The sequence below is a fragment of the Papio anubis genome, chromosome 9, assembly GCF_008728515.1.
Source record: "Papio anubis isolate 15944 chromosome 9, Panubis1.0, whole genome shotgun sequence".
NCBI classification, from domain to species: domain Eukaryota; kingdom Metazoa; phylum Chordata; class Mammalia; order Primates; family Cercopithecidae; genus Papio; species Papio anubis.
In genome coordinates this window covers 4107029-4179117 of record NC_044984.1, presented here as the reverse complement: position 1 = coordinate 4179117, position 72089 = coordinate 4107029, and the positions used below count along the sequence as shown (strand labels likewise).

General features: G+C 44.9%; 2 long non-coding RNA genes and 1 pseudogene across 6 annotated transcripts; 1 reads left to right on the top strand and 2 right to left on the bottom strand.

Moving 5' to 3' along the window:
• The first annotated feature begins 23170 nt into the window (after positions 1–23170).
• On the top strand, positions 23171–26142 carry LOC103888479. Of its 3 annotated transcripts, none has more exons than XR_004175974.1 (3): positions 23171–23212; positions 24164–24388; positions 25780–26142. It is a non-coding gene; the product is annotated as an uncharacterized LOC103888479 (long non-coding RNA). The 3 variants fall into 3 exon arrangements; XR_004175975.1 differs by lacking the exon at positions 25780–26142 and adding an exon at positions 24658–24824; XR_653002.3 differs by lacking the exon at positions 25780–26142 and having other exon boundaries at positions 23760–24330.
• Positions 26143–37356: 11214 nt separating this feature from the next.
• LOC108580873 lies at positions 37357–46746 on the bottom strand. Of its 3 annotated transcripts, none has more exons than XR_004175973.1 (4): positions 41653–46746; positions 40184–40334; positions 38255–38408; positions 37357–38044 (listed from the first exon to the last, which is right to left on the bottom strand). It is a non-coding gene; the product is annotated as an uncharacterized LOC108580873 (long non-coding RNA). The 3 variants fall into 3 exon arrangements; XR_004175972.1 differs by having other exon boundaries at positions 40184–41797; positions 42125–46746; XR_002515493.2 differs by having other exon boundaries at positions 40184–46746.
• A 15352-nt stretch (positions 46747–62098) lies between these two features.
• LOC101003304 lies at positions 62099–64382 on the bottom strand (annotated as a pseudogene).
• Positions 64383–72089: the final 7707 nt, after the last annotated feature.

Here is a 72089-nt window from a genome sequence, read left to right as displayed (position 1 = left end):
ATGTTCTGGAGAAAATGTGATCTTATCTATTCTTGCCAAGCAGTAAGCATTTCAGAGCAGAATCTAGCATCTGCTAGGAAGGTCTGTAGCCCAAATGAGTCAATTCAGTTCTCAGTCAGTTATTAGTAAGCTTATGTGGCATGATTTAAATCGTGGCCTCTAATATGTCAGCATCAGTTATCAAGGTAGAATTTTGATATGCATCTGTCTGAATCTGGTATGTATATCTCTATTAAGAACTAGAGCAGGAAAAGGAGGTTTTATATACTGAGTCCCCACATTAGTTTCCTAGGGTTACCATAACCAATTACTACAAAATGATGGACTTTAACAGCAGAAGTGTATTCTTTCACAGATGCGGAGGCCAGAAGTCTGAAATCGAAGTGTGAGCACGGCCACACTCCCTCTGAGGGCTCCTTCCTTGGTCTTCCAGTTTCTTTTGGTGGCTTCTGGTGTTCCTTGGTTTGTGGCAGCATCACTCCAATCTCTGCCTTGGTCTTCCCATGGCCTTCTTCCTTGTGTCTCTTCCTCTGCATCTGTGTGTCTCACATCTCCCTCTCCTTTTCCTTATGACATCAGCCATTGGATTTCAGGGTGCATTGCAAATCTAGGATGATCTTATCTGGAGATCCTTAACTCAATCACATCTACAAGGAACCTATTTCCAAATAAGATCGGGGTTGAGGTTCAGACATGTTATTTTGGGAGACATAATTCAGGCCATTACACTCCCTAGACTCAAACATCTCATTAATGAGCAGAGACTACTGAAAAATGCATCATGACTGTCATTTGTGGATCATATGACATGTGTACATGGAGGCTCTGGATGTGTCCAGAATGCAGGCTGCTAGGCATTTGCAATTGGGACACTCAGGGCTTTGACCTTGGCAATTGGTGGCAGTGCTTGCATGACTCTGTGTAAATTGTTTTGACTGCTGTGCTTTTTAAAAAAATTATCTTTTTTTGTTTTTGTGGAGATGTGGGTCTCACTATGTCTCAAACTCTTGGCCTCAAGCAGTCCTCCTACCTTGGCCTCCCAAAGTGCTGGGATTATATGAGTGAAAAAAAATTATCTTTTTATTGATGTACACGTATCATAGGTGGAGCGATCTCAGCTCACTGCAACCTCCACCTCCCCAGTTTAAACGAGTCTCCTGCCTCAGTCTCCCAAGTAGCTGGGACTACAGGCACATGCCACCATGCCCAGATAATTTTTGTATTTTTAGTAGTGACAGGGTTTCACCACATTGGCCAGGATTGTCTCGATCTTGTGACCTCGTGATCCACCTGCCTTAGCCTCCCAAAGTGCTGGGATTACAGGCGTGAGCCACCGCACCCAGCCTAGTTTGATGAATTTTTACAAAGAACACTTATATAACCAGCACCCAAATCAAGAAATAGAACATTACCAACACCCCGAAGCCTTCCACGCCAGTCACAACCTGCCAACTAATAGCCTGAATTCTAATAGCACAGGATTTGTTTTTGCTTGCTTTTATAATTTATATGAAGATAATCACACAGTATAAACTCCTCCGTGTCTTGATTCTTTCACTCAATTTTATATTGCTGGGTATGGTGGCATGCAGCTATAGTCCCAGCTACTCAGGAGGCTGAGGCTTGAGCCCAGAAATTCCAGGCTGCAGTGAGCTATGATTGTGACATTGTACCTCAGCCCTGGGCAGTAGAGCAAGACCCTGTCTCAAATAAAAAAAGATGAATGAGAACGTTTCAGTATACAGTATAAGCTGCTTAAGTATTAGGGAGCAGCACAATTTTACTGTGTTCCTTGATTTTAAGCCAGGAGGTCAGGACTTTAAACCGAGGCTCTGCATATTTTTCAGAATAGCAGTGAGTGTTAGTGGCAGGTATCTTTAAGTTGTATAAGATAAACTACCCCCAAGTTCTGGTCTTCTTTTGTGTTGCTATAAATTATCTTCAGGATGGAGAGAGGTAACTATAGAGGAACTAAGTTAATTCCTGTAACTGGCCCACAGGTTCAAGAGAAACGCCCACCACGTGACTTCAAATGGTTCTGGAATTGCTACTGATATAAACTCCATCTTAACTATTTTTCTAAATGTTGAGGACCCACATTGTGGCTTTACCCACAAAAGGATAGTAGGTTTTATTAAGAAAAAAAAAAAAAAAAACAAGTAAAAAAGAATGACGTTTCTCATCACAGAGAGAATGGGTACCTTCTCAGTTTGTGGTAGAGAGATCTGTATTAGCGAAAACCCGGGACTGATTGTTCTTACAGAGGGAAATAGAGATGAGGAACACATTTTAGAGAAGTCTGTAATAGAAACAGTGTCTGAATTCCAGTGAAGTCCAATAGAAGAGAAGCTACAGTTCCAAAAAAAAAAAAAACAGACTGGAATGACTTTCTTAGGAGTAGTCAGCGTCCAGGAAAATTTGAGAAGTACTCCTAGACCTGCCTAGAGCAGGGCTGCTCAGTAAGAACGTTGTAAGAACTATGGGATGGCACCTGAATACTCCCATTGTTAATTTCTCTGGGGTGTGTGAAAGTCCAAAGGATAAATCCTTTTTTTTTTTCTTTTTTTTTTTTTGAGACAGAGTTTTGCTATTGTCACCCAGGCGGGAAGGCAATGGCACGAACTCCGCTCACTGCTCGCTTCCACTTCCCAGATTCCAGCGATTCTCTAGCCTCAGCCTCCGCAGCAGCTGAAATTACAGGCACCTGCCACCATGCCTGGCTAATTTGTGTATTTTTAGTAGAGACAGGATTTCCCCATGTTGGTCAGGCCGGTCTCGAACTCCCAACCTCAGGTGATCCGCACAACTCGGCCTCCCAAAGTGCTGGGATTACAGGTGTGAGCCACCGCGCCCAGCCAAATAAAACCTTTCATAGGATAAAGTTCAAAGAAATGAAAATCTGAAATGAAATTCTCTTGCCCTTATAAGTTAAAGTCCAAAATCCCCAAATTGAAATCCTTTCAGAGGTGAGAGATCGAAGAAATTAAAATCTAAAATCAAAGTCCAAAATCTGAAGTTTTAAAATTAAGCTGAAGTGGATCCTGGTCAATCTCACAATGGGATGATAACTAAAGTGCTTACAAAAATGTAGACAGATTTAGAATGAAAGACCAGAAAGATCAGTGTAAAATACTAAAAAAAAAAAAAAAAAAATCATTGTATGAACTTTCTTGTGACCCAGGAAATGCCTGTGCCTAAGGGAATACCTGAGAAATTGATGGAATTTGGTCTCTAAAGGCAAGCACAGGAAAGATGAGATATATTAAAGTGGAGCCAGAGAGGACAAAAACAGAACAAGTCCAGGCCTGGGATCAGTGCTAGATAGATGGAAGACCTCTGGGTGGGAGTTTCCAACTCAGCAAGGTGAAGATGGACAAGGCTTGGTTGAACAGTGATTGCTTTGAACAGACCCAGAATTAATGATTTTATATCTCTCATTATGGGAAATTCCATAAGAAAAAAATGTAGAGGATTATGTTAAGAAAAAACAATTATTACAAAAGAAAAGTGGTTTTATATGAAATAAATGGACCGACTTAAACAATGGGTTCAACTGATACAAAACTGGGCCTTCCTGAAAGAAATATGGGAAAGTCAAGAGAAATAAAACACTAGAACAATATTCCACAATTGCAGAAAAAGATGTGACAAGAATAAATAATATTCAAGGGATTGGCGCTTTTCAAAATCTGTGACAGTGTCTTGAGAAGCAAATGCAGAGAGATCGGTCCTTACCAGGCCCCCGGGGCCACAGATTTCAGAAGCACACACACAGCTTTAATTCAGGATTCTGCCAAAGGGATCCCCTAGTTGGAGGAAATGGGTGATGAGTGGGAAATCTTTCTCAGGAGGCAGGTTGGTCTAAGCACCTCCACAGCAGAAGGCAATGGGATGATACCAAAGATGCTGCCCTGGGGCTCAAAAGGAAATGGATATCAAGAGGTTTGACTATTCTAACTGCAAAAGAAGGACACCTCAAGCAAGAAGACCTTGTGGCTGAAGCTGCCATTACTGAAATTTGCTAAAGTTAGCCTGAAGGCGATGAAGTCTTAAATGCCACTAAGAAGAGTCCATTTGCACAGACCTCCCCCCACCTCCCAATACGCACTTGCATAACAACGCAAAGTAAACTCAAGGGGAGATCTGACCTTACTGGGTTTAGGGAGACTCCAGAACCCAGTCTAGCTGGCATCCTGGCAGAATGGAAATGGTTTTCTTGATCAGTTTTCTTTCTCTGACATCCTGTGTGTCTCTCCTATGGTTGGCAGTACCCCTATATTGGTTTGGGAATACAGTTTTGATAGTCAGAACTGCTCCAAGAGCTGGGGATTTGTTGAGTGTGGAGCTGACAAAGCGTTACTCTCTTGGGTTCCACTTGTTAGCTGTTCGGATGCTTTTAAGGTGAGGTTTATGAGCGATTTGGCCACCAGCTCTTCCAACGTATGAAAGAAACCACATTCATTTCCACCAGAGAAAGGCCAGACTGCAGCCACTGAAGGAACTTAACTCTACCCAGACACACAGAACACCCTGATCTGATCATGAAGAGGCATCAGAAAACCCAAACAAGAAACAACTCACAAAAAAGGAGGGAAGACTGTACTCAAATAAAAGTCAGGCCGGGCGCGGTGGCTCACACCTGTAATCCCAGCACTTTGGGAGGCTGAGGCGGGCGGATCACGAGGTCAAGAGATCAAGACCATCCTGGCTAACATGGTGAAACACCGTCTCTGCTAAAAATACAAAAAAATTAGCTGGGCATGGTAGCGCGCACCTGTAGTCTCAGCTACTCGGCCGGCTGAGGCAGGAGAATCTCTTGAATACAGAAGGCGGAGCTTGCAGTGAGCCAAGATCACGCCACTGCACTCCAGCCTGGGCGACAGAGCGAGACCCGGTTTCAAAAAAATAAATAAATAAAAGGCATAGGAGGAAAAGAAAGGCCGTGGCAATCTTCCAGACCTGCACCATCGAAGATGGTAGCCATTAGCCACATAAGCACGTGTCAGGCTCCCTCATTTCATAGCTAAGGAAATTGAAATGAAGATCTAGAAAGGTTAAGCAATTACTCAAGGAGATAGAACTATTTTAAAAAATTAATAGACAAAATTTTTAATCAGTTTTAGATTTACAGAAAAATCGAGTGGAAAGTACAGAGAGTTCCCATATACCATCGCTCCCAATTTCCCCTATTATTAACATCTGGCACTGGTGTGGTACATTTCTTATAATTGATGACTTAATATTGCTACATTATTGTTAATTAAAATCAGTGGTTTACATCAGGGTTCACTCCTGTTGTTCATTTTATGATTTTTGACAAATGTATGGTAACATATACACCCTTACAGTACCTAATGGCATAGTTTTACTGCCTTCAAAATCCCCTAGGCCCCTCTATTCATTTCTCACCCCTCCCCATAAATCCCCAGAAAATCTTTTAACTGTAGTTTTGCCTTTTCCTGAATGTCCTACAGTTGGAACCATACAGTTTGTAAACTTTCAGGTTGGCTTCTTTCATTTAACGGCATGATTTGTGGTTCCTTCCTGTCTTTTCATGGTTGGACAGCTCATTTCTTCTCAGAGTTGAATAATACTCCATTACATGGATGCACCATTGTTGGTTGCTCCACTCCCCTGCTGAAGGATATCTTGGTTGTTTCCAAGGTTTGGCAATTAAGAATAAAGCTGCTGGCTGGGCACGGTGGCTCACACCTGTCATCCCAGCACTCTGGGACGCCAAGGCGGGTGGATCACCTGAGGTCAAGAGTTTCAGACCAGGCCGGGCGCGGTGGCTCAAGCCTGTAATCCCAGCACTTTGGGAGGCCGAGATGGGCGGATCACGAGGTCAGGAGATCGAGATCATCCTGGCGAACACGGTGAAACCCTGTCTCTACTAAAAAATACAAAAAAACTAGCCGGGCGAGGTGACGGGCGCCTGTAGTCCCAGCTACTTAGGAGGCTGAGGCAGGAGAATGGCCTAAACCCGGGAGGCGGAGCTTGCAGTGAGCTGAGATCTGGCCACTGCACTCCAGCCTGGGCGACAGAGCGAGACTCCGTCTCCAAAAAAAAAAAAAAAAAAAAGAGTTTAAGACCAGCCTGGCCAACATGGCAAAACCCCTGCTAAAAATACAAAAATTAGCCAGGCGTGGTGGTGGGCGTCTGTAATCCCAGCTACTCGGGCAGCTGAGGCAGGAGAATCGCTTGAACCCTGGAGGCAGAGGTTGCAGTGAGCCGAGATCGTGCCATTGCACTCCAGCCTGGGCAATAGAGCGAGACTCCATCTCAAAACAAACAAACAAACAAACAAAAAAACCAGGCTGCTATAAATATCTGTGTGCAGGTTTTTGTGTGGCCATAAATACCAAGGAGTTCAATCAATTGTTGACTTGTATGGTAAAAGTGTGTTTAGTTTTGTGAAAAACTGCCAAACTTGTCTTCCAAAGTGTCTGTACCATTTTGCATCCCTGCCAGCAATGAATGGAAGATCCTGTTGCTCCACATTCTGTCCAGCATTTGGCGTTTTCTCTGTTCTGGAGTTGGCCATTCTAATAGGGTGTAATGATTTCTCATCATTGTCTTCATTTGCATTTCCCTGATGACATATGATGCTGAACATCTTTTCATGTGCTTATTTGCCATCTGTGTATCTTCTTTGGTAAGATACATTCAGTCTTTTCTTTTTTTTTTAAGAGGTGGGGTCTTGCAGTGTTGCCCAGGCTGGTCTCAAACTCCTGGGCTCAAGCAATCCTCCAGCCTCAGCCTCCCAAAGTGCTGGGACTACAGGTGAATCACCACATCCAGCCTATGCAAAGTCTTTGGTCTTTTTTAAAAAAATCAGATGGATTGTTTATCTCATTTAATTTTCACAACAGCCTTTTGAAGTTGCCCTGAGATGAACTATTATCCCAATTTTCTAGGTAAGAGGGGGACTGACCGGGCGCAGAGTTAGATGGCTTGCCCAAGGTCGTAAGTAGACACACCTAGAGGGCTGGCCTGCTGCTTCCTGGTTCTGTGCTCCTTTGGCTCATTCACCAGGTGGCCTATCCCCACCCCCCACCCAGTTTTGTTGAAAGCAGCTGAGGACAAGGTAGCAAAGTTCTGATAATCCCAGGCAGGCTTCCTGGAATCAGTGTGGGGGAGCTGGGGAACACCCCAGAATAGCGCCAAGACCTTGCCGAGGACTCCACCCACAGGAAATCCCCTGGTCTGTGGTGCCTCTGATGACAGTTTTGACCAGCTGCCCTGAAGTGTGTGATACAAGGCCTGCTCAGGACTTTTCCTGGGTGCTTCTTGGGGCTGGGCCATGGGCTGGACGTGAGGCAGTGGGTGGAAGTGGGGTGGAAATTCTACTAATTGCTATGGCTTTTGCTTCTGGGGAATTCCACTCTCACCCCATAGCCCACTGCAGCCATCACATCACAGCCTGCTTTCTTTAAAAGTAGGAAGTCACTGACGCTTGTCACTTAGAGTCATCAGAGCTCTATTCCCCTTACGTCTTAATTGTCCCATTTCCTCCCCCATCGAACTCAGGAGCTGTAATCAAAAGTTACCATGAAAGACCTTGTTAGTTCCAGTTTCTAGATGAGTAGAAAGTATTGCAACTTTTTGTTAGGTTTTAATTAATTGTTAAGTACATAAACAACGTAAAACTAATTCTCCCTATAAAACTTGGACCTTACAGTCCAAACACCGTAGGACCAGGCTGGGCGCAGTGGCTTACCCCTGTAATCCCAGCACTTTAGGAGGCTGAAGCAGGGGATCACCTGAGGTGAGGAGTCCAAGACTAGCCTGGCCAACATGGTGAAACCCCGTCTCTACTAAAAGTACAAAAATTAGCCAGGTGTGGTGGCGGGCACCTGTAATCCCAGCCACTCGGGAGGCTGAGGCAGGAGAATCACTTGAACCCGGGAGGCAGAGGTTGCAGTGAGCTCAGATCGCGCCACTGCACTCCAGTCTGGGTGACAGAGGGGCACCCTGTCTTAAAAACAAACAAACAAACAAACAAAAACTCCTGTAGGATCAGACAGCACCTACTCTATCTCCTGGTACCCAGGCCTGCCTCTAAAACAGGACCAGTGGAGGCCTCTTGCCTTCCCATCTTCTCTTCCCACTGCCCCCTCCCTGGACCTAAGGGTGTGCACAAAGGCAACAGGTGTCAGGGAAATGGATCCAGAAATGTAGTAGGCTCAGGAGTCTTTGGGAAGAGAATTCTGGGGTCCCCGTTTCCAGGGACTGCGATCTGAAAAGGGGAGTGCCATTAAATGCGGAACTTTTTGGCCCAAGGGAAGGATCCAGATGGAACCAGAGTAGGACATCATTGACCTGGGTTTAAGGGCAGTGTTGCTGGGATCCTTCTCCCCTCTCTCAGTAAAGTCGAAGGTGTTACCAGGTTTCCCTCTAATTTACTGACATATGTAATACGCTGTTTTTCTGCATAGAGAATGAAAAGCATCGTTACAAAGGTTATTTCCCTCCACTGCATGAATAACATCATACTGTATGTATTGTGCTTCAACTTGCTTTTGTTCACGTAGCTCTGCAGTGGGGATTTTTCCACAGAGCTCTATGTTTTTGCTTTTCACTATGGCTTAGTATCCTGTGGGTGTGATTACACTCTAGTTCAGTTAAAGATAAGCACTATTGGTTTGGTACAGGTTATGTGCTATAACATAATACATATATTCCTGAAAAACTTTGCATTCTGCACAATTGCAAACTAAAAATAACAGGCTAAAAATAAAGGGTTGGGCAGGCCTGCGAAAGCTATGCAACTTGGTAACAGAGCACTAATAAAAACAGTAATTGGTGCCTTCAGAGAAAACCTAGACAGCCCAGGCAACAACTCTACTTTGGAAAGTTGCCTCTGGGGATATCAAAACTTGCACAAAACTATAGAGTGGTGCTATTCGTTGCAGGTGCTGAGATGGTGCAGATGGGAGTGGACTCTGCACCAGGTGGGCATAGGAGGAAGTGCAACCTGCTTCCTAGGATGAATCTTTCTGGGGAGCAAACCCCAGGTGCAGGCATGCATTTGCAATTTTCTTAAAATAGAGCTGACGGGGCTCTTACCTAAGCAGAAGGCAAGTTGAGGGCTTTTCCCTTTCTTGTCGAAGGTTAGAATTCTACTCCTGCTACTTTAGCTCTCCTTCCTAGGAAAAATTCCATATGAACCAACCCACTTTCACTTTACAACCACGTAATTTCCCTATGTATTAGCTGTGCATGAGTTACTATAGGAACATGTGTTGTAGAAGAAAAGATGGTAGACTAGAACATAGTATATGCTCTGTAAATATTTGTATAGGAAAACAGGAAAGGAAGGAAAAAGGAGAAAGGAGAAAGGAAAGAGGGAAGGAGGGAGGAAGGAAGGAAGAGGAAAAGAAAGGAAAGAAAGAGGAAAGGAGGGAAAGACTAAGAATAATTTTTTTTTTTTTTTTAAGACGGAGTTTCGCTCTTGTTGCCCAGGCTGGAGTGCAAAGGCACGATCTCTGCTCACTGCAGCCTCTGCCTCCCAGATTCAAGAGATTCTCCTGCCTCAGCCTCCTGAGTAGTTGGGATTATAGGCGTGTGCCACCATGCCCAGCTGATTTGTTGTATTTTTAGTAGAGATGGGGTTTCACCATGTTGGTCAGGCTGGTCTTGAACTCCTCACCTCAGGTGATCCGACTGCCTCAGCCTCCCAAAGTGCTGGGATACAGGCGTGAGCCACTGCGCACAGCCAAGAGTAAGAATAATTTAAGAAAACAGACAATTGGTTAAGAATGCCTACTTGACATCTTCAGCTTCATTCACTCCTAAATGAGAGGCCATGATGGATCTCCGAAGGGTCTCAATGACATATTGCCTGGTCTGAGAAAAAACAAAGACTACGCATGTGGGTGGAAAATGTTTTTTGAAGGATATCTTTATTCTGAGATTATAGTTTGCTTTTTGTTACTAAAATGTCCTTTTGTCTAATATCCAGCATCTATAAGAACTTAAACAAATTTACAAGAGAAAAACAAACAATCCCATCAAAAAATGGGCAAAGGACATGAACAGACATTTTTCTTTTTCTTTTCTTTTTTTTTTTTTTTTGAGACGGAGTCTTGCTCTGTTGCCCAGCCTGGTGTCCAAAGGTGTGATCTCGGCTCACTGCAAGCTCCACCTCCCGGGTTCTCGCCATTCTCCCACCTCAGCCTCCTGAGTAGCTGGGACTACAGGCACCTGCCACCATGCCTGGCTAATTTTTTATGTATTTTTAGTAAAGACAGGGTTTCACTGTGTTAGCCAGGATGGTCTCGATCTCCTGACCTCGTGATCCGCCCACCTCGGTCTCCCAAAGTGCTGGGATTACAGGGGTGAGCCACCGTGCCCGGCCTGAGCAGACATTTTTCAAAAGAAGGCATACATGCAGCCAACAAACATATGGAAAAAAAAAATCTCAACATCACTGATCATTAGAGAAGTGCAAATCAAAACCACAATGAGATACCATCTCACACCAGTCAGAATGGCTAATATTAAAAAGTCAGGCCAGGAGCAGTGGCTCACGCCTATCATTCCAGCACTTTGGGAGGCCGAGGCAGGTGGATCACTTGAGGTTGGGAGTTCAACACCAGACTTACCAAAATGGAGAAACCCCATCTCTACTAAAAATACAAGATTAGCCAGGTGTAGTGGCGCATGTCTGTAATCCCAGCTACTTGGGAGGCTGAGGCAGGAGAATCGCTTGAACCTGGGAGGCGGAGGTTATAGTGAGCTGAGATCGCGCCATTGCTCTCCAGCCTGGGCAACGAGAGTGAAACTCCATTTCAAAAAAAAAGGCAAACAATAACAGGTGCTGGTGAGGTTGTGGAGAAAAGGAAACACTTATACACTGTTGGTGGGAGTGTAAATTAGCTCAACCATTGTGAAAAGCAGTGTAGAGGTTCCTCAAAGAGCTAAAAACAGAACTACCATTTGACCCAATAATCTCATTACTGGGTATATACCCAGAGGAATAGAAACCATTCCACCATAAAGACACATGCATGTGTATGTTCACTGCAGCACTGTTCACAATAGCAAAGACCTGGAATCAACCTAAATGCCCATCAGTGACAGATTGGATAAAGAAAATGTGGTACATATACACCAGGGAATACTATGCAGCCATAAAAAAGAATGAGATCATGTCCTTTGCAAGAAAATGGAGGAGCTGGAGGCCATTATCCTTAGCAAACTAACGCAGGAACAGAAAACCAAATATCGCACGTTCTCGCTTGTAAGTGATAGCTAAATGATGAGAACTCATGAATACAAAGAAGAAAATAGATGCTGGGGTCTACTTGAAGGTGGAGGGTGGGAGGAGGGAGAAGAGCAGAAAAAAATAATTATTGGATACTAGGTTTAATACCTGGGTGATGAAATAATTTGTACAACAAACCCTTGTGACATAAGTTTACCTATATAACAGACCTTCACATGTACCCCCAAACCTAAAAGTTAAAAATAAATATATACATACATAAATAAAACGTCTTTTCTTTGTGGAACAACAGTGAAAGCAAACAGTATTTCTTTACCTCTATCTAGCCATACACAGATCCTTATTTGGCAAAATACAAAATTACCAGCCTTTTGTTGGTCCTTAAACTTGTGTGTGTGTCGAGTTGTGCCGATCTACCAAATGGCAAAAGTCTTGAAACCACTGAGTTTCAGGCTATCTCTGATTTTCAAGTAAAATGGTCCCTAAATCATCCTGGAAAAATGGAATCTAATCTATCCTTCAGATCCTGAACTCCTTCAGGGCTTCCCAAGGGGAAAATCTGTCCTTCAATCTTGTAGCCTCAAGGTTAAATCTGTATAGGATGTTCTCTCTAAATATAGTTCTGTTTCAGAAAGAAAGGTTACGTTAAGTCTTCTTCGAATTTCATGCGTGGAAGCTCCTTTCAAGTATAACTCTGAATTTTTTACCATGTAAATGGGGGAAATTTGGAGGATCAAGACCCAGAGAAGGGAGTGGACTCCTGGGTCTACTGCGGAGCCTGGCTCACTGGCCCCTGGTTCTCTCAGGCTCTCTTTTGCTCTCCCTGGACTGGCTTTATGGGAACTTTACCTTCACAAATGGGAGGCCAGGGGAGAGGCTGGGACCGAGGCTCAGGTGCTTCTCAACATGAACTTGGTCTCTATGGGCCAAGGGCACACGCCCAGATTTCTCTCTGATTAGGAGGAACTGAAGCCAGGCCTGGGGTTCTCCCTAATAGGCTGTGGCCCAGGGCACTGGGCTGAGGCACTCTGGGCTGGCTGCCAAGATCTGCCACCATCTGTGGGCTCGCCCAACTATTCTTGGGGGTAGTGCTGGCAGCAGTAGTTTAATGAGATCCCTCCCTTCTGTAGGCATCCGTGTATTCACCTGCAGTGGAAGAGGCTGATCCCATGATCTCTAAGTCTTCCTCCAGCATTAACATCCCCTGGCCCCAGCTTCACTCACCTTAACTAAAGACTGTCACCCAGGGATGGGCTCTGACAAAAGCACAGGACTTTAAAAATCCAGTTTCAAAGTCTTGCACATGTAGAGAAAGAGAGGGAAATAGACTTCAAATGATTTATGAAGTCTAAAAGCGAAGTGCAAGACAATAATATGCTACCGTTTGGGATAAAAGATGATACAAAAAATATTTATACATATTAGAATGTAAATGTGGATCTGGGCAAGGTGGCGTGTGCCTTAGTCCCAGCAGCTTGGGAGGCTGAGGTGGGAGGATTGCTTGAGTCCAGGAGCTTGAGGCTGCAGTGAGCTATGCTCGTGACAGAGCGAGACTCCTTCTCTACAAAAAGAAAAAGAAAGAATGTACATGCAAAGAATAATTTTTGGAGTGATATGTCTGATGTATCCTGGTAGTCTTGAGGTAAGGTGGCCGTCTTGAGGTAAGGCTGGGGGACAGGGATGGTAGAGAGGTTTTTCATTGTATAAACTTTTTTTTTTTTTTTTTGAGACAGAGTCTCGCTCTGTCCCCCAGGCTGGAGTGCACTGGCACAATCTCAGCTCACTGCAAGCTCCGCCTCCCGGGTTCACGCCATTCTCCTGCCTCAGCCTCCCTTGTAGCTGGGACTACAGGCGCCGCCACCGCACCCAGCTAATTTTTTGTATTTTTAGTAGAGACAGGGTTTCACCGTGTTAGCCAGGATGGTCTCGATCTCCTGACCTTGTGATCCGCCCATCTCGGCCTCCCAAAGTGCTGGAATTGCAGGTGTGAGCCACCGTGCCCGGCCCTGTATAAATTTTTGTACATGAATTTTGAACCAATAGAATTATCAAAATCAACTTACAAAAAGTCCTGGCTCAGCCATTTACTAACTATTTATATTTGGGCCTGTGATAGAACTTCTGATTTTAGTTCCTCATCTAGAAAATGAAGATAAATGTCCCATAATGTAAGTGAAAATTAAATGAGAAAATAATATATAAAAAGCTGGGCACAATGCCTGCAGCATCATAAGGATTCACTGAGTAGAAACTAATTAGTCATGAGACACATAAGATTTCAGCTCCCTGTCTTGAAGAAGCTCAGAAACAAATTGGGAAGACAACGTCAGCAAGGAACAGTAACCCTTGTGTAGGGCATGGAAGTTTACAAGGGGATAGCTTCCGTCTCAGCCCACTTCCGCTGAACAACAAGCCTGGTGTGGGCCGGGGAGGTTTTGCACCCTTGTTCTACAAATGAGGAAACTGGAGCTGACCTGTTTAGGGTCACACCTGTGATGGCAGAACAGGTCTAGAATTCGGGTCTTCTAATTTTCTGACTTGACCTCTTTGTGGTCATGCTTCCCTGGTATGAAGGCCATTCTGCGTTGGCTGTGGAGTCAGGTTGGCAGAGATGCCTGGGACCTCTCACAAGGGCAGGTCTTGTGGCAGGCGTGGGACTGAAGAAGGTTGACAGACAGCAGCCCCCACAGGGACAGAGAAGCAGTCAGTGCTTCATTCCTTGAACCCCATTCAGGGGCACTCTCCCTTACTCGGGGTCCACTCTCATCATTTGCATTTCCGACATGTGGCCCCTCTCACTTCCCATTTCCACTCCGGGTGGAACCAGCTCTGGGTGTTACATAACCAGTTTTCTCAACTTTAAAAGAGGAGTGTTGGATGAACCAGATTATTTGAATCCTGGGATGCTAGGCTGCAAGAGTATGGAACTTCCCCTTCAATATTACTCCATCTCCAATATTACAGAGAGGAACACGGAGGGCTGGAGAATGAGAGTGATACCATCAAGGGTCAGTCAGCACCACTTACTACAATGCTGAGACTTGAACCCAGAGCTTCTCTCTAGGACAAGTAGCAATGGAGGTTCTCAAGGTTTTTAGCTTCAGCAAATAGGAACGGAATGTTTTCTGTGGATTCATTTGTGTCTCTGCACACGTAGATACAGAGGGAGTTGGGGTCAACAGACAAGTGTTGGTGTGAACTTGCCAGGCAGGGTGCTAAATACAAGTCATTGAAACCTCACTAAGATTCAGAAATGTAAACATCATTCTCCCCATATAGATGAGGAGATGGAGGTTCAGAGAGCTTAAGTAAACTGCCCAGGGTCTCACACCTGGCAAGAGATAAAACCAGAATTGGAACCCACATCCATCTGCTTTCTTCACAATAAAGCTCAGAACTGGAAACAGAACATGAAGTTTCCCATCAAACTCTTCTCACAGGCTTTGCACAAGAAATCACTGTGTGGGGAGGCGAGTGGAACAGGTATCTTTTTTTGTGTCTGATCGAGACATCACGAGTCAGTCTCTGAGCCTGGGGACTGCCGGCGAAATTCCCCTTGAAGGTGAATGCACAGAGTTCCTGGATTCATGAAAGATGAAACTAAGAGCTGGTTCTCAGAATTGAGTGTGAGCCAGTGTGATCTAGGATGCCCTGAGGACCACAACTCACTTGTCACAGGCAGCGCCTTCCACAGCCAGTGGTCAGGTCCTGTGCTATGAGTTCTGCCATTCAGGTTGCAGAAGGCTGGCTGAGGGATTGGCACCCAAGCCAGAAAGAAGTCTGGCTCCTTTGAGGTGGCTTGGTAAAACACTGCGTTCCACAGGGGTCTTCCCCGTGAGACAGTGACACAATGACTCCATCGGACACTTTCTCTTGGAAAGTGTGAGTACAGGATATACACTGAGAAGTGAGTCACTGTCGCTTGGAGCTGTGCCCTGAGAAAGGATGAGTGATGGTAGTGGGTTTCTAGGTGGGATGATCTGCAAAGTACTGACTTCAGGGGAACTACTAAGTACAGTTACTGGGTCTCCTCCAGGGATAGTTTAGGGTCCTCATAAATCCTGATGTAACTCAAGACTCCCCCATTTCTTCAGCCTTCAAGGAGCGTGATTTGTTTTCGTGTCCTAGTAACATCAGCTGGCATTCCCTATCCCCTGTAGCTGTAGGGACCCCCAGCGTTTCCAAGGAGCACCCGGGAAGGCTCACACATTATGGTGGTCATGATACCTCTGCCAGCTGTCTCATGCTTCTCGGCTTGTATCTTGCTGTGGTAAAGCAAGAAAAGGTAAGGAATTGAGGTGTACAAAGGGGTGATCACGATGACTGCCCATGAAATTGACGGTGGGTAGTAAGAAGGGGAGGAGTGAGGCCAGTGAAGAAGAGATTAACATCAATGGATGGCAGGATCTGGTGAGGTCCAAGGCTAAGTGGAATTGAGGTTCTAGAGGGGTAAGCTGGAAAGGCAGGAGGTGGAATTAAAGAGTGGCATGCCTGGCCAGGTGAGGTGGCTCACACCTGTAATCCCAATACTTTGGGAGACCGAGGCTAGTGGATCACGAGGTCAGGAGTTCGAGACCAGCCTGATCAACATGGTGAAACCCTGTCTCTACTAAAAATATAAAGAATTAGCAGGGCGTGGTGGCACGCGCCTGTAATCCCAGCTGCTCAGGAGGCTGAGGCAGGAGAATCGCTTGAACCCAGGAGGCGGGGGTTGCAGTGAGCCACTGCACTCCAACCTGGTGACAGAGCAAAACTCTGTCTCAAAAAAAAAACCAACCCAGAAATTTAGGTTATAGTGGGATTGAAATTATTGGTAATAACAAGGTCTAGTGTATGGCAGGTGGATGCGATGTGGCAGGGAAAAGAGGTGTCCCAAGAAACATGCTTACTGTATTTTAAAATCTCCAAGACAAAAGATAGGACCGGAGAGAGTGACCGTGGGCTGGGAGCTGAAATCATGGAGAAATGATGGAGCATGAGCCAGGCCAAGAATTCACACATGCCTTAGGAATAACCCTCTCTTTTCTGAATTCTGATTTTCAGATAGATTGATAGGAAAGGCATGGACTTGCCATATGCTTATCTCCTGGATGAAATAAGGTGACTACCTGACAGTTCACACTGATAGCAGCTTGCTGTGCTCTCACAGATCTCTCCTTGAGACAAGGCCTCTTTTGACTTTTGTGGGAGGAAAGAAGGAAGGTGGTTAAATAGAAATTGTCAGCATTCCTGCCCCTGCTCTATACTGTATCTGAATTAAGTGTATCCCATAGCAGACAAAACACTCCCATTTCCACTATGGAGCTTCGACCTTAGAATAAATATATGTAAGGCAAGAAGAGCCTTAAGTAAAGAAGGCTGCTCTTTACTGATGCCAAGGTTTTGTTTATTCCCTTGTTTGGGGGCTCAGACTGTTTATACCCGGGACGTAGTAAGATGCAGGATGGGTGAGAGGTGCATTTTTTCTATAAAGTGAGAGGAGAACAACTGTGAGGTGGGACGGCAGGCAGATCCAGACAGAAATGAGCACTATGGAAGCTGAGGTCAGGAAAGGGGTGCCTTGAAACTGCCCCGGCTGGCATATTTCTTGGGAAGTGTTTGAAGATCACTGGCCTATTTGGCACTGGTTTTCTGGGTCTCAGTTTTCCTTTCTATAAAATTAAGAGGTGTAACTCCATGATCCCTAAACTGCATTTCAGTTTTCAATATTTAATTCCATCCATTAGCCTGGGTTCCTGGCTAACGTGTGCATCTGCTGCAGTCATTCTTGTCTCCTAGGCAAGTGTGAACAGACTGGGCAATGCCCCCACTTCTCAGCGTGTTGGATCCCACCTGTCTCTCTCCCTAGTAGCAGGTTTTTTTTTTCTCTCTGTCTCACAATACCACCAATATCACGCCAATATCATGGCACTACCACTTCCTAGCCTGGGGATGTTGGACAAATTGGCCCCTCAGAGCTTCAGGTGACAGTGTGCATTCAAGAGGAATTCTGCTGCACAGACTCACTACAATATAGGATTTTTAAAAATGCTAAACTATTAAAAGAGGGAGCTTTTGGAGGATGAGATTCTCGAAACTATGTCTTACATCTCTGTGGTGTCTGAGGTTTTGCTGTGAGCCTGTGCCTTGCGTTCACAGTAAAATGTATATTTTAAAATGTTGTGATTTTGTGTTTTTGACTTAAATGGTGCCCACTCAGTATTGCATTATGCTTAATATGCAGCTCGGAGTCTTTGGCCGTTATGTACGCCTTTTATAATTTTTGATTTATTTTGTTTTGTTATTATTTTTTGAGATGGAGTCTCGCTCTGTCACCCAGGCTGGAATGCAGTGGCGCTATCTCGGCTCACTGCAACCTCCACCTCCCGGGTTCAAGCAATTCTCCTGCCTCAGGCTCCTGAATAGCTGGGATTACAGGCGCCCGCCACCACGCCCGGCTAATTTTTTGTATTTTTATTAGAGACGGGATTTCGCCATGTTGGCCAGGCTGGTCTCGAACTCCTGACCTCAGGTGATCCACCCACCTCGGCTTCCGAAAGTGCTGGGATTATAGGTGTGGGCCATCGCGCCCGGCCGTCTTTGATACATATTTGAAGTGAAAGAACTGGTTCTTATGTAATAGAGTGAGGATACGAATAAGAGTCAGAGTCGATAAGAAGGCTAGGGTGTCCGCTGTGCTCGAAGGGTGTGCCTCCTCCGCAGTACCCACGGTTTTGACTTCCGCCTGGGCAGTGGGAGAGGGAGGAACAGAGTCCTTGAGGTGGTGCCAAGGGTGGGGCTCAGACACAACCATCAGTGGGGTTCAGGGCTTGGGCTGGGAAGGGCGAGGCAGGAGCAAGCCCTAAAGACAGGCGTGGCTTAGCTGCACTCAGCGCTGGAGGGAAGGAAGCAGCGGGAAGTGGGTGGTTTTCAGTTTTACTTTCAGTTTTCACTCAAAGTCATCTCAGGATGAAACCCCTTTAACGGTCAGATCTCTCAGCCAGATTTCTCAGCAAACCTGCGCTCCACCCGACCCAGGTCCTTCAGGTGGAGCTTGGGGGTGGATGGGGGAAGGTGAGCAGCAAGAATAGAATGTTCCGCAGTGCCTGGCCTGGACCTGGGAGCTGTCCGTCATCCGCATATCCACAGATTGTCACCCGTGGGCTGGGATCAGCTCTACTGCTAGATTTGGGTGAATATGGGCAAGACATCGCTCTTCTGTACTCCAGAAACGTGGCCCGCGCTCTTCCAGGCGTCTCCTCAAGTTCTTTCATGGTCTTTACCGTGGCCCAAAGGCAATGCTTCTGGGACCTGCAGATCCCCTCCCAGAATCCCTTGAGGTGACTGTCCAAATGCAGACTCCTAGGCCACCCCCTGACCCACTGGACCAGTTTCCAGGAGTGGAGCTGAGCACCTTCTTTTTTGATAAACTTTCACCTACTTCAAAGGCTGAGATCCTCCATCCTAGTGGGTAGAGCTTTTCCCTTGGTAGGTTCTACTAACAAGCAACCTGAGCTCAATGGTGAAACAGGTGCTCCCACCTTCATCCCAGCACTTTGAGAGGCTGAGGCAGGCGGATCGCTTGAGCCCAGGAGTTTGAGACCAGCCTGAGCAGCATGGCAAAACCTCGTCTCTAGAAAATACAAAAAAATTAACCCGGTGTGGTGGTGTGGGCCCACAGTTCCAGCTACTTAGGAGGCTGAGGTGGGAGGATCACCTGAGCCCAGGGAGGCTGAGGCTACAGTGAGCTGTGATCACATCACTGCACCACAGCCTGGGTGACAGAGTGAGACCCCATCTCAAAAAGAAAAGAAAAATCTGAGCTCAAGACACGAACTACACTGCTCAGGATCTGCCAAGGAACAAATCGTAGAGACTTGATTCAAACCCAGAGCTAGGGGGACGGGTGTCCCACTTTGCCTGGGAGAATCCTGGTTTATGCCTGTTGGCATACATCATTAACAGTAGCCATTTTCACTTGCAAAAGCATCCTGGATTGGATAATACATTATATGTCTTCCCTATTCAGAGCCCCTAGCCATGACTGTGCCGCACCACTGCCCCTTCAGAAAGGTCAGCTCAGGTGGTCCTGGGAACACACAGGATGAAAGGGGCATAACCTGGCTGGGGAGGTAGGTCAGGGGAGACACCTCAGCTATGGATGATTCTCAAATCCCCTCTCTGCCTTTAGGACAGCATTGCAGGCAATGGGTACTCGTAGGAAGAACACTGATGCATAACTGATCTCCGTCTCCACTGAAAGCTGCAACCATAGCAGCGATTATGATAACATCCGACACTCACATAGTACTCACTATGTGCCAAGCACCATTCTAAGCACTTTGCATATGTCATGTAGATGAGCACAGACCCTCAACAGCAGCCAGAGGAATTGAGCTGGACAGTAAGAACTCTTGCGTGGGAAACTTGTGATGACAATGCACTATTGACTGAAGGCCCAGGAGTCCAGCCAGCCAGCCAAGTCACAGGGCAATTTCAGATGTAGCCTTTGTAAACTGTGACCTTTCTGGATGATCTGGAAAAAGTCAGCACCAGGATCCTGAGCCTAATCTGCAGTGAAAAGAAGCCCGGTTTTCCTTCTCCAGGGACCTTTGAGAACAGAGCTGCCTGTACATCTTGACTAATTTACATCCAGCCCCACCAGGAAGCCGGAGGATGGAGATGACCTCTGAGGTCCCTTTGAGCCAAGAGGTCTGTGATCATTACAACCACATGTCAAGACCTGGGGACATTCCCGTTTCCTGCTCTTTCACCTGGGGACCCAGGCTGTGGGGCCCCGTTTGCCTGTGTATTTAGGAGGTCATGACCTTTTCCCTGGGCCTCCCAGTCTCCTGTTTGGCGTTCACTCCCACCCACCGGCAGCCCCTGAGCTCTTTTCTTTTCTGAGGTCTTCCCTGAGGAGCTTTGGGTAGATGCAGAAAGTAAGCCCCTCGTCTTCTCTCTACTTCACCCCTAACACACATCTGGACTTCCCCAGCCACGCCTGGGGCTTTTGCGGCAACCAAACCATTTTAGGGACGTGGAGCAGAACCCACTCTCCCTAAAAAAGAGTCAAGGCAGCGTCCAAACCTGTCACCTGGAAACACGCATCCTCTTCAGGTCAGCAGAGACGGTGGCCATGATGGCGGAGGGTGGTGCCCAAACTGGCCAGAGGCGCCGCCCAGCCAAAGGCAGAGATTCTCCAGTGTGCTTCTGAACCCAGGAGGCTAATGAAGGGAGTCCCTGGAAGACACTACCCCCACCCCCACATTTCTTATTTCGATCATCCTCCATCAGGCAGCTGGAGGAAAGGCACTGGCCGAGGGCCCAGCTGCTTGGCTGGAGCAAAACTGGCACTTCTCTTTTTCCCCTCTAGTCGGGGAGAGAGAGGGGGAGAAAGACTAGAGGGGAAAAAGAGAAGTGAGAAGCGAGGAGAGGACAAGGAACAGAGTGAAAGGAGAGAGGAAAGGAACACAGGGTGGAACGGAAAGGATGAAGACGAGAAGAGAAAAGTGGGGGGACAGGAGAAAGGGGAGAGTGATGCCGCCAGATCCACCAGCATCGACTTAAGGAAACAGATTTCAGGGTAGGGGGTTCATCATGGGCCTATAGGAGATCAAAGGGTGGGGGCAGGGTTGGGGGTGGGGAGGAAGTGACAGTGAACTGTGCTTAGCACAGTTGACTCTTACAGTAGGACCTCAACCCCTCCAAAACCCAGCTCTTTGGGGGACTCCAGACAGTCTCTGCGAGGGGGTTCATTGGGTGAAGAGAGAAAGAACGTGTTATAGCAACCCACAGGCACTGTGCATTCAATTTAGTTCATACTTTTAAAAGTTATTTATTTATTCTTATAGACAAGGTCTCCCTTTGTGGCCCAGGCTGTAGTGCAGTGTCACCATCATAGCTCACTGCCTCCTTGACTTCTTTGGCTCAAACGATCCTCCCAGCTCAGCCTCCAAGTAGCTGAGCCACAGGCATGCGCCATCATGCCCAGCTAATTAAAAAAAATTTTTTTTTGTGGAGACAGGGTCTCACCATCTTGCCCTGGTTAGTCTTGAACCCCTGGGCTCAGGCAATCCTTCCGCCTTGACCTCCTAAAGTGCTAGGACTACAGGGATGAGCCCCCATGCTCAGCCTAGCTTATACTATTTATGCACCTACTTTTTATATGCCAAGCTCCATAGTAGGTGCTGGGCATATCACAGGTGAATGAGATGAAATCTCTGGCAACATTCTGGGGAGGACGTGCAGTATGTTCAGCAGGCTGTGTGTGTGAATATGTGTGATGGGCTGTGGGCACTAAGACTCCTTCCAGAAGAAAAAAATACATATTTGTTTTTATGTATGAGCTAGGGGATCTAAGAGCTGGATGATCCTTAGAAAGCCAGCTTGTAGGATGGTCCCTAAAAAACATCCAGATGAAAGATTCCTTCTTATATGCTAGCAGAAGCCTCAGAGAGGGCAGTACTCCAGCTGATCCCAGGGACAGGGTAGGAGAGGAGACATTGGCTCTACTGGTCAGATAGGGAAATGCAAGTAAGAGGAGGCTTAAGAGGACATCTCCTTCCATCATCTCTCCAAAGCAGTAATCTCCTACTCAGGGGAAGGCATGCAATATTTGCATGCCACCCCCAGGGCCAGGAAGCTTGCTACCTACCAAACCCCCTCACTGCAATGGTAAAGGCTAATATCTAGAATCTACGAAGAACTTAAACAAATTTACAAGAAAAAAACAACTCCATCAAAAAGTGAGCAAAGGATATGAACAGACACTTCTCAAAAGAAGACATTTATGCAGCCAACAGACACATGAAAAAATGCTCATCATCACTGGCCATCAGAGAAATGCAAATCAAAACCACAATGAGATACCATCTCACACCAGTTAGAATGGCAATCATTAAAAAGTCAGGAAACAACAGGTGCTGGAGAGGATGTGGAGAAATAGGAACACTTTTACACTGTTGGTGGGACTGTAAACTAGTTCAACCATTGTGAAAAACAGTGTGGCGATTCTTCAAGGATCTAGAACTAGAAATATCATTTGACCCAGCCATCCCATTACTGGGTGTATACCCAGAGGATTATAAATCATGCTGCTATAAAAAGACATGCACACGTATGTTTATTACGGCACTATTCACAATAGCAAAGACTTGGAACCAATCTAAATGTCCATCAATGATAGACCGGATTAAGCAAATGTGGCACATATACACCATGGAATACTATACAGCCATAAAAATGGATGAGTTCATGTCCTTTGTAGGGACATGGATGAAGCTGGAAACCATCATTCTGAGCAAACTATCACAAGGACAAAAAACCAAACACTGCATATTCTCACTCATAGGTGGGAATTGAACAATGAGAACACTTGGACACAGGGTGGGGAACATCACACACCGGGGCCTGTTGTGGGGAGCGGGGAGGCGGGAGGGATAGCATTAGGAGAAATACCTAATGTAAATGACGAGTTGATGGGTGCAGCACACCAACATGGCACATGTATACATATGTAACAAACCTGCACGTTGGGCACCTGTACCCTAGAACTTAAAGTATAATAATAATTTTTTTAAAAGGCTGCGGATATTGTTTCTCAAAGTGTGTTCCTCAGGTTATTGAGATCCTGGTGTTGTTAATAGGCATTCCTTGGATGGGGAAAAAAGAGTGCCCTGGAAAAATAACATTGGGTTAAATAAAGTTTTTTCCTTAATATTATTATTTTTCTGGCGGTGGGAGGAGTTTGCTATTTGGGGTATTTTTTTGTTTACTTTTGGTTTTCTCAGAGCGGTTAATATGTCCACTCCTAAGACTTGGATAGTAGGAGGTAACTCTGAAACTTGCTTTCTCTCATAGCTTTTTTTTTTTTTTGAGATAGGGTCTGAGTCCGTCACCCAGGCTGGAGTGCAGTGATGTGATCACAGCTCACTGCAGCCTCGACTTCCCGTTCTCAAGCAATCTACCTGCCTCAGCCTTCTGAGTAGCTGGGACCACAAGGTAATTAAAATTAAAATTTTTTTTTTGTAAAGATGGGGTCCCACTATGTTGCTCAAGCTGGTCTTGAACTGGACCCAAGCAATCCTCCTGCCTCAGCCTCCCAAAGTGCTGGGATTACAGGTGAGAGCCCTTTCGCCCGGCCTCATCAAACTTTTTGAGTTAACACTATATCGCGCAACTTACTTTGGGATATTCTGCTCCAGTGATGGAAACAACTTTCCTATGTTGACGTGAAGAAAAGAATGTGGGTGGGGGACTGGGTGGTACGCCCTTCCTGGGAGGTCTGAGCCTCTAGTCTGCCACCCACCTGTTCCCAAAAGCTCTTTGAAAACCCTTCAACGGGATTAAGGCTTTGATTAACTTGCCTTTGTTCTCAGTGATTTGACCTTGGGTGAACTGCTCCATTTCTTTATGGCCCTTCCATTTTCTCCTCATTGAACTGGGATAATGGCCCCCAGTGCATTCCTGTCTTCGCGGGTCCTTTGGAGTCCCCAAAGCGTTTCTGTAGGATATTTCCCTGAATTGTCCTGTATTATTTCCTCTGCAGTTTCTGTCTCCTCAGCTGAGTTGAAAGCACCTTGAGGGCAGCGGCCCTTCTTCTTCGGATAGTGGTTCCAGGCTCCCCTAACCCTGTGACAAGATGTAAACATCTTGGGGGAACCTCAAGTCCGAGGACTGGATTTGCTTCCCCACTCTGCCACTTAATTGTCATCTGACAAGTCACTCAAGCCCCTGGAGGATTATCTCCTTCTTCTTTAAAACAGTGGGGCTAACGGAGCAGAAGGAAAGTGATTTATAAACTCAGTTTCCATAGAATCCTAGTTATTTTCATTAGTCATTTATCCAACACACGCTAATTGTGTTTGAGGCATCGTGCGAGATGTTGGGAATCCAGAGATGCTCTTCTGGGTCACCCACCTCATCTCTCCTTCTGTCTATATTCGCCGATAGGGTGATGATCCTGGAAAATCATGCTGACAAGGTCTGTGAGAAGCTTAGCACTCTGAAGAGATACACAGAGACTGTTCACATGCAGGAGTAACGGTGACATCGCATCCGCTCCAGTCCCCGGACCTTCCCTTCCTCTTAGGGACAACCATAAACACAGCCAAAAGCTAGCACACAGGACAAACTACTTTTTATTCTAGAAAGAGAAAAAGGGATTTCTGAACTCAGGTAAACTGGAAGTGGGGGATGTCGAGGGGGAAGGGAAGGATTGAGGCAGAAAGGAGGGCCCAGGGATGAATGGAATTGCAGGGCCCAGCGGCAGAGCAGACAGACCCCCAGCACACATGTCAAACCCAAACAAGGGAATGTTTTGAGGCTGTGCGTCCAGCATGCCTCCGTCCCGGCCCCCTTAAGGACCACCCTGGGAAGTTCTCTAGAAAACCCATCCATCACGGACAACAGTCTGCTTTCTTTCCCCCCTGGTTCAACATCCATAGCACAAAAATGTGCTTCACTAATGGAAACCTCGTGCTGGGTTCTTGGAGCATTGTGGCAGTGAGCAGCAGAAAAGGAAGTGAGTGTGTTTGAAAGAACACACACACACACACACACACACAGAGAAACAGGCCAAAGCCGCCTGTCCACAAATTCATGCACACAACCATTCACATAACTGTGGATACACAGAGATGAACAGGGAACGCCTCGCGACACTGGGACTGTGGCAGCAACAACAGCTGATGAAGTCATTGCCCTCCAGCTCCCCCATCACCAGGAAGGGATGGGCGCCTCCCTCTTCCATCTGTGTTTCTCAATGATTCAGAATGTCTGGTTGGGGTTTTCACTGGCTCTTTCATACATTGTTGGAGGAAAAAAAAGAAAGAATGAAAGAAAAAGATCAAATTTCAGTTCCCCTCAATTGCTCTGGGTTTGTGCAACTAAGTGTCATTGTGAGACTTCTGCCGCCCACGTCCTCAAAGGCCCGCACGTGGTTCAGTCTGCACCTAGACCAGGGCAATTAGTAGTTCCTTTTTCCTGCCATGAGGCATCAAAGGTCCTCGTGTTGTTACCCTATCCACTGGTTTAGCCCATGAGGCTGACTGAAGGCAGAGGCAACCAAGAAGCACTTTCATATGTGAATAAAAAACAAGTATGGAATGTGGGCCGGGCACGGTGGCTCATGCCTGTAATCCCAGCACTTTGGGAGGCTGAGGTGGGCAGATCACAAGGTCAGGAAATCGAGACCATCCTGGCTAACATGGTGAAACCCCATCTCTACTACAAATACAAAAAAATTAGCCAGGCGTGGTGGTAGGCACCCATAGTCCCAGCTAATTGGGAGGCTGAGGCAGGAGAGTGGTGTGAACCCGGGAGGCGGAGCTTGCAGTGAGCCGAGATTTGCGTCGCTGCACTCCAGCCTGGGCGATAGAGCAAGACTCTGTCTCAAAACAAACAACAACAACAACAACAAAAAAAAAAACAAAAAAACACAACAAGTATGGAATGTGGAAAGAGCAGAGCCCTGGCCCAAACCTCAGGATGCCTAAGTTCTAGTCCTGGAAGTGCTAGGAACTGGCTGTGTGACCTTAGCCAGCTTACCCAATCTGTCTGATTCTTAGAGCTGTCTGCTGTAAAATGAACAGGGCGCATAATGACAGTCTCTGAGGCCCTCCATTTCGGACCTTCTGTCATGAGAATGTTCACTGGTTGCTACCTATATGAATGAAGATTTGCGGGGCATGGATAATACAAAACAATGGTGACCTAACTTTAATGTTTTCTGTTTTACTTTGTTTGCCTTTGGAATGTAACTAGAGCACACATTCAGACACTCACAAACTTCCTTCCTTCCCTGCCCCCTTTCCTTGCTCCTCTGTTTGGCCCTCCTGGCCAGGGATGGGGGTGGAAGAATGTGAGGTTGGCTGGAAAGGCAGAGAGGATGCAGGAATCCTCTGGTTGGGGGCAGGGAGGTTGTGGGGGAGGAGTGCTCCAGGCACCCGAGAATCGATCAGCTATAAGATCATTCTAATCCCTTCCCCTATCCAGAAAGGTGGGAGATTGTGAATAGCACATTCCTCACGTGAAATACCGTATATCCTTGCCTATGAGAAGCCCCGGGAAAAACAGTAATGTGTGTGTAAATGATGAGCCTCTAGGAAAACCATCAGAGAAGTCCTTCTCCTTCTTGTCATGATATATTTCAGTTTTCCTTTCCAGCCAAGAAGGGGCCCCTGCCAAACCAGGATTTCTAGGGCAATCGTCATGCCTGGGGGGTGGAGACTAGGAAGAGAGACAGGATCTTCATGGGGAAATAAATGTGCTATTTTGCTATTTTTACTCCACCATGGCTTGGAAAATAGGATACTTTTCTTTTGCTGCAGCATCTCATATGTGAGCATATACGGTAATGGAGGCATTCCAGTGTCCAGCTGATAGCCAATCAGGAATTGGGGCCTTTCTGCATTTTTCCCTTTAAGAAAAAGTTCTGGGTCCTCTACGGAGCAGCAAATCAACTGCAGTCTGCAGAGTTGCCATCCCCTCCCCCACCTCCCACCCACCATCATGGGGACGGGGCGTTCGTGTTAGTTAGGACAACCTGGGTCCTCTTCCTGGGGACAACCCCGTGAAACACAAAGTCTTAGGTTTTGAAAGTAGGATGCTGGGGATGGGAGAGAGAGGCTGGCAGGGGCTGGTGGCTGACCAGCTGGGGCCATTGCTCGGGGCGAGGGTGGTTGGAGGGAGAAAGAAGGAAGAGAGAGAACTCCGTGATCACATGCAGCTATGGATGCTTGCATGTGTGTGCGTATGCGTGTGTGGGTGCGTATGTCTCCCCACAGGACTGGACCAGTAGAGGCTGGTGGAAAGCATGAGCAGCTCCATTCAGGAAGGAGAAGCAGCAGCTGCTTCCCTAGGAGACAGTGTCTGGGAGCAGCTGCAAGCTGGGAAGAGCCCGATGGCAAGGGAGCTGCCGACCGTAGGATAGACAAGGAGAGCCAGGCTGGTTGCTACCATCTGGCTGGGCCGTGGGGCTCTACTCAGAGCTGGCCAGCCTCAGCTTTCTCTCCTGCTTGTGAAACCTGGGCCTTAACTCTCCTGTCCTTCCCTCCTCCTTAGGCTTGACCGGACTCTGCAGCTCTGCCTGGGCTCTGTCACTATGACCTCTGCTCAGCTTCCAGGCTTGCTTCTCTTTTTTCTCTTTAAGGTTTCTAATGTTGGTGACTCTCTACTTCCAGTTGCCCTCCTGTTTCTTCTTCACTTCTCCTTCATTTCTTAGTTCTCCTTTCGTTCAGAGCTAGGCAGGCCTGAAAGACAGTGGGAGAATCAAACAGCACACTGGAAAGAGGCCATCTGTCCTCTGTCCTCTGGGCACACTCCCTGGTCTGAGTACCAGATATCCTCAGCCTCTATCCTTTAATGGTGGACTGTTATCCAGATGAGGACACTGAGATGACAGGAGGTAAAAGAAAGTAGCTCCCAACTCAAGCACTCACCACACATTCACCAAGCACCTGGCAAGTGTTGGAATCAGAGCTTGTGGAGATAAGTGTACTCTGGCCCTAATCTATGCTATCTCCAGAACTCATGCCCTCAGTGTGATCCCCTACTCATCAGTAACATTATTTAGGAACTTCTTAGGAATGCAGACTCTCAGGCCCCACCTCGGCCGGCTGAATCAGAGACACTGAGAGTGGTGCCCAGAGATCTGCACTCCTCCCACCCCTGCCCACAGGTGATCCTCAGGCTCACTAACATTTGAAAGCATGGCCCTGGATGAGGGATCTCACTAGGCCTTCCCTGCTGGAGGACAGCCCTCCAGGCCTTGAGCTCCATTTTCTCTTTCAAGGATGTCACCACAGAAGGCAGTGGAGTATTCACCTGCAGCAGGCCTGGGTGTAGCTCCCCTTTTCAGGGGGAGTGATCTGGGGTCTTTGGACCCTTTGCTTGGCCTTTTGAGAATAAGAGTGATCAAGGATGGCTCATTTTACTCCCTGTTCTTTTTTTCACTTGATCATTTTCAGCGTTTCCTTCTTTTCCCCCTTGGGCAAATGTTTTCAGAGTTTTTTTCAGACACGTGGTTTGAAGAATTTCAAGCCTAGAAGACACACCGCAAGGAAGAGAGTTTCTATGCCCTGAACACAGGATAACAGATAACACAGCAGGAGACACTTAGGTTAGATCATCAGTTCAGTAACAGAACCGGGACCCTGCGTCAGGGGGGCCCACTGTGGTCCAGGGGTTTGCATGATGTGGAGGCACAGACAACTTGGTGATGGGCCTCTGTAGGCAAAGAGTCCAGGGATGAGGCTGGGGCTTTAGGCGACTTGCATGTTTTCGTTTTGATTCTTCTAATAGTAGGATGTAGGCAAGTCTCTTACCTTTTCCATAATTCAGCTTCTCATTTTTAACACAGACGTAGAAGCACCATTCGTAGGACTTCCATTTGTTTTCATTAGATTTTTTTTAAACTTTTCATTTTGAAGTTATTAGGAGACAATTTTCCATGGGTCTCTCATGTTTCTGCATGTCTTGTGAAGAAAGGCACAGAAGCTTTTCATTCTGGACTTTTTAAGGATTTTTACGTGGTGAACAGCCTTGGATAACAGAAAATGTTATCTCTCAATTTAGATGTATATACCCAGCAAAGCAATCTCTCAAGAATGAGGATAAAGTTAAGATATTTTCAACAAATGAAAGCTAGCTGAGTTTACTACTGGATCCTCAGTAAAGGAATTTCTAGACTGGGGTGTATTTCAGGAAAAAGAATGATTCCGGAAGGAAGAATTGAGATGCAAGGAGGAGAGGTGACAGAGGAAAAGACCAACACGTGAGTAAATCTAGACAAAGAACAAAGTGGTCATAATAATGAGTAACTCAGGGGAGTTAAGAAACAGAACTGAAATAGATTTAAGAAGCATAAAATTTGGAGTGGGGTGCAAATATGGATGAAACTTGGTAAGGTCCTTCCATTCACGAGATGAGTATAAATACTAACTTTATGTTTTAAGTTAAATAACCACTTAAATAATAGAAATAGAGTGTGTAACCTCCAAACTAGTAGAAGGAAAACCGGAATAAAAATGTTTTAAAGAAACCAACAAAAGCAAAAAGGAAGGGGAAGAAACAAAGAATAATATGGTAGAAATATATTGTTGTATCAGTAACCACTATAAATGTAAATGGACTAAAGTTCTATTTATAAGAATGTAGTCATTATTGATAAAACTCTTCTGTGAAAGGGCAAATATGGCTAGGCTGGATCTGAAAATCTAATTTATTCTGTTCTCTAGAGTCATACACTAAAGCATAAAGACACTGAAATTTTGAAAACAAAAATGGCCAGGTGCAGTGGCCTGTAACCCCAGCACTTTGGGAGGCCAAGGCAGGAGGATTGCTTGCATCCAGGAGTTCAAGACCAGTTGGGCAACATAGCAAAACCTGGTCTCTACAAAAAATAAAAAATTAGATCGGCATGGTGGTCAGCACCTACAGTCCCAGCTACTCGGGAGGCTGAGGTGGGAGGATCACTTGAGATAGGGAGGTCGAGGCTGCAGTAAGCTGTGACCACACCATGGCACTCAGCCTGGGCAACAGAGAGAGACCCTGTTTCAGAAAAAAGAAAAAGAAAGAAAGAAAGTAAAACACAGAAAAAGATGTCTGATAAAGAGTATTAAAACAGGAAGCTAAATAATCATATTAATATCAGACGAATTTCACTATAAGGCAAAAAGCCTTATTAGACATAAAGAGAGATACTACAGAATAATAAAAAGTTCAAATCACCAGAAGAATATAATAGTATTAAACTTGTATGTAATCAGTAACATAGCTTCAAAATATATAAAACAAAATTGCAAGAACCACAAGGAAAACCTGACAAATTTACATCGTAGTGGGAAACTTTAATATCCTCTCTCATTATTTGATAGATCAAGCAACAGAAAAACCAGAGATTTTAGAATATTTGAACATGCAGTTAATAAGCTTGATCTAATGGATGTATATTGAATTTTGCACCCAAGAAATAAAAAAGACACATTCTTTTGAAGTACACTTGGAGCACTTCAGAAGATTGTCTCTATAGTATGCCATAAAGCAAGTCTCAACAAATTTCAACCAGTATCTTACAGTTTACATACTTTGACTCCAAAGAATTTAAGAAATCAATAACAAAAAGAGGACTAAAAAGAAATCCTGTGTTTGGAAATTCAAAGACACACTTCTAAATAGCTTCAGAGTCAAAGAGGAAATCGTAATGGAAATGAGGAAATACTTAATACTGATTGATAAAGATAATGTTTCATCTTTAAATTCAGGGAATAAAGTGTTTCAAGATGGTTAGAGGAAAATATATATCATGTATGCTAATATATTAGGAAAGAAGAATGAAGAGCAGCAAGGTAAGCATCCAAATTAAGAAATTTGAATAAACAAAAGAATAATCTTTTTAAAAATAGAAGGGATGAATTAATAAAGAGCAGATTTACTGAAATAGGAGCAAAAAATTAAATAGAATTAACAAAGCTGAAAAATGTTTCTTTAAAAATATGCATGCAATTGAAAACTGCCAGCAAAGGTAACTAAGAGATCAAGAGAAAAGGCAAAAAAATGGCAAGATTAGTAATGACAAAGAGGATTTCACTACTTATCAGGGACTGAATTGTATCCTCTCAAAAACTATGTAGAGTTCCTAACTCCCAGTACCTATGAATGTAATCTTATTAAAAAAACAGAGCACGGAGGCTCACGCCTGTAATCCCAGCACTTTGGGAGGCTGAGGCGGACAGATCACTTGAAGTCCGGAGTTCGTGACCCGCCTGGACAATATGGTGAAACCCCGTCTCCACTAAAAATACAACAAAATTAGCCAGGTGTGGTGGCGTACACCTGTAGTCCCAGCTACTCAGGAAGCTGAGGCAGGAGAATCACTTGAATCCAGGAAGCAGAGGTTGCAGTGAGCTGAGATCACGCCACTGCACTCCAGCCTGGGCAACAGAGTGAGACTCTGTTTCAAAAAAAAAAAAAAAAGAAAAAAAAGAAAACCAGGGTCTTTGCAGCTGTCATCAAGCTAAGACGAGGTCAATAAGGTGAGCTCTAATCCCTTGTAACCGATGTCCTCGTAAGAAGAGGGGAAGAGGTTGACACAGACACAGGGACAACAGCGTGTGAAGATAAAGGTGGATATTGGAGTGATGGATCCACAAGCCAAGGAATGCCAACGACCCCAGCCATCAGCAGAACTGGGAGAGAGGCATGGAACAGAGCAGAGTGCTTAGAGGGAACCAACTCTTTCAACACCTGCATCTTGAATTCCTAGCTTCCAGAACTATGAGATATCACATTCTATTGCATTAAGCCACCCAGTTTCTGGTACTTTGTTAAGGCAATCCTAGGAAATTAATACACTACAGATGAAGTGGGAATTAAAATATAATGAGAAAATAATGACATTTATTGCCAATAAATTTGAAAATTAAAAAAAGGGACAAATGGCTAGCAAAATATTAATTGCCAAAAGGTTCAAGAGGAAGTAAAAATCCTGAATATAACTATTTAAAACCATTTAATTGAGGTAATGAACACTTAACAATCTCTCTACAAAGAAAATATCAGGACTGGAGGTCGGGTGTGGTGGTTAATGCCTGTAGTCCCAGGACTTTGGGAGGCCGAGGTGGGTGGATCACCTGAGATTGGGAGTTCGAGACCAGCCTGACCAACATGGAGAAACCCCATCTCTACTAAAAATACAAAATTAGCCGGGCGTGGTGGCACATGCCTGTAATCCCAGTTACTCGGGAGGCTGAGGCAGGAGAATCACTTGAACCCAGGAGGCAGAGGTTGCAGTGAGCCGAGATCATGTTGTTGCACTGCAGCCTGCAATAAGAGCGAAACTCTGTCTCAAAAAAAAAAAAAAAAAAAATCAATCCCAGATGATTCTGTAGGTAAGATAGGTCCAACATCAAAGAAAAAGATAATTCCAATATTATTTAAATTCTTCTATAGAGTAGAAGAAAAGGAAACATTCCCCCAGTCATTTTTATGAGACCAGTAGAAGCTTGATACTAAAATTAGACACAGTTGTAGGAAAAAAAATCACAGAGCCATTTCACTAACAAACACAGATGCAAAACTCCTTAATACAACATTAGCATATTGACACTAACCATGTGTTTAAAAGATAATCAATGAAGACCAAGTTTAATTCATTCCACAAATGCAAAACAGGTTAGCATTAGAACATTTCTAAATGTAGTTCACCACTTGACAGTTCATTAAAAGAAGAAAAGTCATATGATCATCTCAATAGAGGCAGAAAGTGTTGAATAACATTGAATATTTCTTTTTTTTTTTTGTGAGATGGAGTCTTGCGCTATCGCCTGGGCTGGAGCGCAGTGGTGCGATCTTGGCTCGCTGCAAGCTCCGCCTCCCGGGTTCATGCCATTCTCCTGCCTCAGCCTCCCGAGTAGCTGGGACTACAGCCGCCCGCCACCACACCCGGCCAATTTTTTGTATTTTTAGTAGAGACGGGGTTTCACCGTTTTAGCCAGGAAGGTCTGGATCTCCTGACCTCATGATCTGCCTGCCTCGGCCTCCCAAAGTGCTGGGATTACAGGCGTGAGCCACCGCGCCTGGCCTCAGTATTTCTTTATGATAACCATTCTTGCCCCACTAGGAATCAAAGGTGACTTAACCTGTTACGGGTTTTACGTGTGTAGATGCATACATGTGTGTGCACATGCTCGCACACACACACACACACAGTTGTAGTAACTACGTATTCAATAGTAAACTATTTTAAAATTTCTCTTTGGGATCAATAGCAGGCCAAGGCTATTATTTCATTGCTTTGTTCATTGTTGCTGGAAATTCTGGCCAGTACAATATGAAAGAAAAGGAAACGGAAAGTTATAAGAAATGGAAAGGAAAGAAAGAGATAACCTAAAGTATTTTTAAGTCAAATTAGTAGGATGAGGTCAGGCATGGTAGTTCATGCCTGTAATCCCAGCACTTTGGGAGGCCAGGGTGGGTGGACTGCCTGAGCTCAGGACTTCGAGATCAGCCTGGGCAACATAATGATATCTCATCTCTACAAAAAATACAAACATTAGCCGGGTGCAATGGTGCGTACCTGTAGTTCCAGCTACTTTCAGGGCTGAGGTGGGAGGACTGCTTGAGCCCAGGTGGTTGAGGCTGCAGTGAGTTGAGATTCTGCCACAGCACTCTGGCCTGGGCAACAGAGCGACACCCTGTCTCAAAACAAAACAAAACAACAAAACTAAGATGAATAGGGAAGTTTATCAAAGTTGTCAGATAAAAGATCACAATACAAAAGTTAATTTTTATGCACCACCAGGGAATTCACTTAAAAAAAAAAAAGATAACACAAGGGAAACAAAAAATAAGATACCAAGGAATATTGTACAGATGTGCCAGCCTTTTATGAGGAAAAACACAGAAAGTTCTGAAACCTCATTTGGAATGACTGCATAAAACGAAGAGACAAGCCGCGGCTGGCGTAGGAAGATTCACTCATGAGCCACCGCAAATTCTCCTGAATTTGATTTTTTTTTTTTTTTTTTTTTAGATTCAGTGAAATTGCAACAAAAAACACCAGCAGTTGGGTTGTTTTTCGTTTTGGTAGAATGCAGCAGTCTGATTTCAAAATTTAACTGAAGCACAAAAGACCAGGAATAGCTGAGTAACTCCTAAAGAAGTCAAGGGGAGGAGATTATCCTACTCAACATCAAGACTTATTCAAAAGCTATGGCTGACCAGGCGCGGTGGCTCACGCCTGTAATCTCAGCACTTTGGGAGGCCGAGGCGGGCAGATCATCTGAGGTCAGGAGTTCGAGACCAGCCTGGCCAACATGGTGAAATCCCGTCCCTACTAAAATTAGCCAGGCATGGTAGCATGTGCCTTAATCCCAGCTACTTGGGAGGCAGAGGCAGGAGAGTCGTTTGAACCCGGGAGGCGGAGGTTGCAGTGAGCCGAGATAAAGCTATTGCACTCGAACCTGGGGGACAAGAGCGAGACTTCTCTCCAAAAACAAAAAACAAAAATAAAACTATGGTAGTTAAGACAGTTGGTACTGATAAAAGAACAAATAGACCAATGGAACATGATACAGTTCAGAAACCAATTCATACATATTTAGAAACTTGATATAATACAGAATGGTCATTGAAGCTCAGTGGGGAAAATACACAGTATTCAATACATGGTGCTGGAACAACTGGTTTTCCATGTGAAATTGCATCCATACCTCACACAATATATGCAATTTTTGAAAACTTAAGATGAATTAAAAGGTAAATATAAAAGTCAAAACTTTAGACCTTTTAGCAGAAAACACTAGCAAGGATCTTTATGAATTTAAGATATGGCAAGATTTTATAAACAGAGCACAATATGTAAAATAACAAAAGAGAATGGATTGATAATTTTGATCATGTTAAAATGAAGAACTTCTGGTCATCAAGTCACCATTAAAGGAACAAAAAGCTACAGACTGAGAAATGTATTCGTATTCAGAATATGTAAAGAATTCATCTAATCAGTAAGAAAAACACAACTTAATAGAAAAATAAGCAAAAAACACAAACAAGTGTTTTATATAAAAGGAAAGCTGAGTGGCCAAAGGGTCTAAGAAAGGATGTTTAACCTCTCTAATATCCAGGGATGTGCAAACTGAAACCACAAAGTGCGATTTATTTATTTATTTATTTATTTTTGAGACAGAGTCTCACTCTGTTGCCCAGGCTGGAGTGCAGTGGCGTGATCTCGGCTCACTGCAAGCTCCACCTCGTGTGTTCACGCCATTCTCCTGCCTCAGCCGCCCAAGTAGCTGGGACTACAGGCGCACGCCACCACGCCCAGCTAATTTTTTGTATTTTTAGTAGAGATGGGGTTTCACCGTGTTAGTCAGGATGGTCTTGATCTCCTGGCCTCGTGAGCCACCCACCTCGGCCTCCCAAAGTGCTGGGATTACAGGCGTGAGCTACCGCACCCAGCTCACAAAGTGGGATTTTTAAGTTAAAAAGTCTACCAACACCAAGCCTAGATAAGGAGGAACACTGAAAACTTTCAGGCACTGCTGCCGGGTGTGAAGATGGGTATGAGACTTTGGAAAACGGTCTGGTCTTCTCTAGCACAGGCGAAGGCTCACGGCATATGAACCTTGCTACCTGGAGACCCAGTAATTCCATACCTAGGTTCTAACTCGGGAGAAACTTTGAACATGTACACTATTAAACATGTACACAAATGTTCACACAGCATAGTGTGAGACAGCTGAAATCTATAAGCAATCTACGTGTCAACCAACAGTAGAATGACACAAAATTATGGTATAGACACACAAAGGAACACTATACAATTATGAAAATGAAGAGATTGGAGGTATGCATCACCTGGATGGATAGATTTATCACCAAACGCGGATAGATCTCAAAATTAATGTCGCAAAAAAAGTAAATGAAGAATATGTACAGTATGATTCCACTTATGTAAACATCAAAAAATGAACAATATCCTAATTTCAAGGCTTACCAGAAAGTTACAACAGTCAAGACATTGTAGTATTGGTCTATGGTGTAATAGAGACATAGATAAATGGAAAAGAATAGGGAACCCAGAAATCAATCACACATATGTAGTCAACTCATTTTTGACAAACATATCAAGGTAATTTAGTGAGAAAGTACAGACTTTTCAACAAAACTGGTGCTGGAGCATTTAGACACCCAAATGAAAAAAGAATAAACCTTGATTCAGACCTCACACCATATATAAACACTAACTCAAAATGAATCAGCGACCTGAATGTAAAACCTAAAACTGTAAAACTTCTAAAATAAACAGGAGAAAATCTTTGTGACTTTAAGTTATTCAAGGTGTCTTAGAAGACACCGAAAGCATTAACTGTAAAATAAAAAAGGAATAAAATAGGCTTCAACAAAACTAAAAACTTCTGCTCTTTGAAAGCTAACATTAGATACCTAGAAAGACAAGTCACAGAATGAGAGAAAATATTTGTTTTTTATATATATAATATTTGATAAAGTACTGGTATCTAGAATATATAAAGAACATGCACAACACGATAATCAGAAAGTAAAGAATCCAATAAAAAAGAGGCACAAAGATTCCAACAGAAAATTCCCAAGAGAAGAGACACAAATTACAAAAAAGTGCATGAAAAGGTGTTCAACATCATTGGTCATTAGAATATGCAAATTAAAACATTTATTTATTTATTTTTATTTTTTTGAGATGGAGTTTTGTTCTTGTCACCCAGGCTGGAGTGCAATGGTGTGATCTCAGTTCCCTGCAGCCTCTGCCTCCCAGGTTCAAGTGATTCTCCTGCCACAGCCTCCAGAGTAGCTGGGATTACAGGCTCCCGCCACCACACCTGGCTAATTTTTGTATTTTTAGTAGAGATACGGTTTCACCATGTTGGTCCGGCTGGTCTCGAACTCCTGACCTCAGGTGATCTGCCCACCTCGGCCTCCCAGAGTGCTGGGATTACAGGAGTGAGCCACCATTCCCGGCCAAAACTATTTTTATAAGTAGGTATTTCAGAAATATCTGAGAGTGAGGGAGTTCAGCAGGATTCAGGAGAGACACACAGGTGACCTCAATGGTTTGATAGTGTTCTGTGTTTTAAGGTGGAAACTGAATGAAAATCAGTTGTTCAAACAGGATGGTATTTGGGAGAAAGGGATGAAGCACTAACCCTGTCCTCTTGGCTTGGAGTCAGGGTCATCAGTCCTCCATCCACCTAGAAGCATCTCGGGGAAGTGAGGGTGACTGCAGGTGCGGAAGTTTGAGCAACAAAAGGAGGGACAGGCACTGCTCACTCCTAAACATCATTTTCCACTCCTCCTTGTGGAGCACCTGAGAATGTTGCTGGAGATAGAGGTAGCCCTTAGTGCTGTCCCCATCCTACCCTTGAAAGAAAAGAGGCCGGACATGGTGGCTCATGTCTGTAATCCCAGCACTTTGGGAGGCCAAGGCAGGCGGATCACCAGGTCAGGAGTTCGAGACAAAAGTCTGACCAACATGGTGAAACCCCATCTCTACTAAAAATATAAAAATTAACCGGGTGTGGTAGCACATGCCTGTAATCCCAGCTATTCAGGAGGCCGAGGCAGGAGAATTGCTTGAACCCGGGAGGTGGAGGTCGCAGTGAGCTGAGATCGCGCCACTGTACTCCAGCCTGGGTGACAGAGCGAGACTCCATCTCAAAAGGAAAAAAAAAGTGAAGAAGAGATTACAGACTGGGTTCTCAGTCACAGAGGGGAGCTTCAGGCAGGGGACCATTCTCATCCCTCTCCCCCACCTCACCTCCCACACACACTCTCTTACTTAAAGATACACTGGAGAGGAAAGTCCTTGAAGTCAGGGGCCTCATGAAGTAAGAAAAAGAACACAGCCTTTAGAGTCAGAACAAGTTTGGAATCCAGGCTGGTTTATTAGGTTAAGTGCCTTTGGGCAAGTTAATTACCCCTTTGGAATCTCTATTTCCTTGCTTATAAAATTGAGCATAATAATACTTACCTAACAGGCAGGGCTTTGATGTATTCTGATGGGTTTTGAAATAGAGAGGTACAGTCTGACAGTGCCATAGAACGGAAAGGCTGGGAGCTTCCTAGGAAGACCAGCTCATCGCGGTGTGACTTGGGCCAGCCTGTAGCCCTCTGTCCTACTGTTCAAATGCTGGGTCCTAGCAGTGGCCCAGGGCAGACGGGACTGCTGTGGGGGATGCTGACTCACCCTACCAGCCAGCCGTGGACATCGGAATGGAACTGCCGAGGGGCTAACACCCATTCTCTCCTTGAGGACCAAGTACTTGGGAAGCCAGGTTACAGTCACATGGCTGCTCGCTGAGTACAGAGTGAAAACACTAAGGTTAGTTGGAAAATTAAAATGCATAATCGTATCAGGTGATGATAATCTGAGTGCCCATCTCCACAAAAAAGACACAGGCACTTTTAGGACCAAGTCCTCTTCCTCCAGGTCAGGGCTCTGGGTTTTCTCGAGGACTCTCCTTTCCTGTGTTGTCATTAGTGACCTACCTCTCCCTAAGGACTTACCATCTTTTCTGTAGACAGCCTTTCAATTAACTTCCGGGGGGCTCGATGCCTTGAGAATCATTCTTTCTTGAGTGATTGCAAGTTTGGCTCTGATGCATTGTGTGTTCATTTCATGGTTTCCAAGAGCAGTTTTATTCCCTTCATTTCCAAATATCTGGGGCACAGTAGATGGGAAAAGGGTGCATTTCAGTGTCCAATGTATGTACCATCCACCCGTATGCACATCCATCGTATGTCTTTGAGAAATATTCTCTTTCTACATATGCTAAGGCTTCATTCATCAGGCAAGCTGTTTTTTGAGGCTGTGTGTGTGTGTGTGCGCGCGTGCACACTGTTGTGCAGCGTTCTAGCAAGATGTTGATGGCCCATTATGCTGCTTGAGGGTTTTCTGTTGGTGGAGAGAAGTCCACCTCACCCCCAGCCAAAACACAACATCACAGAACATGGAGGCATTTTCCTAGGTGACTTCTTAAGAATGCAGGGAGAGGGCCGGGCGCGGTGGCTCACGCCTGTAATCCCAGCACTTTGGGAAGTTGAGACGGGCAAATTACGAGGTCAGGAGATCGTGACCATCCTGGCTAACATGGTGAAACCCTGTCTCTACTAAAAATACAAAAAAAGTTAGCCGGGAGTGGTGGCGGGCGCCTGTAATCCCAGCTACTTGGGAGGCTGAGGCAGGAGAATGGCGTGAACCCAGGAGGCAGATCTTGCAGTGAGCTGAGATCACGAATGTGCCACTGCACTCCAGCCTGGGCGACAGAGCGAGACTCTGTCTCAGGAAAAAAAAAAAAAAAAAAGAATAGAGGGAGAGAGTGGGCACCGTGGCTCACGCCTGTAATCCCAGCACTTTGGGAGGCCGAGATGTATGGATCACCTGAGGTCAGGAGTTTGAGACCAGCCTGGCCAACATGGTGAAACCCTGTCTCTACTGAAAATACAAAAATTAGCTGGGTGTGGAGGTGGGAGCCTGTAATCCCAGCTACTCGGGAGGCTGAGGCAGGAGAATTGCTTGAACCTGGGAGGTGGAGGTTGCAGTGAGCCAAGATCGTGCCACTGCACTCCAGTCTGGGCAACAAGAGCAAAACTCTCTCAAAAACACAAAACAAAACAAAAAGAATGAGGGAGAGTCTGTAAGAATCCAGTCACACTAGTTGCTGGACATTTTCATACTCTTTAACCAATTAGTAAACTGGCCAATCACCCAGACACCAGGATAGGAGGACAATCTGGGCCAATAGTTGCCTATGTAGAAGTGTTTGATGTACCAGGCACTATGCTACTAATACATTCTCGACACCCATATTTCATTGAACTCTCACAACAAGCGTGTAGAGTAGGTATTAGTAGGCTCATTTTATAGGTAACAGAGCAAGGCTTGGAGGCGTTAAAACACCTGCTCAAGCTCACCTCTACTAGTGACAGTGAGGCTTGGCTTCAAACCCAGGTTTGCCAACCCCAGGCTCCTCATCAACTCTCTATCATACCCAGAAACTATGGCATCTGCAGCCTCGGGGGCTGCAGCCACAGGACAGTCACTAAGCCCACCCTCCTCCCTCTGTTCTTCCGGAGATGACATCCTGACACACAATAGGAAGTGTGACCTCTCCGTGGCATGCAGGAATAAAGCCAGCCACTCAGCAGCCACTTGGGACCCCACCCAGCAAGACCCCAACACTCCTTTATAACCTTGTCTCTGCCTATAAACCACAGCTTCTCCTGCACATGGTCTGTCTTTGTCAGTGTCTCTTGGATTTACTGCTCCTCCAACTGGCATCAAGCATTTGCGCCTATGCTTGTGGCTGAAGAGTGTCACCAGCCATCACTCAAGGTTCTGCTGGAGCCCCACCCCTACAGCAAGGCCAGGCGGCCCCTGGACCTTGTCTTTCTCTGAACAACCACCACATCACATCCCTCACTCTTGAGGCTTACCGGGTATTCATCTTTCAAAGCCACAGAGCGAACCGGGAGGCAGGGAAGCGAGAAGAGGTCAGAGCTAATGAGGTGATCCCTCTTGCTCTCAGGTCTGGGAATATTTACTCTCTGCTGTGCCATCGATCATGCTTCCCAAATGATCACATCTCTAGTAGAGGAATGGAGTTGAAAATATTTTGTTCTTTCTCAGTGTTTAGCACACACATGGTAGACAGTAAGTCTTTTACTTGGTATACGAATGCGTCATTGAAGTGAATGAAGGAAGGAAGAAGAGGACAGCTGAATGAGACCAGTCTTTTTGAGATGGTGATTAAATCCTGGTGTGCCTAACTGGGAGACAAAGGATTGAGGAGTCATCAGAGAGACAGTTTGTTGTCGATGCTGAGAGCCTGAACTTCGGAATTTGACAAGGTTTGAATCCGAGCTCTGCCACTCAAGAGTTGTACGAACTTGGCCAATTTACTAACCTCTCTGTGCTTCGACTCCATCTCTAAGAAGAGAATGAATACCAACCCTGTAGGGCCATTACGATGATTAAACAAGATAATTTGTTTAAGTGCGTGGCATGGAGGAAATATTCCATAAAAGATAGTTCATTATGATCAGTGAGGGAAGGAAGAAGAGGATGTTTGGAGGAAGACTTCTTTTACGGAGTTTTGGAAGTATGTGCAGAGTTGTCCCTCCAGTCCCACCCCCCGCTGCTGGCCCGCTGGCCCTGTGACCGTAGCATCTCCATTGTCTTGACAGAGACATTCTGGAGCCTCACTTTGGTCATGGATCTCTCTTGTTTCTGGAACTGGCAGCAGCAGCTGTCTGCTGGGTGGTGGCACCGTGCAGGCTGTTGCTGGGAGGATGGCTGATATGAAGGTGGGGTGAGGAAGACAGGATGGTGGGTGGGGAGGATGGCAGCTGAACCGTTGGTTTATTTCAGGGTTCCAAGACCTCCAACCATCTCTTCCTACAAGCCCCCTGACACAGGAACCCAGACCAGATGTTTCCTCTCTTTCACTATCGATGGATGGTTTGGGGACACAGGGGAAGGGAGGGGGAAGGAAAAGAAGGCAGTGAGAGAGAATCCTTATTTGGGAGCCCATCCTTCTCCACCTGGGGTCTTAAGCCTCAGTGTTCACTCCTTGGTGTTCTAGGAAGCACCCGACGGGCATTAATTACATGGCCAAAGCCAGGGTCAAGGCAAACCAAGTGCATGGATGTGGGATGGTACATTACCTAGAGGTACCTGCCGCACAGCAGCCTCCTACAGCTTGGAAATTACGTCACTAGCCGTAGGTACAGCCCGTCAGAGGCACCATGTGGTCCACTGAGGTGGGACCTAACTGTATAACAGTGAATTTTTTCCCCCTGGGTCAGCCTTGACCGGGATGATCTCCCACCCAGAGATGACTTCACCTCCCTAAGTTCCTTGGTAGGAAACTTGAGGGGTGGTTAGAAACTTCCGCTCGACTCACTGGATAATAACTCAGGACGAGAGAGGATAAGAACAGCTCTTTGTGTCACCGGCACCACTTGGAGAAACAGCCTAAAAGGCAGGGAGAGCAGCTTGGAGAATTCCAGCAGCTTCAAACTCCATCACCAGGATCTCTGTTTCCATGTCTGTAAAACAGGGGAGAATAATACATGTCAAGTGACTATCCTCCCTCAGCAAGAGAACGTTGTGAGTAATAATTGTCATGACAGCGCTTTCCAAATGTGCAGGATCAGCGAGAAAGATTTCACAGGGCATCAACAGCTAGGGGATGTTGGCTACAGGCGGGGAAAGCACCTATGTGCCCTTCTACCTGCCACACCCACGGAGGAGGCTCAGCGGAAGGACAGGTGCACTCCTCCCAGATTACTCTGAAATCATTGTGGCTGCTCAGTAAGCACTTCTCGATCAGAGTCTGAGAGTCACAACTGAAAGTACTTGAGGCTCAAAATCACCTGCTCCAGTCAATCATTTCGAGGGCTCTGGTGTCATATCCTTCCCTGAGGTGCGTCTTCGTTCTCAGGCACATGTCCGCGAGGCCCCTGTGAATATGGGTAGGTCAAACTGCACTGGACGCGTACTTTGTCTTGGTCAGCATCTCGGTTTCTGTTTCTAAAGGAAAAGGAAGTGCCTCGATTCCTCCCAAGACTTGAAAACCCCAGCAGGGTTGGTGACTTCTTTGCTGTGTTGCTGAAAATGGGACAGGCTGCCCTGGAGGTGGTGATTCCCCTGCCCTGGAGGCATTCAGCAAGATCACCTATGACTACACGCTGTGCTGAGGACCTTGTGTGTGTCACCTTCATCACTGCAATAACCCACGAGGAGCCCGCTATCATGGTCACCTCCATCTCACAGATAACAGGGGAGGTACCTGCCACACAGCAGGCTTCCAGTCGGCTGGGAATCACGCCACTAGCCAGAGGCACAGCCTGCCAGAGGCACCATGTGATCCACTGAGGTGGGAGCTAGCTGGATAACCTTGAATTTTTTCCCTGTGGGTCAATCTTGATGGCCCTCCCACCGCACCTTTGACCGGGATATCTCCCACCCAGAGATGACTTCACCTCCCTAAGCCAGACACGACTGGATGGGAGAACAGCCAGGGAGGCGCATGCAGCACAACCTGGAAACTGCGTGTGTGTGTATTTGTGTGTGTGTGTGTGTGTGAGAGAGAGAGAGAGAGGGAGAGAGGGAGACACACACAGAGAGAGAGAGACAGAGAGGGAGAGACAGACAGAGAGAGACAGGGTGAAAGAGAGAGATAATTGCTTTTGTATGAATCTTTCTTTCTTTCTTTCAGCAAACCACAGACCAGATACACATTCTTGGGCAGTTTCCTGAGGATGAACTTAAGATTTTCAGAGAGAGAGGAAAAAAAAGAAAAGAGTAGAGGTGGAGGAAGAAGTGAGGCAGAAAGTAATCAAGCTCACATGCATGCGCGCGCACACACACGCGCGCGCGCACACACACACGCACACTTCACACACGACTCCCGGCAATAAGGAAGTGAGACCAGATCTTTTTCATGAATGGGCTTAACTCAGCCTTGCTGAACTTCCGCTCTCCCATTCACCAGCATTCAAATTTCACCTTCTGACCATCCAAGGCAGCTGGCTGCTGGCCCAGGAACTAAGAGCACTTTGAGATCATCCCTCTGACCACAGGCAACTGTGCGCTTGCAAGGAATCTTCTTTCCTGAGCTGGTAAATTCAAAATGACCAGGGTGTTTACAGGGTACCAGGTTTGAGGGCCACTGACCCTTGGACCCCCAACCCTACCTACTGCCCTGTTCCCCCAGGACCACAGCTTACACTCTGCAAAAGCTAAGAAATGACAGGCAGGCAATGCACACGGAGGAAACATTTCTGCACAGCAACTGCACAGGAGCACAGCCCAGGTTAACTCTCTGGGGAATGTTAATGCCAGCCTTAAATTAGGCTGGGGGAAATGACAGTCACCATTTTGGAAAGGACACTTTATGGCTTTTCCCGTGGGAGCTAGGGAGCAATTAACTGGGGCGTGTGACCTATCAGTGCGCCATTCTTTCATATTGGGTGGGAGCCAGGCGAGGCACAGGCAGCAGTGGAAGTTTCTGTTCCTTGAAAATCAGCCTTGAGATGCCCGGCGGGGTGTGTCCAGGCAGTGGAAGGACCGCGATTGGCGAGGGGTCTCGAGCAAGTCCTTTCATGTTGCTGTGCTCCTGCTTCCTCGTCTGTCAAGAGGTGGCGATAAGACCTCCCTGGAACAACTGCTGGGGTGACCCAGTGAGCTAAGGCCAAAGACCTGCCTCCCCAGTGTGAGGGACCTGGGCTCATCGGCAACCCAGTTAGGGAAACCCCTGCCACCCAGAACTGACAGAGCAGCTGCCGCTATTCCGAAAGAATAAAGATAGCTTTATCTCTGAACTTCCAGAAATGGTGGATGCGACAGACTGGTGGCCCAGAAGCGAGGAAAGCGATAGGAGGCAGACAGGGCTGGCCTGCCCTGAGACCAGAGGAGGAGCAGGAGAGAAGTCGGGGCAGAGACACCTCGGAGGCTCAGCTTTTCCTTTCCTGACTTCTTGCCCCTCTCCTGCAACTCCTTGGAATGGAAGTCAAGGAGGTGATGGAGAAAGGAACATCCTTTTCCTGGCTCCACTTTATATCCTCAGAATCCTCCCTCAGACTCCCTGGTCCCCACGCTTGGGCTACCGTGGGTCCCCAGGCCCCGCGTCTTACAATGCTGGGCCCAGAGGCGGGAGCATGGACGAGATGACCTTGAGAGTGCCTTCCCCGCTTGGGGCCACGAGTCTTTTCCCAAGGCTGAATCTAGGGCAGCGTGCTCGAGATCTGCATTCCACTCCTCGCAGCTGCTGAGCTACTGGGTCCAGCTCTGGGCACTGGGAATGGACTCGGAAATACCAGTGGGCTTTGTTTGGGCCGATTACTCACAGTAGAGGAATGACATCCATTCCACTGGACTTTCTAGGAACTTGCCTGCAGCTGGAGCTGTCCCTGTCCCTAGGTTCCCTCTAGCACAGAGAGGCTGCTAGCAGAGGCCTGGCTGGGGAGGGAATGTGCAGCTTCCAGGGGGTGCCAGTGGGCCCCAGGAAGCATTGATGTGATGCTCTTTTTATTAAGTTGCGCTCTAAGCCCTTCTCCCCTGTGATAACTTCCGGGAGTAGCTGTCCCCATTTCCCTGGTCTCCTCTCCCTCTCCTGCTTCAGGAGCCAAATTCCTGCATGACAGCAGCACCTGAGGAATCAGAATTCACACAATAGTAATGCAGGTGAATGGAGGAAATGCCTGTTGGTCTAATGAGCTTGGGTAATAAAGGCTGCCGTCCGCGGAAGCCTCACATGCCAGGTGCGTGCCCAGCCCTGCAGGCTCTGCCTCCCTCAATTCTTCCAGCGCCCTGGTTGTGCAGGTGCTGTTCTTGTGACCTTTTTACAGATGAGGAAGTGGAGTCTTAGAGAGACCAGGAAATGCTTTCAAGATCACATAGTTAGCAAATGGCAGAGCTGGGAATTAAGTCCATTTCTGCTCAATTATAAAACACACGAGTTTAGCCACCGGACTGTGATTTTTGTGTGCACTGTAGTAGCTCAGCTTTTATGAGAACCGGAGATTAAGCTCCCTGAGGGTAAAGGCTATGTCTGATTATTAGTATTACTTTTTGCCCTATTTATCTCTATAAGATGCCAGGAACTCATTTTAAAATGCACCTGCCAAACCATGCTGAGATGGTGGGCGGCGACTGCCCACGGATGATCTGGAGGCCACTGCAGCTGCAGGGACCAAAAGCAACCCTGGAACTGTCCACGCTGCAGACAGACTTTTCAGGTCGCTCTCACCCTGCTTCTCCCATGGCTGTTTCTTTTTCTCCCATCTGCCTCCTGGTTTCTGCCCACCGGAGGCTTTTCCAGCCTCGTGACCTCTATTACCGCCCCCTCTCTGCAAATGCCTGCACCTTACTCATCGCCCTGTCTTCAAGCTGCTACCACATGACTGAGGTTCCTCTACTCTTCTTCCCTGTGCCACGTCTGTTTCCTAATGGCTTCTCTGGCTCCCTCTCTGTGTCTCTAAGCACCTGGGCCACCTCACTCTCCATTCCTGCTGAGGATGTCTGAGAGAGTCCCTGATGGGTTAGTAACAACCCAAATCTGGAGATACCTGTTGGTCCCAGTCTCACCAGCTTAGTTTTTAGGCTGCCCACATTCTGTAAGGCAGTGGTCTGCAACCTTTTTGGCACCAGAGAAGGGTTTCGTGGGCAACAATTTTTCCATGAATGGGGCAGGGGAGGAAAAGGTGGTTTCAGGATGACCCAGGCACACGACGTTTATTGGGCACTGCATTTCTGTTATTACTACATTGCAATATATAATGAAATAATTATACAACTCACCATAATGTAGGATCAGTGGGAGCCCTGAGCTTGTTTTCCTGTAGCTAGACAGTCCCATGTGAGGGTGATGGGAGACAGTGACAGACCAGCAGGTATTAGAGTCTCATGAGGAGCCCGCAACCCAGATCCCTCGCATGCGCAGCTCACAGTAGGGTTCGTGCTCCTATGAGAATCTCATGCGGTCACTAAGCTGACAGGGGGTGGAGCTCAGGTGGTGATGCGAGCAATGGGAAGTGACTATAAATACAGATGAAGCTTCACTCTTGCCCACCGCTCACATCCTGCGTGTGGCCACGATCCCCCCCATAGAGTGGTTCACCTCAGGTCCTCCAATTTAAAGAGGAGGCACCTGAATCTCAGAGACGTTAAGCAACTTGCCTGAGGTCACACATTTAGAAGGTGATAGACTCCAGATCAGAACACATATCAGTCTGGGAAGATGAAAAAAAATCTGAGATGAACGGTGGTGATGGTTACACAACAATGTGAATGTACTTAATGCCACTGAATCCTTTAAAACGGTGAAAATGGCAAATTTTGTCATGTATGTTTTACCACAATAAAAAGTGGCTAAAATGGCAAAAAGAAACAATGAACAAAGGTATTGTACCTAAACTCTTATCTTCATGCCTGGCATGTAGGAGCTAATACGATGATTAATTATGTTAATATTACTTTTTTAGTTTCCTCATCTATAAAGTGGGGATAATAAAGATACCTCTTAGGGCCTTTTTTTTTTTTTTTGAGATGGAGTCTCACTCTGTCACCAGGCTGGAGTGCGGCGGCACAATCTCAGCTCACTGCAACCTCCACCTCCCAGGTTCAAGCGATTCTCCTGCTTCAGCTTCCCAAGTAGCTGGGACTACAGGCGTGTGCCACCACGCCCAGCTAATTTTTTGTATTTTCAGAAGAGATGAGGTTTCACCATCTTAGCCAGGATGGTCTTGATCTCTCGACCTCGTGATCCACCTGCCTCGGCCTCCCAAAGTGCTGGGATCACAGGCCTGAGCCCCCGCGCCCGGCCAGGGCTTTTTTTCTTACTTCTTAGAAAGTTACTGTGGCAGATTTATGCATATATAAGTTGCCTTCATTTTTTTAAATGGAGACATCACCTACTTGAAGAGCTTAAGTACTAAGTATACAGCGGGATGGATTTTACATATGTATTTATCAATGTACTCACCACCCAGGCCAAGGTAGAGACATTTTCCATGCCCTGAAAACTTCCTTGGGTCCCTCCAGGTTAGGACCAGCGTCCTTCCCACTCTTAGGGGTTTTCATTGAATTAAACACAACCTCTAGCACCTTGTCTGACATAGACTTGCTTGATCAATGTTATTAATAATCAATACTATTATTAATAGCACACTAATTACTGCTGTTTGACAAAGGGTAAAAACAATAGAACTGCTAATGATAATACTCCAAACCCAACTTAGAACAAAACTCATACAAGAGCATCGGCCATAGAGCTAAGAGGTTGGCCCTTTGGCTGCCATCCACAGCCATGCAGCTTGCACCAAGAGGATGCTCCTCTGAGCTTCCGGGTCCTCATCCCTCAAGTGAGGCCTCCGTCTAAGTATCTAGAGTCTAAGGATCTCTATGGCTCCTTCTAGCTCCAACATTCTACAAGTCTAGGAATTTGGCTTTGTAACCTGGCAAGGGGCTGAAAAAAGCGTGGAAACTGACGGTTATAGCAAAATCAAGCCCGCAGACCTCTTGCATCCCAGCAGCTGGAGTGGTGTTCGTGGTGCCTGGCTGCAGGGACAATACAGAAAGGCTCTTGCTACAACTTTTGAAGAATTCTAGGTCAAACCATACTAATTGGTTGACCTGTAGAGATGAAAAACCTTTCTCCACATTAGGGTTGACATGCACAGGTCATACCAGTGGTCAAGTCCACCCACTCTATTCTCAGCTGTTGGATTCTCTGGGTGGCAGAATCTCCATCTGCTCACACAGCTGTGCTGAGAGCTGAAGGGTCTGGGGTGGTCTCTGTTCACCGGCCAGCTGTTTAAGCAGCAGGCAGGGGGAGCTTCCCCTGGCTTCCTCAGGACTGCAGCTGTTCAGAGCATCATGGGAACAAAGGCTGACTTCTATGACAAGAATGTGTCAAAACCAATTTTTCTTAATGCAGGAAATTATTTCAAGTTGAGTTCTAAACTAGTCTAAACATGTTCCCTGCAACATAAAACATAGTAATAAAGTGCCTAAAAGGGTGTCTCATATAGAACAGGTACTCAGTAAATGTCAGTTCCTGGATGCCTGGATGCCTCAGCCTATATTAATCTCTGTCATTCATTCATTCGTTCATTCATTCACTCAGCAAACCCTTTTCAGTGCTGTGGGTTCCAGATATTGAAGACACCATAATGAACAGCACAGACAAAATCCCTGCCCTTGAATTTTGTAGTCTGGTGGGTAGAGACTGACAATTGGCAATTACAATTAAAAAAAAAACAACAACAAAGACAACATGCATTCCGTTGATCAAATATGTACTGAGCATGTAGTAGTGCCAGACCCAGTTTTCGGTATTAGGGATACAGCATTAAACAAGACACACATAGTTTCTCAACTTAAAAAGCTTTACTTCTAGTGGAGAACCAGGCAGTAACCATACGAACAAATGAGTAAAAGGGTTTCGTGATGGTGCTTGAGGGAAACGAATGTAGCACGGGTGAAGCACAGCGGGAGAATGTACTGCTTTGACAGAGGGAGCCAGGCTTCAATCATTTCTAGAGAACACAAAGCACAAATAAAACTTCCATTGCCCGCATGGTTATGTCACTGGTTTTCCCGTTGCGGGCTGTTAAACACCTCTCCTGTGTAAATGTTTCTGGAGCACTGGTTTGCCTCCTTTCTTGGATGGCACAAGGGTAAGCTCCTCAAGGTCAGGAACTGTATCTCAATTTGAGGGCTAACCCTAACCCAAATACACTAGCCAACTACTATAGGTTGAGTATCGCTCATCCAAAATGCTTGGGAACAGCAGTGCTCTGGATTTTTTGTATTTCCAGACTTTGGCATATTTTGCACACAATGAATATCTGGGGGATGAGATCCAAGTCTAACCACAAAACTAATTTATTTTTCATATACACCTTATACACATAGCCTGAAGTTTTTTGTTTTGTTTTTTTTTTTTTTGAGGCAGAGTCTTGCTCTGTCGCCCAGGCTGGAGTGCAGTGGCCGGATCTCAGCTCACTGCAAGCTCTGACCTCCGGGTTCACACCATTCCCCTGCCTCAGCCTCCCAAGTAGCTGGGACTACAGGCACCCGCCACCAAGCCCGGCTAATTTTTTGTATTTTTAGTAGAAACGGGGTTTCACCATATTAGCCAGGATGGTCTTGATCTTCTGACCTCGTGATCCGCCCACCTTCGCCTCCCAAAGTGCTGGGATTACAGGCGTGAGCCACCGTGCCCGGCCGCCTGAAGGTCATTTTATAAAATATTTTTAAAAATTTGGGCATGAAACAAGGTTTGTGCTAATTACTTAATGTGTAAAAATTTTCACTTGTGGCATCAGGTCCACACTCAAAAATTTGGATTTTGAAGCATTTCAGATTTTGGATTTTTGGATTAGGGATGCTCAACTTGTATATTTGAGGGATTTCTTGACTGAATTTAGCAGAGAATGGGTAAGGGTGCTCTCTGACTTGATTGAAGATGCATCTGCAGTGTCTCCCTCACAAAGATCTTAAGAATCAGGGGCTTATGGAACAGGGACAGGTGGGGATTGCATGGTGGAAAAACACTGAGGAGGAGCCCTGCAGAATGAGACTCTAAAGAGTTCTAGAACACACAGGATTTAATTCCAGTGAAAAGCATGGAATGACATGGTGGACAGTTGGAAACAAAAGCTGGCTCTTTCCCACCCCTGCCATCTGATAACAGTCCTGGCAACACCATGGCCTCACTTCTCCATCAAGGTTTTAACCATCCAAACCCTCTTCCTTCCAGCCCGAGTGTGTGCGATAAAAGTGACGCCGGCTATTAACTCTGTTCGAGAGTGAGGAAACTGAGAGAAAAGGGAAGTTAGGGCAGAAACCAGGAGTAGACGGAGCTCTCCTAATTCAGGGTTGGTAGCATAATTTGCCAGATCTACATGAACTGCATTCATCCTTAACTTTTTCGTGCGTTAGAATAAATATCTGACTTAGAATTTTTATTCAAAAAGTGTCTGAACCTTCCTTCTCTGTGACGCCTTCGCCACTGCCTAGTCTTCTTTTTCTTCACTTCCAGCTTCCAGCTTCCTACATCTTCTTCTTGGGTGGCAGGGAAGGAACCGTAAGCACGGGCAGTGTGGGAGGCGAAGACTCAAGGTTGCAGCTCAGCGCAGCTGTCACTGATTACAGAAGGGTGCGTAAGATCCCCAAGCACCCGCTGCTTTGCCTCAGTTGCTGAATGCAGATTTGAAAACCACAGCAAGCGTGAAGACCAGAAAGGACAGCTGCTGGGTGGGTCAGGCTGGTGGAGATCTACCCCAGCTCCCAAGCCTAGCTTCTACTTTCTCCACCTGGGTTTTCTTCCCTTCAAGAAGATGTGCAGGGCCAGTGTGGATGGGCAGTGCCACATGAACCATGCAAAAGAAGGCAATTTCCTATTCCGTACCAACCTCCACGGGGATCTCCTTGCAATGACTCCCCTGGGTTCCACCCTCTTCCCTTGCAGGCACCATACAGCAATCACAGTAGTCGTTGAAGACATAGATCTCGTGTCTCTACCCTGCTTAAAATCCTTCAAAACCCCACCCTTGCTCTAAGAATAGTCTCAACATGGCTTCTAACCCCTGCTTACTTCTCCAGCAGCAGCCCGGGTCAGCTCTTCTTGCCTGACTCCTGCCACACTTCCTTCTGATCCTCAAAGAGCCAAAGACTCCCGCCATGGGCTTTTTTTTTTTTTAAATTTGAGTCAAGATTTCACTCTGCTGCCCAGGCTGGAGTGCAGTGACACGATCACAGCTCACTGCAGCCTTGAACTCCTGGGCTCAAGCGATGCTCCCATCTCAGAAGGACATCTACCAAAGGCTGTTGGTCAAGCTGTTCAGGTTTCTGGCCAGATGAACCAACTCCACCATCAACCACGTTGTGCTGAAGACGATGTTAATGAGTCGCTAAAACTGACCACCTCTGTCTCTTTCCCGGATGATGGGGAAGATGAAACTTTCTGGCTGGAAGAACAAAACAGCTGTGGTTGTGGGGGTCATAATGGATGTTGAGCCCGTGCTGGAGGTGCCCAAACTCAACGTGGGTGCATTGCATGTGAGCAGCAGACCCACAGCCATATCCTCAAGCCTGGGGGCAAAATCCTCACCTTTGCCCAGCTGGCCCTGGCCTCCCCTAGGCCTGTGGCTTCAGCCTGCTCTCCCATCCTTACAAGGGCCAAGGTGTACAGGCATTTCGGCCAGGCCTGGGAAACCCCACATAGCCACATCAAACCCTATGTCCACCCCAAGGGCCAGTCACAGCTAAAAAAAACTAACCCTGGGTCATATCCTCTTATTTAAAGATTTTAGGATCAGAGGCAATGGTTCATTCCAGTAATCTCAGCACTTTGGTATGCTGAGGTGAGAGCATCACTTGAGGTCAGGAGTTTGAGATCAGCCTGGGCAACATAGCAAGACCTCATCTCTATGTCTCTACTAAAAATAAAAATAAATTTAAAAAATTTAAATTTTTTTTAAATTTGCTGAAAAAACAAAGAAAAAAGTCACTTCCCTTCTAGTCTGAAGAAAGTTTCCTGGGTTCCTCAGATTAGGTTATACGCCCCACTATATTTTTTCATAGCATTTTTTTCATTTCTGTAAGGTAGCCTCTATTATATTAATAGTGATGTGAATTTAAAAAAAAATGGTTTAAAAAATTTTTAGTTGCTGTTCCTGTTCTCCTCCTCTTCCTCCTACTTTCTCTCTTCCCCCTTTCTTTCCTCTCTCCTCCTCCTCCACGCCCTTCTCTTCCTCCTCCTCCTTCGATAACATCATCCTCTTAGCTCCTAGGACACAGCCTGGCACTCTGTGCATATTTGCTGAATGAGTGTGTGGCTCTGTATGCCCTAGGGGTTGGGAGGATCTTTAAGATGATTGAATCCCATGAGTCTTCTTTGCAGCACCGCGGCCGGATGTCCCTAGCCTCTGCTGCAATGCCTCTGTACTATGAACTTGTAGACCCCCAGGGCTGCCTATTCTGTCTAAGGAGGCAGCCTCACGACATGGTTAAATACTCAGGGTCATACCCAATATGTTATTTAACTCTTCTCAGCCTCTGTTTCTTCAACTGCGAAAAGGTGGTCATAATAATACCCACTCCACAGCAATGCTGCAATTGTGAGATGAGATTAAGCATGTGGAGCACAGCGCCTGGCACCAAGTGATGGTTAAATACATGTGATTGATTGTCCCGATTATTATTTTATCGTAACCGTCATCAGTCTGTCTTCAGATGGTGACGACAGAAGGTGAAGTTGTTCTTACATTGCATCTTGATCAATTTCTCTCTAACTTCTGATTCTCCCTTTGGGTTTGCAAGTTCCACCTGACAACCACTGGTGTCAGAGGCCAGCACCTTGATGAATACATGTCTTCTCTTCTCTAGCTTACCATGGGACAGATAGCTACTGCACCAGTTTCAGCTCTTCTCACCATCTTGGCTTCTTTCTGAATAACTCCTCTTTTGCTATGTCCCCTTACTTCTCAGGCCATCCTAGGGATGAAGAAAGTACTGGGCCAGGCCAGGCGCGGTGGCTCAAGCCTGTAATCCCAGCACTTTGGGTGGCCGAGACGGGCGGATCACGAGGTCAGGAGATCGAGACCATACTGGCTAATATGGTGAAACCCCATCTCTACTAAAAAATACGAAAAACTAGCCGGGCGAGGTGGCGGGCGCCTGTAGTCCCAGCTACTCAGGAGGCTGAGGCAGGAGAATGGCGTGAACCAGGGAAGCGGAGCTTGCAGTAAGCTGAGATCCGGCCACTGCACTCCAGCCTGGGTGACAGAGCGAGACTCTGTCTCAAAAAAAAAAAAAAAAAAAAAAAGAAAGTACTGGGCCATACAGATCCATGGGCATCCGTGTAGAGACTGCCAAGAAATTAGGATTCTCCTGCCTCTGCACCCAGCCAAGGTTAATAAGCTTCATGGTCTGTTCAACAAACCTGTGGGGACCCGGTCCTCCATCGTGGGATGGGAGCTGAAGGAAACTCAGGTCTGGCCCAAGCCAAAACCCATCTATTCCAACCTATCATTTCTTTTCTGCCTACTTCTTCTGTTTACTTTTTCTGTTGCTGTTGAGAACAGGTCTTGCTCTGTTGTCCAGGCTAGAGTGCAGCAGCACAATCATAGCTCACTGCAGCCTCAATCTCCTGGGTTCAAATGATCCTCCTACCTCAGCCTCCTGAGTAGCTTGGGACCACAGGCACATGCCACCACACCCAGCTCATTTATTTTATTTTTGTAGAGACAGGGTCTTGCTATGTTACCCGGGCTGGTCTGGAACTCCTGGGCTCAAGCAATCATCCTGCCTTGGCCTCCCAAAGTGTTGGAATTACAGGCATGGGCGAAGAAGGCTATTAAGTGCCCAGTGCCTGGAAAGTTCCTTTCTTTCCTGAATTAATACACCAAATTAGTTCCTGCTAAAGTGTTAATGACTAACCTCAGTTTCCCTTCTTGCCAGCCATCTGCCCTCCTCCACAAAGGGCTGAATAAATAGGAATTTTAGACATAAGTGGCAGAGTCTGTGAGGGACTAAATTTTGAGCAGGGGGAGCTCTCACGCAGGGCTCTCCAATATACACTGTGGAGGTAGCTTCCTTTTCCACCTATGCAAAAAACCAACCAACCCCACAAATATCTGGTAGAAAGAAGGGCTGTTCCAGCAAAGAATCAATTAATATGAAGACCGCCATCTACTGGCAGATGGTATCTACTGACCCCATTGGTGCACTAGATAAGTTTTGCCATTGCATGGGGTTTCCTGATTGGATTGCTTGAATGCTGAGAACCAGTCCTCTCGCCCATTCCTTTTGCCTAATTTGCCTTCTTCGTTTATTCCTTTGTTACTTTGATTCCTCAACATATACAATATCTCACAGAGCCTTTATGCTACAGGGGATCTGTGGAGGGTATAACTGTTGTGTGTCATTAACACTTTAGTATGAATTAACTCATTTGACTACCACTAGTCCAGAAGTTAAGAAATTCCAATTTGTTCCCTTTTTTCTCCCTTTCTTCCTCTCTTTCTCCTATCACTGAATATAGAAGTCAGGCTCAAAAACACACCTTAACTCTGGAGAGGAAAGGACTTCAGAACATTTTCATACCAGAAGACAGCTGTGGAAGGTTTAAAAAGGTATCAGTACACTGGCCTTCCTTACTCCATCAAATCTCATTTGTGCCCTTCTCAGAGTCTCTAAAACAAATGCAACTCCAGGAAGTCTCCCCAGTCTCTGAGATCCCATATTTCCAGTTCCTTCAACCTCTCCAGCTGTCTGCTCCATCTTTTTTTTTAACAAGAAGTGTAAATATCTTCACTGTATTCTTATGCACATTTCATGTGTGGTACGTCTGTTTCATGTGTGGTCTGTCTGGCCTCTTGTCATGGGCTGTTTACTTCCTGGAGACACTTTGGTTTTTCTTTCTCAGTATTTCACCATTGCACTAAGTCTAAATTGTGGCACTGTTCATGGTATGTGCTGCCTGCACATTGTGGGACGTTCCCTGGTCAGGGTTTGAACAGTGGGGAAATGGTGGCTTGGAAGGTCTTGGTGAAGCTCAAAAGATGTTCTACGTCTCTACACACCTATTTCTAGGTGTGGTTTGCAAGGAGCAGGTATTAGAACCACGGTTTACAACCTGCAGTGTGAGTGTCCCTGAAGAGACAGGAAGACTTCCCAGGGGGTATTTGGGCATGAATTGTTTTAAGGCACTCCATTTCCAGACCCTGAATACCATATCTGCCTTCCCCTGAATTGATCTAGCAGACAGTGCACCTGCAGCTGGGGGGTCAGGCTGGTTCTCTAGTCCTGGCTGCCCTTTCTCAATAGCCCTTTTCCTACTTTACAAAAAGGGGGAAAAAACCTGTTAACTCTCTCCCATCCCAAATCTTACTTACTACGGTGCATTAGGCCAAGTGTACAAACTTCCATGGCATCCAAAAAAGGACAACTGAAAATATTAATGAAGGCAACATAGATCTCTAAGGTCTTGTGTCTCCCTCTGTCTTATACATATGTCTGTGACAGGCAAAGCATGGCATTAGACGCAGGGTGGTTTAACCTATTTTGGGAGTATTTTGAATTCAGAGAGGTTGTGTGGTAAGGCAAAAATATGACAACAATATTTGTCTAATGACTCCCCCTCATCGTTCCCCCAAGGATTGTCAAAGAACATGTTGTCATCATGCAAATCTCATGAAAATAAAATAAAGTTAGTGAAGGTAGGAAGTATTGAGGGTGGTGGCATATTATTTCATCCCGGTGATAAATTCATGGTACAGTTTCATGCTCTATCACTATCTATCTATCTATCTATCTATCTATCTATCTATCTATCTATCAATCTATCAATCATCTATCTAATCTAATCTAATCTAATCTATCTACTATCTTAGACTTAGAATGCAGAATGTTTGTCTTGGGGACATATATTAACTCATTGATTTGGCTTGAAAAATAAAAACTGGCTGGGCACGGTGACTCATGCCTGTAATCCCAGCACTTTGGGAGGCCAAGGCAGGCAGATCACGAGGTCAAGAGATCAAGACCATCCTGGCCAACATGGTGAAACTCCATCTCTACTAAAACTACAAAAACTAGCTGGGTGTGGTGGTGCATGCCTGTAGTCCCAGCTACTCAGGAGGCTGAGGCAGAAGACTCGCTTGAACCCGGGAGGTGGAGGTTGCAGTGAGCCGAGATAGTGCCATTGCACTTCAACCTGGAAACAGAGAGAAACTCTGTCTCAAAAAAAAGAAAAAAGAAAAAAGAAAAAGAAAAACTAAGTGTTTTGGTGGGGGACAAAGAATAGTCTACTCTGGGCAATTAATTTTATGACCCACTTCAACAAAAAAGGGCCATAAATTGAATGTGCTAAATTTTCAGCTCTTAAAATTTCCACAATAAAGTATATGATAGTACAAAATCAATGTACAACAAAGTTTTCGTAAACTTATATTGAAATGAAAAATATTTCAATTTCTCCAACCCTTTTTAAGTATATCAAGTTAGAAGGTGCCTTTATGAGAAAGAATAACAAGCATAATTAACAATCATTTAATAAGTCTTGATAAAGTATTTTAGGTGATTTCCCAGAAAAAGAGGACTTAATGACCACAAAGACTAGGTAATAAATATTTGCAAGTCAGATGTTTTCCAATTCTTTGCTTTCAACAATATCAGGAGAGGACCTAATGGAGTTGTCAGCTGATAGATTATTAAAAATAATTCTTGATGATAGGGCAGTATGTTATTTTTGGCATAGAACTTGGAGAGAGTTCAGAGAGCTAAATCATATTGCTATAATAAAACTCCATCCAAACTTATTTACGTGAACAAGGTTTCCCAGTAGGAATAGAATGGATGCTATTCCTTGTCTAACTCTAATAACAAGTAGTATCATGTATGAATACATGAATTAATTAAAGATAAAAGCCTTATTTGGCTGGGCGCAGTGGCTCACGCCTATAATCCCAGCACTTTGGGAGGCCGAGGTAGGTGGATCACGAGGTCAGGAGATCGAAACCATCCTGGTTAACACGGTGAAACCCCGTCTCTACTAAAAATACAAAAAATTAGCCAGGCGTGGTGGCAGGTGCCTGTAGTCCCAGCTACTCGGGAGGCTGAGGCAGGAGAATGGCCAGAACTTGGGAGGTGGAGGTTGCAGTGACCCAAGATCGTGCCACTGCACTCCAGCCTGGGTGACAGAGCGAGACTGCGTCTCAAAACAAACAAACAAAAAAATGCTTTATTCATTTCAGTAAGAGATACGAGGCGGGTGGATCACTTGAGGTCGGGAGTTCGAGACCAGCCTGACCAATACGGAGAAACCCTGTCTCTACTAAAAATACAAAATTAGCCGGGCGTGGTGGTGCATACCTGTAATCCCAGCTACTCCAGAGGCTGAGGCAGGAGAATCGCTTGAATCGCTTGAACCTGGGAGGCGGAGGTTGCGGTCAGCCGAGATCGGGCCATTGCACTCCAGCCTGGGCAACAAGAGTGAAACTCCGTCTCCAATAAAATAAAAGAGATACATTACTTTTTTTTTTTTTTTTTTTTTTTTTCTTGAGACGGTCTTGCACTGTGGGGCAAACCAGGATATTGATATTGATACAGTCAAGATACAAAACATTTCTGTCACCACCAGAATTCCTGAAGTTACCTTCTTATAATCGCAACTGCTTTCCTTGCATTCTCTGACCCTTAATCTCTGGCAGCCACTCATTTCATCTCCATTTCTAAGATTTTGTCATTTCAAGAATGTTAAATAAATGGACTCATACACATTGAACTTTCTGACATTGGCTTTTTCTTCTCAGCCTAAGTCTCTGGAGAGCCATCCACGTTGTGGAGTATATGAATAGCTCCTTCCTTTTTCCTGCTGAGTAGTACTCCCTGCTTGGATGTACCATGGTCTGTTTAACCATTCATCCATTGAAACACACCTGGGTTGTTTCCAGCGTGGGACTACGGCACAGAAAGCTTCCATAAACCTTCGTGTGCAAGCTTTTCGTGAGCATAAGCTTTCACTTCTCTGGGATAAATATCCAGAAATGCAAGCGTTGGATCACGTGGTAATTGTGTGTTTAAAATTTTAAAGAAATTGCCAAACTCTTCCAGGGTGGTGGTGCCATTTTACGTTCCCTCCACAATGTATTAGTGATCTAGTTTCTCTACATCCTCACCAGCATTTGGCCTGTCACCATTTTTTCCCACATTATTTTAAGTCAAATTTTAATTTTAAGATAGTTCTAGATTTACAGAAAAGTTGCGAAGATCGTACAGATTCCTCATACACCCCTCGCCCGGTTTCCCCTACTGTTAACATCTCTTCATTTGATGGAATCTTTGTCACAACTAAGGAGCCGGCACCGGCACACTTGTGCTAACTAAACTCTGCAGTTTATTCACGTTACTAGTTTGCCCCGCTGTCCTTTCTCTGACTCTGGATACCACAGTACTTTTCTTTGTCATGTCTCCTTAGCCTTTTCTTGTCTGTGAAGTTTCTCAGACTTTCCTTGTTTTGGATGACCTTGACAGTTTTGAGGAATGCTGGCCGGGTACTGTGTAGAATCTCTTAATTTGGGTTTGTTTGATGTTTTTCTCATGGCAAGCCTGGGGTAATGGATTTTGGAAGGATAGCCACAAAGGGCAGTGCCACTCCCACCACATGGTATTGAAGGGGCATACATGCAATTGACATGACTGATGCTGTCGACCTTATCACCTGGCTAAGGGCGTTTGCCAAGTCTCTCTCCTATAAAGTTCACCTCTTCCTCCCTTTCCACACTTTACGGTCCAAAGGCCAGTTTCCGAGTGCCAACCAGTACTCAAATGGTTAAGAGTTAAGCCCCATCTCCTCGAGGGAGAAATATCTGCATAAATTATTTAGAATTACTAGAATTCTCCTTTATGCGCCGGGCTCACGCCTGTAATCCCAGCACTTTGGGAGGCCAAGGCAGGTGGATCACGAGGTCAGGAGTTCAAGACCAGCCTAGCCAAGATGGTGAAACCTCATCTCTACTAAAACTACAAAAAATTAGCCCAGTGTGGTGACAGACGCCTATAATCCCAGCTACTCGGGAGGCTGAGGCAGGAGAATCACTTGAACCTGGGATGCGGAGCTTGCAGTGAGCTGAGATCGCGCCACTGCACTCTAGCCTGGGTGACAGAGTGAGACTCCGTCTCAAAAAAAAAATTCTCCTTTATGGAAGATTTAACTATTTTTAAGAGTTCATAGATGTATTTTAGAGCAGTTATATTTTTTCAGACAAATTGAACACAGTGCAGTGTCTCCAGAGTTCCTCTCCCTCTCTTCCCCCGTCACCTCAGCAGTTTCCATTAGTACCATCTCCCATTAATGTAGTACATTTGTTACAATAAACAAATCAACCTGGATGTATTATTCGCTAAATTATTAGTTGCAGTTTTTGTTAACTAATTTGATACATTATGAACTTAATTATAATCTAGATATTGATCTATTTTAGCTGAAGTCCACAGTTTACACTAGGGTTCTCTTCCTGTTATAAAGTTCTCTGGATTTTATCAAATGCATAATGTATCATGCATCCCCCATACAATATCAAAATAGGTACACAGCACCCAAATACACTCTGCAAAATAGTTTCACTGCCCTGAAAATCCTCTGTGCTCTGCCTATTCATCCCTCCGTCCCCCTCACCGTTTGGCAACTACTATCTTTACTGTGTCTATAATTTCACCTTTTCTAGAATGTCATCTAGTTAGAATCACACGGCACGTGATTTTTTTTAGATTGATATCTTTCACATAACCATAAGCTTTTAAGGTTCCTCTATGTCTTTTCATGGCTTGATAGCTCATTTCTTTTCACCCTGAATAATACTGCATTGAATTCATGTCTCACAGTTTATCTATTCATCTACTGAAGGATATCTTGGTTACTTTCAAGTTGTGGCAACTAAGAATAAATCCTCTATAAACATTCATGTGCAGATTTTTTTTTTTTTTTTTTTTGATATGGAGTCTCGCTCTGTCACCCAGGCTGCAGTGCAATGGCACGATCTCAGCTCACTGCAAGCTCTGCCTCCCGGGTTCACGCCATTCTCCTGCCTCAGCCTCCTGAGTAGCTGGGACTACAGGTGCCCACCACCACGCCCGGCTAATTTTTTGTATTTTTAGTAGAGACGGGGTTTCACCGTGTTAGCCAGGATGATCTCAATCTCCTGACCTCGTGATCTGCCCCCTTCGGCCTCCCAAAGTGCTGGGATTACAGGCGTGAGCCACCGCGCCCGGCCTCATATGCAGATTTTTGTATGGCTATGTTTTCAACTACTTGGGTAAATACCGAGAAGTGTACCTGCTGGGTCATATGGGAAGACTACGTTAAGAAACAGACATTCAGATGAGGGATAAAATCCTACACATTGGGTACAGTGTACACCACTCGGGTGATGGGTGCACCAAAATCTCAGAACTCACCACTAAAGTACTTACCCATGTAACTAAACACCACTTGTTCCCCTAAAAACTATTAAAAAAAAAAAAAGACATTCTTCCAAGTGGCTATACCATTTTGCATTCCCACCATCAATGAATGAGAGTTGGTACTGTTCTACCTCCTCCTCACCATTTGGTGTGTCAGTATTACGAATTTTCACTATTATTCTGATGAATATGCCATGGCATCTTGATATTTTAATGTGCATTCCCTAATGATGTGTGATATTAAGCATATTTTCATATGCTTATTTGTCATCTGTATATCCCCTTTGGTGAGATGTCTGTTCAGATCTTTTGCCCACTTTTTTTTTTTTTTTTTTTTTTGAGATGGAGTCTCGCTCTGTCGCCCAGGCTGGAGTACAGTGGCGTGATCTCAGCTCACTGCAAGCTCTGCCTGCTGGGTTCACGCCATTCTTCTCCCTCAGCCTCGCGAGTAGCTGGGACCAGAGGCCCCGCCACCACGCCTGGCTAATTTTTTGTATTTTTAGTGGAGACAGGGTTTCACCGTGTTAGCCAGGATGGTCTCGATCTCCTGACCTTGTGATTCGCCTGCCTCAGCCTCCCAAAGTGCTGGGATTACAGGCATGAGCCACCGCGCCTGCCACTTGCCCGCTTTTTAATTGGACTATTTATTTTGTTATTGTTGAGCGTTAAGAGTTCTTTGTATATTTTGTGTACAAATTCTTTATCGGATATTTGTTTTGCAAAGATTTCCTCCCAGTCTGTGGCTTGTCTTTTCATTCCCTTAATAGTATCTTTCACAGTTTTCACTTTAATAAAATATAAGTTACCACATTTTTCTTTCATAGATTGTGCTTTTAATGTTGTATCTAAAAAGTCATCACCAAACCCAAGATCATCTAGATTTTCTCCTATATTATCTTCTAAAAGTTTTACAGTTTAGCATTTTACATTTAGGTTCATGATCCACTATTAATTATTTTTTTGTGAAAAGGGTAAGGTCTGCATTTTGTTTTGTTTTGTTTTGTTTTTTTGGTATTTGTATGTCCGATTGTTCTCAGCAATGTTTGTTGGAAATACTGTCCTTTCTCCATTCTATTGCTTTTGGTCCTTTGTCAAAGATCGTTAGACTATATTTATGTGGGTATATTTCTTGGCTCTCTCTTCTGTTCCATGGATCTATTTGTCTATTCTTTCACCAGTACCACAGTCTTGATTACTATAGCTTTATAGCATGTCTTGAAGTTGGGTAGTGTCAGTTCTCCAACTTTGTGCTTTATCTACTTCAATATTTGTTGAGTATTGTGGGTCTTGCCTTCCCATATATACTTTAGAATCAGTTTGTTAATATCCACAGAATAACTTGCTGGGATTTTGACTGTGATTGCGTTGAACTGATGGATTATTTGGAAAGAACTGACATCTTAACCACATTGAATCTTCCTGTTGGTGAACGTAGACTTTCTCTTCAATTACTTAGATTGTTGATTTCTTTCATCAGAGTTTTATAGTTTTTCTCATGTAGTTTCCTTGCACACATTTTGTTAGATTTATTCTTAAGTATTTCATTTTTGGGGGTGCTAATGTAAACGGTGATGTTTTTAATTATAAATTCCAACTGTTCACTGCTTGTATATAGGAAAGCGACTGACTTGTATATTAACCTTGTATCCTGCAACCTTGTACAGTCATTTATTAGATCAAGTTTTTGTGTATGTGAATTTTTTGAATTTTCTACATAGACAATCATATAATCTGCAAATAAAGTTTTCTTTCTTTCTTCTCAATTTCTATACTCTTTATTTCCTTTTCTTTTCTTAACTTACTAGCTAGAACTTCCAGTATGATGATAAATAGGAGTGGTGAGAAGAAACATTCTTGCATTATTAATTCAAATATTTTTATGGTGCCAATTTTAAATAGTTTTATTTAAGACATTGCATTTTCCACTTACAATACAGTGTTTATGAAGTGCGATGTTATTTCCTTCCCCTGTGCGTGTGTTCCATATTCAAATATTGAGAATGCCCCGTAACTTACTATATAGCAGCTGAACTTTTTTAAACTACCACAGAATTTGCTACAAATTTAGATCCTTCAATGTTTTACATGTGTGGAGCAATGCTACATCTACACTTGGGTTGGCTTAATCAACCTCTTCCATGGTGGGCCCTGAGGAAGAACCACCAGAGGGAGGAGCTCCACCACCAGGGAATCCCCCAGGCATTCCTCCTGGCATGCCTCCTGCACTCTGGCACAGCTTGGCGATGATGGGGTTGCAGACTTCCTCCAGCTCTTTCTGCTGATCTTCAAATTCTTCCTTCTCGGCAGTCTGATTCCTATCGAGACAGTCGACAATTTCATTACACTTGTCCAGAATCTTCTGTTTGTCCTCCTCATTAATCTTGCCTTGAAGTTTCTCATCTTCGACAGTTGCTTTCATGATGAATGCATAGGATTCAAGTGAATTCTTGGATGACACTTTGTCCCTCTGCTTTTCATCTTCAGCTCTGTACTTCTCAGCTTCCTGGACCATATGTTCAAAGTCTTCCTTGCTCAAACAGCCCTCGTCATTAGTGATAGTAATCTTGTTATCTTTTCCTGTACTCTTGTACTCACAGCAGAGACGTTGAGGATGCCATTGACATCAATGTCAAAAGTGACTTCAATCTGAGGAACACCTCGGGGTGCAGGAGGTGTGCCTGTGAGTTCAAACTTACCGAGCAGGTTGTTATCCTTGGTCATGGCACGCTCACCTTCATAAACCTGAATAAGCACACCAGGCTGGTTGTCAGAATAGGTAGTGAGGATCCGTGTCTGCTTGGTAAGAATGGTAGTATTACACTTGAGGAGGATGGTCATGACTCCACCAGCCGTTTCAATACCAAGGGAAAGAGGAGTAACACCAACGAGCAGCAAATCTTGAACATTTTCAGACTTGTCTCCAGACAGAACGGCTGCCTGGACAGCTATACCATATGCAACAGCTTCATCAGGGTTGATGCCCTTATTCAGTTCTTTCCCATTGAAGAAGTCTTGGAGAAGCTTCTGAATCTTGGGGATACAAGTAGAACCACCAGCCAGGACAATATCATGAATGTGTGACTTGTCTAGTTTGGCATCTCAGAGGGCTTTCTCTACGGGGTCCAGGGTGCCATGGAACAGGTGAGCATTCAGTTCTTCAAATCGGGAATGGGTAATGGAGGTATAGAAGTTGATTCCTTCAGACATAGAATCGACCTCAATATGGCCTGGGTGCTGGAAGAGACAGTATGCTTAGTATGTTCACAAGCAGTACAGAAGCATCTTATAGCTCTCTTGTTCTCACTGATGTCCTTCTTACGCTTGCGCTTGAACTCAGCAATAAAATGGTTGACCATTCCGTTGTCAAAATCTTCTCCACCCAAGTGGGTATCTCTAGCTGTAGATTGACCTCAAAGACCTCAATAGTGAAGATTGACACATCAAAAGTGCCACCTCCTAGGTCAAAGATCATCACATTTCTTTCTGCTCCAACCTTTTATCTAAGCCGTAAGCAATAGCAGTAGCAGTTGGCTCATTAATAATTCTAAGTACATCGAGACCAGCAATAGTTCCAGCATCTTTGGTAGCCTGACGCTGAGCATCATTAAAGTAAGCTGGCACTGTGACCACAGCATGGGTAACAGTCTTCCCAAAGTAGGCTTCTGCAATTTCCATCATATTTGTCAGAGCCATAGAGGATAACTTCTCTGGATAGAAGCTTTTGGTCTCTCCCTTGTGTTCCACTTGGACCTTGGGCCTGCCAGCATCATTCACCACCACGAAGGGCCAATGCTTCATCTCAGACTGGACAATAGCATCATCAAATCTGTGTGCAATCAGACGTTTGGCATCCAAAACCATGTTGGTCGGGTTCATTGCAACTTGATTCTTTGCGGCATCACCAATCAATTGTTCAGTGTCCGTAAAGGTGACATAGCTGGGTGTGGTTTGGTTTCTCTGATCACTGGCAATTATCTCTGCTTTTCCATGCTGGAAAACACCCACACAAGACTAGCCGGTGTCAGGATCAATACCAACTGCAGGTCCCTTCAACATGGTTGCTGGCACGTAGGCCTGGCTCCAACAATGAAGAAAGACACAGGAACCCCGAGAGCTGCAGGCGAGTTCAATGAGCTAATTCAAATATTTTTATTTCAGCTATTCTGATAGGTATGTAATTCTATCTTATGATTTTTTGCATTTCCCTAATGACTAATGATATTGAATATTTTTTCATGTACTTATTTGCTATCTGTAGATTCTCTTTAATGAATTTTTTTCATGTCTTTTGCTTATTTTCTAATTGGATTGATTTTTTCCTTCTGAGTTTTCAGAGTTCCTTATATAATCCAGACGTGAGTATTTTATCAGATATGTGGCTTGTAAATATTTTCTCTGTCCGTAGCTTGACTTCTCATCCTCTTAACAGAGTCTTTTGCAGAGTAAAAGTTTTTGGTGTCAAGGCTAAGAACTCTTTGTTTATGCCTAAATCCTGATGATTTTTTTCTTTCTTTCTTTTTTCTTTTTTTGAGACTGAGTCTTGCTCTGTTGCCCAGACTGGAGTGCAGTGGCCCGATCTCGGCTCACTGCAACTTCCACCTCCTGTGTTCAAGTGATTCTCCTGCCTCAGCCTCCCGAGTAGCTGGGACTACAGCGCGTGCCACCATGCCCGGCTAATTTTTGTGTTTTTAATAGAGATGGAGTTTCACCGTGTTAGCCAGAATGGTCTCAATCTCCTGACCTCATGATCTGCCCGTTCCGGCCTCCAGAAGTGCTGGAATTACAGGCGTGAGCCACCGCGCCCAGCCCTGATGATTTTCTTCTAAAAATTTTATAGCTTTACATTTAAATCTTGACCCATTCTGAGTTAACTTTTGCATAAGGTATGAGACTTGAGGATTTAAAAAAAATTCTTCTGTATTTTCTTTGTCTGTGGATGTCTAATTGCTTCAAAATCATTTATAGAAAAGGCTACTTTTCGGCCGGGCATCGTGGCTCATGCCTATAATCCCAGCACTTTGGAATGCCGAGGCAGGCAGATCACCTGAGGTTGGGAGTTTGAAACCAGCCTGATCAACATGAAGCAGCACTGTCTCTACTAAAAATACAAAATTAGGCAGGCATGGTGGCACGCACCCACAATCCCAGCTACTCGGGAGGCTGAGACAGGAGAATCGCTTGAACCCGGGAGGCGGAGGTTGAGGCAAGCCGAGATCGCGCCACTACACTCCCACCTGGGTAACAACAGAAAACTCCGTCTCAAAAAAAAAAAAAGAAAAAGAAAAAAGAAAAGAAAGAAAAGGCTATCTTTCCTCCATCGATTCCTTTGGTACCTTTGTCAAGAAGCATTTGGGGTCATTTGTGTGGAGCTATTTCTAGGTTCTCTATTCTGTTGTATTGGTCCATATGTCTTTTCTTCTACCACACAATCTTATTTTATTGTAGCTGTAAAATAAGTCTTGAAATCATGTAGACTAATTTCGCCCAATTTATCTTTCAAATTGTGGCAGTTCTAGCTCCTCTGCCTTAAAGTATAAAATTTAGAGTACTCTGGTGTATATTTACCAAAAAACTTGCTGGGATTTTTAATAAGAACTGTGCTGTACATGTATATCAATTTGGGGAGAATTAACATATTTAGTATGTACAACCTTTTTTTTTTTTTTTTTTTTTGAGACAGAGTCTTGCTCTGTCACCTAGGCTGGAGTGCAGTGGCGCGATCTCTGCTCACTGCAACCTCTGCCTCCTGGGTTCAAGTGATTCTCCTGTCTCAGCCTCCCCTATCTGAGATTACAGGTGCCTGCCACCATGCCAGGCTTATTTTTGTACTTTTAGTAGAAGTGGGTTTTTGCCATGTTGGTCAGGCTGGTCTTGAACTCCTGGCCTCAAGTGATCTGCCTGCCTCAGCCTCCCAAAGTGCTGGGATTACAGGCATAAGCCACCATGCTTAGCCTATGTTAAATTTTTTTGTTTATTTTCAAAATTTAGAGACAGGGTCCCATTCTGTTACCCAGGCTGGAATGCAACGATGCAGTCATAGCTCACTGCAGCTTTAACCTCTTGGGCTTAAGTAATCCTCCCACCTCAGGCTTCTAAGTAGCTAGTGCTACAGGTGCATAAGACAGGGTCTCACTGTTGTCTCAGCTGGTCTCCATCTCCTGACTTCAAGCAATCCCCCAACCTCAGTCTCCCAAGGTGCTAGGATTACAGGAGTGAGCCACCACACTCATCAGTTAAATCTTTCAATACATAAACACAGTATATCTCTTCATTTATACAGATCTGATTGATTTCTTCAGCACTGTGTGGTTTTTGATGTAAAAAAAATCCTATACATGCTTTGTTAGATTTAAGTACTTTTTTGAACAATCGTACATGGTATTGTAATTAATTTTAGTGTCCACATACTTGGTGCCAGAATATGGGAATACAATTGATTGACTTTTGTATGTTTACCTCATATCCTTCAAACTTGCTAAACTTACTTGTTAGATCTAGAAGTTTTTTTGAAGATTCCTTGGAACTTTCTTCATAGAGAATCATGGCATCTGCAATATAGTTTTCTTTCTTTTTTTCCTAATCTGTATGCTTTTTATTTCCTTTTTTCCCTTTTTGCCCTAGCTAGAACTTCCAGCACTATGTTGACTAAGAGTGTTGAGAACAGACATCCTTGTCAGGTTCCCAAACTTAGAGGGAAAACATTTGGCCGTTTACCTTTAAGTATAATGTTAGCTACAGATTTTTGTAGATATTCAAGTTGAGGAAGTTCCTCTCTATTCCAGCAAGACGGACAAAAGAGAAAAGACACAAATGACCAATATCGGGAATTTTTTCTGAGCGTTTTTTATCATAAATGGATGGTGAATTTTGTCAAATGCTTTTTTTCCCCATTGGTTGATATACTTATGTAATTTTTCTTTTTTAGCTTGTTAATATGATTGATTACATTAAGATTTTAAAATATCAAGCCAGCCTTGCTTCCCTGAAACAGATCGCATTGGCATGGTGTATAATTCTTTTTACATATTGCCCGAATTCTATTTGCTAATATTTTATCAACGATTTTTGTGTCTATATTTATGAGAGGTATTGGTCTGTAGCTTCCTTTTCTTTCTTTTCTTCCCTCTCTCCCTCCCTCTCTCCCTTCTTCCCTCCCTCCTTCCTTCCTTTCCTGCCTTCCTTTTGTGTAGCGTCTCTTTCTGGTTTCAGTATCAGGGTAACATTCACTTCATAAAGTCTGCCAAACTCTTCCTCTTCAGTTTTCTGCAAGAGATGGTATAAAATTGGCATTAATTCCTCTCTAAAGGTTGGTAGAGTTCTCCAGTGAAACACATCTAGACTGCAGATTTGTGTTTTGGTAGTTTCAAAATTGTGAATTTAATTTGCTAAACGGTTATAGAGTTATTCTGATGATCCATTTCATTTTGGGTGAACTGTGATAGTGTGTGTTTTTTGAGGAATTGGTCCATCTCATCTAAGTTGTCAAATGTATGAGAGTAGAGTTTTTTGTAGCATTCGTGTATCATCATTTAGACACCTTCAGGGTCTGTCGTGGTATCTCCTGTTTCATTCCTGGTATTGGTCATTTGTGTCTTTTCTCTTTTCTGTGTCAGTCTTGCTGGAAGTATGCCGATTTTATTGATCTTCTCAAATAACCAGCTCTTTGTTTTAGATTTTTATCTATTGGTTTTCTGTTTTTAAATTTTATTGATTTCTGTTCTTATCTTTAGTGTTTCTTTCCTTCTGCTTGCCTTTGGGTTTATTTTGCCCTTTATTTTCCAGGTTCTTGAGGTAGGGTATTTGGTTTTTGATTTGAGACTGTTCCTCTTTTCTAATATAAGTATTTGTGGCTACATATTTTCCTTTCAGCACTGCCTAGCTCTGTTCCATAACATTTGATATGCAGTACTTTCATTTTTTTTTTTCCAGTTCAATGTATTTTTGGATTTCCCTTGAGACTTCCTCTCTTCCCATGGATTATTTAGAAGTGTTTTTATATTTTTCTGTTATCTTTCTGCTATTTATTTCTCTTTGATTCCACTGTGGTTGGAGAACACACTGTATCATTCCAATTCTTTTAGATTCGTTGAGGTTGTTTTATGAACCAAGATGTTGTCTATATTGGTACTTGTTTTTTTTTAAGTCATATCAAAATGTATAATATTTTATATTTTCATCAATTATGCACTAAAAATAATGGTCATTATAACCTAATACAGAACAATCTCAACAACTAGAACATAATAGTTCTAACAAAATATTATGTTTTTGAACACATTTTTGTTGAAGAAAATTTTGGCAGGTGAAGTGAAATAGAAGTATAATTTTAAAATGAAAAGGAAACAATATAAGAATTCCAACTATACAGAAGAATTTGGGCTGGGTCTGATGGCTCATGCCTGCAATCCCACCACTTTGGGAGGCTGAGGCAGACAGATGGCTTGAGCCCAGGAGTTCAAAACCAGGCTGGACAAATGGTGAAACCTCACCTCTACTAAAAATACAAAAATTAGCCAGGCATGGTGGCGCATACCTGTAGTCTCAGCTACTCAGGAGGCTGAGATGGGAGGATCACCTAAGCCCAGAAAGGTTGAGGCTGCAGTGAGCCATCATCACGTCACTGCACTCCAGCCTGGGTGATAGAGCAGGACCCTGTCTCCAACAACAACAACAACAACAACAACAACAACAAACAGAAGAATATGTTTGGTTTACAATTTTTAAAACGTGAGATGTTGCATAGCAAATATTTATGGCAACTATTTACCATTGGATATATGATGTAAACATGTGACCGAATAATTTTATTTTTATTTATTTATTTATTTATTTTTTTGAGACGGAGTCTCGCTTTGTCACCCAGGCTGGAGTGCAGTGGCACGATCTCGGCTCACTGCAAGCTCCGCCTCCCGGGTTCACGCCATTCTCCTGCCTCAGCCTCCGAGTAGCTGGGACTACAGGCGCCGCCACCACGCCTGGCTAATTTTTTGCATTTTTAGTAGAGACGGGGTTTCACTGTGTTAGCCAGGATGGTCTCGATCTCCTGATCTTGTGATCCGCCTGCCTCAGCCTCCCAAAGTGCTGGGATTACAGGCATGAGCCACTGCGCCTGGCAAGACCGAATAATTTTATTTAAAATTTTTAATATTTATAATAATCTGAAAAGTGTTTCTATTTTAACTACATAATTAAACTTTTTACGTAAGCTTTTGGATGTTGACTTACAAAAAATAAATGACGGAATACATGATTTGTCACATTTTGCGGGGAGGGGGTCAAGTCAGCACCACCATGGGAAGCTCCCTGTTCTGGATACAAAGCCAAGATCAGAAAGGAGGTGAAGATTAAGGAGACTATGAAGTCATGATCAAGATGCTCTACCTCTTTGGGTATTTCTTCATTCATTCATTCACCCACTCAACCACCTGTACTTATTAAGTGCCATTGATTATCATGTGTCACCTTCTTTGCTAAGGGCTAGAAATATATAGGTGACTAATTAAAAGTCCCAGCCCTCCAGGAGGAGAGCATCTCTTGCCAAGAAACCATGAGCAACATCACCATTGTGTGGAGTGCCTGGGTCTACTCCTGCCCTGCAGCCTCGATGGCCGTCATGGGTCAGTGGATGAGGATGTGCGAAGATGTCATTCTTTAGACCTAGACCAAGGTCTGTTTGGCCCCAGCCTGCACCTCACCTTCTATAGTTACTCTAATCCACAGCGCATCGTCATCTGTGTGAGTTTGTTCACACAGTAAAAGGAGTAACAGGGCACAAGCTATACTGACTTAAGCAAATTATAGGCAACCAGCTTTGGCACAGATGTTCGGCTGGATCTGGTTTACCACAAAAGAAGTCTGGCTTCTCGGCTCGGAACTTCTTCACCTCAGGCCTGCCAGACTTCCCCCTGTGGCAGCCACTGGTTCTTGAGGAAGAAGGACATGCAGTGTGGTAGAGTGGGAAGGGCTTGGTGTGAACCAGGTGAACTAGGCTCTTGTCCTAGCTGCAGCCCTGTGTCACTTTTTATTTATTTTTTTGAGACAGAGTGTCACTCTGTCACCCAGGCTGGAGTGCAATGGCAGGATCATAGTTCACTACAGCCTCGACCACCTGGGCTCAAGCCATTCTACTGCCTCAGCCTCCTGAGCAGCTGGGATTATAGATGTCAGCCACCACGCCCAGTCCTACATCAGTTTAAATGAGACTTCCCTTTTCTCAGCCGCACTATCTTCATCTGCAAAAGAGAGGGGTGGGATAGATTGTTTATAAGAGCACTTCCTGCTGAGGGCTCCATGCTGCTGAGTCCCTTCTGGCTGAGTGCCACAGATAATTCCCAAGTCCCAAGCACTCTTTCTGTGCTTTGCTAGGGTTTCTCACTCTCAATCAAGTTCCTTGCATACAGCCTCTCTAACGAGTCTCTTCCTCAGTCCAGGTTCTGCCAACGTATTGCCTCCTCCAGCTCCCTCCTTCTGACGGTAGCTCCATTTCTCCAGGTTCTCTGCCCCACGATTTCTCAAGCTACCTCCCTCAGCCGGCAGGACCTGCACCAGGCTCTTCCTCGACTGCTTCATGCTTCCTGTCTCTGGGACACCCCTCTGGAGGGAGTCCGCCCGGCACTTTCTAATTTCTGGATGACTAGCTCATGAATGCGGATCACACCCACAGGATACCATTTAAAGGAAAAATTGCCTATACTTATAAATGGCTGACAGCTCTTCTACCACATCTTAGATGAGACTCTTCTCTCCTAAGCAAAGAAGGCTTTAGGCAAAGGTTGCAGCCCCACTAAAGCTGCAAAACTGTGGTTTTTAAATGTAACTCAGAGCAGCCTTCAAACCTGGCATCCAAGGGAATATGGTAGATAGTCCAGATAATCTCAGATACTGTGGAATTTAAATGTTCTATCTTTTGTCTCTATGAGCCATCAAAATACCTGGAAACCAGTCTGAACCCATGAACCTTTCTCTGCACTAAAATTGAGACAATCAGGTAGTATGTGCCTCCTGAATGAGGCAACAGGGAGTACTCTGTGCCATCTATGTGGTATTCTTGCTGCAAAGTGCACCTCATCAGGCCTTTAGATCTATACCTTTGCAGAAAATACAGGCGATAGAAGAACAAAGTAAATACCACCATGGGGAGGCAACCCGACCAAATCCAGAATGTGGCATGGTCTGCAGGACGATGGGCACACTTTCTTTAGCAATCAATGCCACAGAAAAGGGAAAAACCAGATACAATTTCAAATTAAAAGGCTTAGGAGGAGACATAACCACATGCAATACGTGAATTCGCTGGACCTTTATTTGAACAAGCCAAATACAAAATGACAGTTTTTAAGACACTAGGAGAAATTTTAATTGAACTGGGTATTAGGTGATAAGACATTATTATTTGTGTGAGGTATGTGGTTTTGTAGTTATATAAGAAGCCCCTCCTTCCTACCTCCCTTCTCCCCTCTTTTCAGAGCTACATATGGAAGTATTTAGGAGCAAAATGACACACAATGTCAGGAATTTTCTTTAAAGTACTGCATGAAGAAAAGAAAAAGGAGAAATGGAGAGATGCACATTGGTAACTGCCAGACCTGGGGGATGGGGGGTTCATTTCCTATTCCTATAACTTTTCTGAATGTTTGAAAACTTTCATTATAAAAAGCTTTTAAAAGAAGGTCTGGGAAATACCAGTGTTTTGGTGTCAAAATGATATGTGACTCTTTACAAAGCCCAGACTTATATCTCAGAACTGAGTGTTGCGGTAAAGGGTATGAGCTGTGGAGTCAGACGGGACGGGGTTGCAATCCTTGCTTTGCTATTTACTAGCAAGATGGTCTTGGATGAAAGCTCTCTGAACCTCACTTCTTTCTG